This window comes from Zootoca vivipara, chromosome 13 (assembly GCF_965207765.1).
Source record: "Zootoca vivipara chromosome 13, rZooViv2.hap1.1, whole genome shotgun sequence".
Taxonomy (NCBI): Eukaryota; Metazoa; Chordata; class Lepidosauria; order Squamata; family Lacertidae; genus Zootoca; species Zootoca vivipara.
In genome coordinates this window covers 35,123,100-35,193,832 of record NC_142596.1, presented here as the reverse complement: position 1 = coordinate 35,193,832, position 70,733 = coordinate 35,123,100, and the positions used below count along the sequence as shown (strand labels likewise).

At 46.2% G+C, this 70,733-nt stretch overlaps 3 protein-coding genes across 6 annotated transcripts in view; 1 reads left to right on the top strand and 2 right to left on the bottom strand.

The window, feature by feature from the left end:
• CCDC78 (coiled-coil domain containing 78) overlaps nt 1-8,279 on the top strand; it is a 15,313-nt gene extending 7,034 nt beyond the window's left edge. For both annotated transcript variants that reach the window (XM_035131445.3, XM_060282405.2), the window contains exons 9-15: nt 209-334; nt 931-1,148; nt 2,045-2,219; nt 2,956-2,999; nt 4,517-4,583; nt 5,662-5,762; nt 6,790-8,279. In XM_035131445.3, coding sequence (XP_034987336.2) covers nt 209-334; nt 931-1,148; nt 2,045-2,219; nt 2,956-2,999; nt 4,517-4,583; nt 5,662-5,762; nt 6,790-6,916 — 858 coding nt within the window. In that variant the 3' untranslated portion in view covers nt 6,917-8,279. The remainder of the gene's footprint in view (nt 1-208; nt 335-930; nt 1,149-2,044; nt 2,220-2,955; nt 3,000-4,516; nt 4,584-5,661; nt 5,763-6,789) is intronic.
• On the bottom strand, nt 8,271-14,864 carry ANTKMT (adenine nucleotide translocase lysine methyltransferase). 2 transcript variants are annotated; one of them, XM_035132255.3, is made up of 6 exons: nt 14,783-14,864; nt 11,669-11,832; nt 10,555-10,659; nt 9,921-10,061; nt 9,622-9,672; nt 8,271-8,940 (listed from the first exon to the last, which is right to left on the bottom strand). In XM_035132255.3, the coding sequence occupies exons 2-6, from the start codon at nt 11,828-11,830 to the stop codon at nt 8,752-8,754; spliced, it is 648 nt and encodes a 215-aa protein (XP_034988146.3). In that variant the 5' UTR covers nt 11,831-11,832; nt 14,783-14,864; the 3' UTR covers nt 8,271-8,751. The 2 variants fall into 2 exon arrangements, with proteins under 2 accessions (XP_034988146.3, XP_034988145.3); XM_035132254.3 differs by lacking the exon at nt 14,783-14,864 and adding an exon at nt 13,657-13,762 and having other exon boundaries at nt 8,619-8,940.
• A 31,421-nt stretch (nt 14,865-46,285) lies between these two features.
• On the bottom strand, nt 46,286-63,861 carry METRN (meteorin, glial cell differentiation regulator). 2 transcript variants are annotated; one of them, XM_035131947.3, is made up of 4 exons: nt 63,381-63,861; nt 56,165-56,589; nt 50,900-50,965; nt 46,286-48,958 (listed from the first exon to the last, which is right to left on the bottom strand). In XM_035131947.3, exons 1-4 carry the CDS (start codon nt 63,467-63,469, stop codon nt 48,642-48,644), a joined length of 897 nt encoding a protein of 298 aa, XP_034987838.1. In that variant the 5' UTR covers nt 63,470-63,861; the 3' UTR covers nt 46,286-48,641. The 2 variants fall into 2 exon arrangements, with proteins under 2 accessions (XP_034987838.1, XP_034987839.1); XM_035131948.3 differs by having other exon boundaries at nt 50,900-50,959; nt 63,381-63,814.
• Between the last annotated feature and the right edge of the window lie 6,872 nt (nt 63,862-70,733).

Below are 70,733 nucleotides of genomic sequence, written 5' to 3'. Positions count from 1 at the left end.
TTCATATTATTCCCGAACAACACTAGGCGCTGGTCTACTAGTACATAATAAAACAATCCATTCAAACAACAACACAGCAGTTGAAACAGGAGGCTCAGGTCAAGAGAATGCCTGTGTAAACAGGTGCAACCTCCAAAGCCGGCAGAATGCCAATACAGATGATGGCCTCTCATACTTCAACAAGATTTGTGTGCCGTTTTGCTCGCAGGTATTACTCTCATCCCAAAGCCAGCTCCAAGAAGTGGAGGCAGAGAATTCCCGGCTTCAGCTGCAGCTGAAGGAGCTGAACGAGGAGTACAGGTCGCGGCTCCTTCAGTACATCACAGACCTGGCGGTGAGCAGTTTCCTTTGAGGTGGGTGGGTGGCAGATGTGCCGGAGCCTGGATCTTCTCCACCAAATCCCAGAGCAGCTGGTGGTGGTCCAAGCAGACGGTACTGGGCTTTGATGGCCACACCATCTGACTTCCAATCCCAACCAGGATAGTGGCAGAATTATGGAGCTCGGAAGAGGGCAAGCCCGGACCAGTGAATCAGGAAGAGACAATGGGAAACCTTTCCTGTGCCTGGATTATTTAGGGTCACTGGAGACTGGATTCCTCACAGCACTTTGTGTGCTCCCATTCCCAGTTTCAAAATAAATGAATGGGGAACCCTCAGGACTGGAGGAGCCCATGGTTTCTCTATCTGCCTCCAAAACCACAGCCCTTACCAGCTCTGCTATGCACCTTCTTTGGGTGCTTTTGCCTGGCTGGAATGTGTCCATGAACCCTGAATTTGCATGTGTTGCTCCACCCACTTCTCCCTCTGGTCCCGCCCACCAGGCTCATGTGTCATCTGGAAGGTTGTCCAGAAGGGACTGTGGCGTTTGGTCTGAAAAAAGATTCCCCACTCCTGCACTGAGCTAACATGAGACCGTCTCTGTGTTTCAAGGAGCACATGGACAGCAAGTCAGTTGCCGCTGCAGCAAAAGGGACCAGCAAAACCGCCTTCAAACCGGCTCACATGAAGCGCTTTGTGGATGGCATGCTGCAGGACATCCGGGCTTCGTACAAGTCTAGGGAGGAACAGCTGGCCAAAGCCACTCGCGGCTACAAGAAGCGCCTCCAGAACTTGGTCAAGAGGCACGAGGGCCTGCTCATTGCATACAGGTAGGGGAGAAGCCACATTGCAAGGCAGCAATCCTTCTAGCGCCGGCAGTTATTCCTTCAGTGGCCATAGCAGAGGCAATTCCCCTAGTGGTGGTGGTTAAATCCTAACCATGGTAAGAGGCAATCCCCTAGTGCAGAAAGTTAGCCCCTACTGTTGGGGAAATATTGGGATCCACTACCCTGGGGCTGACTGCAATGACCAGTAGAATCCAGACATCAATTGTCAGTAAAACAGGATGTTTATTTAGGCACTGAAAGGCCAGTGTGACACCACCTCAACCAGCAAGTAGTTGAGGGGTGGCACACCAAATATGAGAACAGCACATGCGTTTATAGTTACCACCAAAGGGAAGCAAAGGGACAGTTCTGTCTATTTTTGGCAATATTTCCTTCTACTAAAGTCTACTGGGTTTCATCGTGAGACATCAAAACTCTTCTCCTCCCTCCTGCTTCCTTATACTGTAGCAATATCTCCTGCGAATGTGTTGTTCCATCCTTCTCTCATGTTCTCTTGCAAATACAACCTTCACATCCCAACCTTCTCATGCACATTTCAACTTCCATTCTATAATCAACATTACAGTGTCTGGAACTGAGGCAATCCCCATAGTGCTGGCAGTTAAATCCTACAGTGGCTGAAGCTGTGGCTCCATCCTTTTCGGTTTTTGTGCCTCCCTAACAGCCAATTCATCAGTTCATCTCAACACACATGGAAGCTGTCTTTGATGCGCCTGATGAAGAGGGCTCTCTGGCTTATGCAAATTTACAATAAAACTTGTTGAGGACTTTTAAGGTGGTGTGTGCATGTGCACATGTGTTACGTATCACTGTGAATATGTGGTTAGCGAATCCACATTTTTCTCGTAAGGGCTGATTTGTAACCCCTGTGCTTGCAGGATGCAGCGTGAACAGATTCGGTCACTGGGCAGCCACGATCTGGATCCTGGCCCACCAGAACACCATTTCACCATCACGGATGCCGAGCTGCTGACGAGCACCTCTCAGGAGCTGAACCGGCTGCGGGAGGATAAAGCCAGCTTGGAGGGCCAACTGCACGAACTGCAGATGAAGGTGAACAGGGGTGGACTTTGTTCCCTGGCATACCTGCCAAGTCCCGGACTGCAGAATCCGGGACCGGCAGCCGCGTGACACCGGAAGTTGCGTAGACTCTTCCAGTGTCGCTCTGCCCATCTATGGGCACCAAAAATGGCCGCCAACTTCCAGACATATGTAGACGCGACTTTCGAAGCCAGCGCTGGCCATTTTCGGTGCCCATAGATGGGCAAATCAGGGGGGGGGGGGAATGGCCGCCAGCGGGAGAATATAATGGAGAATAACGGGAGAGGAACCAATACGGGGGGCCGCCGGGAAAAGGTAAGAAAAAATGGGGGTTTCCCGGGGAAAACGGGGTACTTGGCAGCTATGTTCCCTGGACGCTGGGCCCTTCTAATGGAGGAGCTTCTCTGTTTGGCCCTTGGGCCCTGGCCACGCCCTCTTTCCCCAGTCCACATTCACTCACCAGCCCTGCAGTACTACACCTTCATTGACTTTTTTCTCCACTGTCTGTCCCTGAATTCTGATAAAGCCACTTGTTTCTATGTATGGAGAAGGGTGAGTGAGTTTGTTTAGAAACTAGGCTTCTGTACAAAGGTAACATTGATATTCATGGTTCTGCCGCTCAGTGGCCTGTGGCCCCAGGAAGGTTGTGCAGAAGAGAATGTGGCCCTCAGGCTGAGAAAGACTCCACGCCTCCGAAATGGAAGTTTTAATCAAATCCATCCATCTTCCCCCCTGCTTTCCCTTACAGGTAAAGTTAAGTCAAAATGCTGGCTCAGGGACATCACCTCCGCAGTAAGTACTGTTTCTTACTGTACATAGGGGCTGGGGAATATGCAATCCTCCAAATGTTCTTGGATTCCATCAATGTAACACCACATTGACATAGCATAATACCACAACCACACACCCACATCATGAAACATAACATAGTAGCACAAAACACCACATCCACATAATGTACAGTGGAACCTCGGTTTATGAACACCTCAGTTTACGAATTTTCGGTTTACAAACGCCGCGGACCTATCTGAAACGGATTAATTCACTTTCCATTACTTTCAATGGGAAAGTTTGCTTCAGTTTATGAACGCTTCAGTTTATGAACAGACTTCCGGAACCAATTACACCCATGCTTCGGGTTAAGTACGCTTCAGGTTGAGTACTCCGCGGACCCGTCTGGAACGGATTAATCCACTTTCCATTACTTTCAATGGGAAAGTTCGCTTCAGTTTATGAACGCTTCAGTTTATGAACAGACTTCCGGAACCAATTGTGTTCATAAACCGAGGTACCACTGTAATGGACTTTGGTATGCTGAAATGCAGGAGAAATTGCTTTCCTTTCTCCTGAGTTTACAGCAGCTAACGCGACCTCTAGAGGGAGATATTGCAGCCCTAAACAAATTTCTAGGTTAACCGGCGCACAATGCATTCCTCGGTTCATACCATCCTTTCTATACAGTCAGAACTCCCTGAACATCAAATGTGACCTATATTTTGCTTATGCAGTCCCCGGACAGGCTACGAAGAACTTTCCCACGGCTTGCCTGCATACTTCCTCGCAATTAGATCACCTATCCTCACGATTTAAGCCACCCCAGTGAAATAAGTGGATTTACCCAGAAGCATAGTAATGGAATTTGCAAATACATAAATGGAAGAGTTGCATTCCAGGGTTTCTGTCCCTCCCTTTCTCACCAGCCAGAGCCCATTGTTTTAGAGAATGCTTTGCCTCGTGCAATATGTGGGGCTGCCAACATGACTTTGTATTTGCTCATCTGACCATCTTTGGGGGAATATATTTCTACTAGGGGCAGCCAACAACACAGTGCCATCCAGATATCGTTGGACTCCCAGCTCCTATCCACCCTGTGACCGTGAGCCACACTGGCTAGGGCGGACGGGAGCTGGAGTGCAGCAACATCTGTAGGGCACCATGTTAGCTACTCCTGAGGGTCTGGGCAAGAGATAGAGCAGCCTTTGCCAACCTGGTGCCCTCCAGATGGACATTAGGTCATCTCGTGCCGATATCCAGTCATCTAGTTCTCATTTGTCTTTTTAAGGAATGATACCAGCTCGTGAATTACTTGTGCCCTCCAGGAAACATTCTTAATTTCATACCATACTGGTGTCCCCTCCAGATATTTTGGACTACAATTCCCATCATTCCCAGCCCAGTTTGGACGTGCTGGCTGTGGATAATGGGCGTTGTAAGCCAAAAACATATGGAGGCTGAGCAGTCACATGCAGAAATGGGTGGCTTGTTGACAGGGCTCTTTCCAGTTCCCTTTTGCTCCTTTTTCTTTTCAGCATGCTGGATGAGGCGGGCTGGGCTGAGCTCCGGAAACAACTACGAGAGTTCACTCAAACCACACAGGTAAAACACTCTGGTAACACAGTAAGTCCAGCGTGTGTGTGTGTGTGTGTGTGTGTGTGTGAGAGAGAGAGAGAGAGAGAGAGAGAGAGAGAGAGAGAGAAATCATATTCCATATTCATATTCTGCTGGATCAGTTCAATGACCCATCTAGTCCAGCATATAACAATAACAATAATAATTTTATTTGTACCCCAGCCATCTGACTGGGTTGCCTATTCTCACAGTGGCCAACCAGATGCTTGTGGGGAGCCTGCAGGACTTAAAACTCAATTTAAGTTATGCGTGCAGTAAGGATTAAGTATGGATTTCAATCCACACCTGCTCTTTCTTCCCCCTTTCAAGTAACTTGAACTACCCCCATCCATTATGGACAGCACATATTTTCAAATAAAAACTCCCCCTTGAAACCACACGGATATGTTGGTGTAAAGGCCAGGCAATGGTTCCTGAATCATGGCAGTCTGGGTCTTTGTGTGAAATGGGGTGCTCTTCTCTTCATCTGCCAAAAGCACAAGGCCACAAAGCACAGCTGAGCAGCAGAACATCTACTTTGCATCTGGGGGGCACCACACTGGCTACCTCTGTTTTATAGGACAGAGTGGTTTTGGTACCGTCCTTGATACTTCATTATCATTTATTAATTTTTATACTGCTTAATGCCATACCAGGCATCTGAGCAGTTCAAAAGTATAAAAACCAACCATGGAAGCATTAAACTATAGGAATCCATAATTAAAACACACAGTAAAACAACCCCCTTTAAGAGAAACATCCATAATCAGAGCAGGCAATTGAACAATCCCATTAAAGCAGCAAAGTGATTAAAAACAAGAGGCAGTGATATCAAGGGAGTGCCTGTGTAAAAAGGTGAATCTTCAAAAGCCAGCAGAATGCCAATGCAGATGGGATTCTCTCATATATCAAGCAGGGAGTGCCGTTTCATTGTTTTAAACTCTGTGGGCTGCCTTAAAAACATATGGGTGGAAAAGTGGCCTATACAAATAAAATGAAAATCTGCCAGTCTACCCATCCTTTTTTTGTTCTTCCTGCCTCTATGGTTGCCTTCTCCCAACCTCAGGAGGATCTCGAAAAGGAAAGGAGTCAGCTGCTGACACGGGCGATGGTGGCAGAAGAGCAGGTAGCCGAACTGCAGGAGTATGTGGATAAACACCTTGTAAGGTGAGAGGTCTTTTCACCTGGGTGAGGCTTTAACTGTCAAAATCTTTCATGGGGCTCTCCCGTCAGCTCATGTCTAATAATCCTACCACTTCAACATTTGTATAGAGCAGGAATGGGCAAATCTTTTACAGCCCCAGGGCTGCCTTCCCAGTCACAACTTCCCCATCCTTGTTCTGGGTGTTGAGTTTCTTCAGCAGCTCCACTCAGTGCCAAGTTTCCTGAACTGAGGAGTCCAGCCTGGTGAAACGGTAATATAGGGCTAGTAAAGGGACCCCTGACCATTAGGTTCGATCGCAGACGACTCTGGGGTTGTGGCGCTCATCTCGCTTTACTGGCCGAGGGAGCAGGCGTAGAGTTCCGGGTCATGTGGCCAGCATGACAAAGCCGCTTCTGGCGAACCAGAGCAGCACACAGAAACGCCGTTTACCTTTCCGCTGTAGTGGTACCTATTTATCTACTTGCACTTTGACATGCTTTCGAACTGCTAGGTTGGCAAGAGCAGGGACCAAGCAACGGGAGCTCACCCTGTCGTGGGGATTCGAACCACCAATCTTCTGATTGGCAAGCCCTAGGCTCAGTGGTTTAACCCACAGTGGCTAGCCAGGCCCTTATTGGTTCCTCCAATCACCTGACCCCACTGGGCTGAAAAACAGCAGTACCATCTCCCCCATTGCCTTATACAGCTTGGGCTGGAGGAGGAAACTAGAGGCAATTAAGTTGGGATATAAATGACATAGCCCAGGAAACCTTCTGGTCATGAAAACCAGGTAGCCTTGGTCAGCCAATGTCCTCCTACTGTCTCCCCCACATAAACTACCAAGCCTACACTGCTCTCACAGTCCCTCGCCACCAAAGGAAGCCACATGGAAGCTCATTACTCAGGCAGTTCCATCCACCTTAGGTACCTGAATTTAAAGGTCTGCATTACATTCTCTCCCCACTGGATTTGATCAGCCCCTTGCAGGGAAGGTTTGCAACCACAGCAGAACTGGGTTAACGCCATTTTCACTGTGCTGTTGTGCTGCAGGTACAAGCAGGAGATCCTGAGGCTGAGGAAACTTCTGGGAATAGACAGCCACGAAGAACTAATTGCAGGAGCTTCTAACCCTCTGGCAACTTCAAAACCCAAGAGGAATTTCAGTAATGAAATGTAGTCACTGACACCCAAGCTATGGGAAGAAAAGGCTTTGTAGCATCCTCAAGGAGGACTGGCACATTGGCCTGAACAGCAGGTGGACTGCAATGGTTGGGTATACAGTACATCTGTCCCCCAGAATAGACTCCAGGAAGCAAGTGGCTCAGTGAAGCCCTTTCAGCAACCATTTTTGTCTTTCATTTTTTAAAAATCTTGCCCTTTGTCTAAGAGGCTCGGAGCTGTTATTCCACCCATATGCTACCCCCAAATTATCTTCATAACAACCCCGGGAGGTAGGCTAGAATGAGAAACCATGCCTGTCATCCACCAATAACCGTGGTGGAGCAAGGATTTGAACCCTAGTCTGAGACACTCATTTCACAACATCTTGTGAGCTCTTACATTCCAATTGCATTTGCTGCTTCTTTCAGTATTTCCATTGCATTCTCTCTCCCTTCTGTCTTACTCTAACCAATTTTCCGCCTGACATTCAGATGCTTATTATCATGTTCCAGTGAAATGGTTAATGAAACAAGCCAGCTTCACGGCCGAACTTGAAAAGTTGGTTTGTTTAGTAACTTGTTTAGTAACCTTGGTTGGAATAAAACAGGCATCCCCAAACTTCAGCCCTCCAGATGTTTTGGACTACAATTCCCATCTTCCCCCGACCACTGATCCTGTTAGCTAGGGATCATGGGAGTTGTAGGCCAAAACATCTGGAGGGCCGCAGTTTGGGGGTGCCTGGAATAAAACCACGAACCCTGGTTCAAATGACGGCCTTTGAAAGCGAAACTAAACTCAGCTGAAGTCCCCCACCCCCCCACCCCGGTTATATGGGAATTACCGTGTAACACCAAACCATGATTTAGAGTAGTTTGCAAACCATACAAACATACATGATGTATGGAAGTGAGAGCTGGACCATAAAGAAGGCTGATCGCCGAAGAATTGATGCTTTTGAATTATAGTGCTGGAGGAGACTCTTGAGAGTCCCATGAATTCTGAAGGAAATCAGCCCTGAGTGCTCACCGGAAGGACAGATTGTGAAGCTGAGGCTCCAATACTTTGGCCACCTCATGAGAAGAGAAGACTCCCTGGAAAAGACCCTGATGTTGGGAAAGATGGAGGGCACTAGGAGAAGGGGATGACAGAGGACGAGATGGTTGGACAGTGTTCTTGAAGCTACGAACATGAATTTGACCAAACTGCGGGAGGCTGTGGAAGACAGGAGTGCCTGGCGTGCTATGATCCATGGGGTTACGAAGAGTCGGACACGACTAAACGACTAAACAACAACAGCAAACCATGCCACCATGTGTAGAAATCTGAAGTTGTACCATGTTAGTAAAATAAATCACTATCTGGTACATTAATCCTCAGCATTCCGAGAATCACAGTTCTCTTTATTTCACAACCAAAGCTCCAAGCTGAGGCATGGCATGGGTTTGCTACCCCAATAAGATCTTAGCAGCCCACTGGACCACACACAGAGATGAGAAAAAATATAAGTGCTGTGAAAGTTCATTATAAGAAAATAAATATATATACACACACTACTCCACAATGAAGAGATAAACCTGTCCCATCGTGCGGCAAAGGTTCTAATGAGTTTCCAGAATTAGCAGGATTCGGAGGAGGAGTTACGGAAGCCATGTGATTTCCCTTGACAAATCATCTCATTGTTTCCGCCTGCTTCCCTCCCTCACCCACCCACCCACCCACACATACCCCAGAGCTTATAAAGGGCTGTCAAGGCCAACAATTGGAAAGAAGCACATTTCACTCTCTGAGCCACCGGAAACAGCCCTTGTCCATCTTGCAAAGGTGTCTGCTTGTTTCCTAGAGGACATGTTCTTATACCGTGCTTCCCTCTGGTCTGTCCTGCTCGGATTGCCGTACAGTCTTGATATCGTAGGCCCAGGCTCTGTTCAAACCTTCCCCAGCCATGCTGGTGGGTGTCCAGTTGGGGAGGGGGAAGCGCCCAGCCACCACACGGGCCTCATCCGGAAGTTCCACAAGCAGCTTCCTTTCCAGAAGCTGCAACTGAGAAATGGGAAGGAAAATGTCTGGGTTATTCAGGGTGTTAGTTCCTTTTTTTTTTTTAAAGTCTGGAATAAATATCAGCCACTGGTTCTCTTCTCAGATTGCCAGAGCTCAGAAAGGAGTCAACACTCCAGCACTTCCCAAAACAATATATGAACCAAAACGCAAGCATCCTTTGAGATTTGCAGGTCTCTGAATTTTATTGTTTTGTTTTTGCTGTTTTTATGCAACACACTTAGCATTTTTACACTGCTTCGTTAAAAAGCAACTCTATTTTATTAAACAACATATATATACCACTGCACTTACATATATATACCACTGTACGGAAACCTCTAACTGGTTTTTTTTAAAAAATAAAAATACAATTATCAAGAAAATATAGTTTTAAACAGGTGTTTAAAAACATTCAAAGGGGAATTAAAATCAACAGAACTTTAAAAAGAGATTAAAACACATGTCAACATTCTGCATGGCTGGATAAGCTTGCCTAAACAAAAATGCCGAAAAGGGTACAATGAAGGCACCTGCCTGATGTCAACATGCAGGGAGTTCCAAAGTTCCTTGTAACAGGTCAATGTCGAGTTGGCATATATGGTGTAATATGATTCTGCAAGTAATCTGGTCCCAAGCTGCTATGGGCTTTATATAGGCATAGGAATAGTAAATAAATATGCTTACCACGCTAGGTGCCAAGAACACAGTGACGTTCTTACAGTCTGACAGATCGACCTTTAAGAGAGAGAACCAAGACGATTGGTTAACCTGATCCAATGTCTGAAGCCCACCTTCAATCCCTAGCACCCAGCCTCAGCACCTAGAATTAAAAAATATTCCTATCCTGGCCTAAAAACTACCTGACAGCCGGACTTTGCAGCCTGGCTCATGAGGAGGCTGACAAACACCGGCAGCCAATGTGTCGTGTGTCCTCTCACTACCCCCAGATTATCTGCGCCATTTCATGGAGCCTCTTGTCTCACCTTCCAAAGATCGTCCCGGCAATAAGAAACTTTTCCATAGTAGCCAGCCTTCCAGGCACGATAGCTTGAAAGTCGTAAGAGCCATGGATTGAGCTCATAGCCAACAGCGGGTCTGAAGCCTTGCTTGTAAGCCTCTAGCACCTGGAAACACAGCCAAGGCACTTATTTTATTGACCACAATAAACTTAGAAACACAGGAGAGCTGCCTTGCCCCAGGTCAGGCTATTTATCCATCTGGCCCAAGTGTAGGGAACCTTCAAATTACTACTCCCAGCATCCCTTGCCATTGGTCATGCTTGCTAAGGCTGGTGGGGGTTGTAGTTCAGTAACACCTGGTGGGCCAAAGGTTCCTCACACCTGATCTAGCCCAGATATATCTAGTGATGCATTTGTAAATAGATTCTAACATTATCTCTCTTTTTTTTGGAATCTAGCCCTGATCAAGCATTTCCTCAGAAGCTAACACCATCTGTGAAGTTTACTTAAATCACTAATACCTGGAGGGCTAAAGGTTCCCTAGTCCTGGTCTACTCTTCCCTTTGGGTCCAAATTATTATATAATGTAGTTCTTTCAAGTGGGCCACCCAGCTTCATGGAATATGCCACCATCAAGAAACAAGCTCGCTGCTCTTACAATTCTGCCATCGCCTGACCCTAAATCCACCATCTTCCCAGAGCGCCCTTTCAGCAGCGACATCACATTCTCCACTTGATTGGCATTTGCTGGGACATACGGCACCTGGATGAGGAGGAGAGAGAGAGAGAGGGCCAAGCTCTGAGTTGGAAAGGGCCACAGAGTTCCGGGGTAGGGAATATACATGGGACCTGAAAGACTCTAAAACAGTCTTTGTCAGTGCTATTTTTCTAGAAAAAGTGGTGCTGGAACTCACAACAAACACCTCCCTTGTTCTCTTATAATGACAATAATGGTGCCCACCTGAGAGGTGTCAGAACTGAGTTCCGATTAATTCCGGCTGAAAAAATGCCCTGGTCTTTGTGGATCTGTTATTGTCTGGATGTGTTAGACTACAACTCTCACCAGCCTCATATGATGCTGGGGCTGATGGCAGCACAGCCTTGCTAGTGCCGCCGGGGTGGGTGGGTGGGGTGCTCATGGGTGAACCAGACTTGGAAGAGGGAGCAGCTGACTTGATGTGACCGTCTTGTGTTGAGCCAAATCAATTATCTGCCTACTCAAACAGATAGGCAAAAGGGCATCCAATTATATTTTTGGGGGAGAATCTTTTGACCCTTCTCTGGTTGGCAACAAAGGGTTGGGGAACTTGTGTCCCTTCAGCTGTCGTTGGATTACAATTGTCATCTGTGACCACTGCTAATACTGGCAGTGGTTGTTGGGAGTCCAACATCATCTGGAGGGCCACAGGTTCCCCACTGCTGCCTTAAAATAAGGAAGCCAGCATGATACTCTCCAGATGTTGGTGGACTACAACTCCCATCAGCCGTGGTGGTTGGGGCTGATGGCAACTGAAGAGCATCACATCAGGGTATAGCATCTGGAAGGCAACCTGATACAGACTGTGATTAAGCATTTCAGATATCTGGCCACCAGAATCAAATCCACGAGTCATCTTCAGTGTGTTTGTGCTTTTTTAAAATTTCCAAATACCCCTGTTTGTCTCATAAGGGAGAGTCCTGCCTACAGAAGTTCCCTCCCAACACAATAATCATGTGCCAGTTAACGGTGCTGCTTTCCCCTCAAATGTCACAGCAAACCGTCTGCTATGTACCTGTAATTTTAAAGGCACTTTGCGGAATCCTGGCATGAGAATTCCTGCCCACACAACATAGGCAGTCAAGCCAGTGCCTGCTGCAATTTGCAAGAGGTCCCAGACATCCACAGGCTTTCCATGCAACTCAGCTGCCAATTCTTCAGCATCCTCGGGCTCCATGTCTGCAAGAGGGGAACATAAGAACCACCTGGATCAGGCCGAAGGCCATCCAACCCAGCATCCTGTTCTCACAATAGCTAACCAGATGTGTCTGGGGAACCAGGACACAGGAACTGAGTGCAACAGCCCTCCCTCCACTTGTGATTCAAGACATAATCCAGGCATATGGAGAGAGAACATAGCCCTCATGGCCAGAAGCCATTGATTGCCATATCTTCCATGAATTCATCTAATCATCTTTCAAAGCAATCCAAATTAGTGGTCCTCACTACTTCTGGTGGCAACAAACCCTACACTTTAACCATGTGCTGTATAAAGAAGCTTTGTTGGATGCCCTTAAATTCTAGTAGTATAAGGGGGGAAAACATTTCTCCATATCCTTTCTTCACACCAGGCATCCCCAAACTGCGGCCCTCCAGATGTTTTGGCCTACAACTCCCATGATCCCTAGCTAACAGGACCAGTCAGGGGTGAACAGGACCAGAACAGGTCAGGGATGATGGGAATTGTAGTCCAAATCATCTGGAGGGCCAAAGTTTGGGGATGCCTGCTTCACACTGTGCATAGTTTTACACACCTCTATCATGTCTCCTCTCTTACTTGCCTTTTCTTGCTAAAAAATCACGGTGGCGCTGTGGGTTAAACCACAGAGTCTAGGGCTTGCTGATCAGAAGGTCGGCGGTTCGAATCCCTGTGATGGGGTGAGCTCCCGTTGCTCGGTCCCAGCTCCTGCCAACCTAGCAGTTCTAAAGCACGTCAAAGTGCAAGTAGATAAATAGGGACCGCTCTGGCGGGAAGGTAAAAGGCGTTTTCGTGCGCTGCTCTGGTTTGCCAGAAGCAGCTTTGTCATGCTGGCCACATGACAAAGCTGTCTGCAGACAAACGCCAGCTCCCTCGGCCTATAGAGCGAGATGAGTGCCGCAATCCCAGAGTCGGACACGACTGGACCTGATGGTCAGGGGCCCCTTTACCTTTATCATGTCTCCTCTCTTACTTGCCTTTTCTTGCTAAAAAATCACGAATGCTGTAACTTCATGGGGGTTACTCCACTCCTTTTTCTCATTTACATCAATCTTTTTTAAAAAAACAAACAACCCACAACCCACGATAGCTTACATGATTAAATTTTGGTTTTTTTTTTAATTCACAATTCAAAACAGAAGAAAACATGTAAACACACACATCAACATAACATATAAGCCAGTAGAATGTCACTCATTAAAAGCCTTGACTAATAAAAATGGTCTTTAGAGCCCATTTAAATGCAGGAGGAAGTTTGGCAGAGTTCTACCATTGTGGGTTCATCACCACCAAGGAAGGTCCTGCCTCCAATATTCTCCATTCTGATCTTTACTCATAGCACTCGGCTCACTAAGCCTGAGGCAAAACTACAACAAACCATTAAGTGTGTTTCATATGTATACTAGAAGCATATACTAGTTCAGCATTATAACATATTTTATGGGGCACCATGCCAAAAGGCCAGGGGAAACTGTTTGAATAACAAATACCAGTGATGTATGCTTTCAGGAAAATTTGGAACCAGGAAATTTCTTGGTTTTGTGAGATTATGATGTTGTTTAAATGTGAAATTCAAACAAATTCAAAGCATTATGTGGAAATTTATTTTATTGAAAAACTTGTAAAATATTGCAAAACGTGGTAAGTTCAGTAGCATACTCTTCCCTGATATTACTAAAACTTTAAGAAAAGCAGTGAAAACAACAATAAAAAATTATTAGTGCCTGAAATATTCATGCTTTCTAGGATGAGTCAAATTGATTATGTTGATTTTAGATTAAAGTTGCAATTTTATATACATTTACCTGGGAGTAAGTTCTATTGAACTCCGTGGAACTTCCTTCTGAATAGATATGTATAGATTGCACGGTTAATTAGTAATGTATCCATTTCATTTGCTGAATCTGTTCTGTAATCACTCACTAGATTATATACACTTTCCTGGGAGGAAGTCCCATTGAACTCAGTGAGGCTTACTGCCAAGCAGGAATGCATAGGTCTGCACTGTAGGTTATGCGTTAATTTACAGAACAATTGCATTTCTAAAAATGGACTTTCCCCCCACTGAAAAACATAACAATGCAGACCTTTCCAGTCCACGTTACTATTGAATGCCTCTTTAAATCAATCAGAAAAGCAGTGTGAGACAAAAGACAGATGATAAGTTGGGGAATCCTGATGCCTTCAAAACATTATTTGGGAGAAGAGGGCATTGACCCTGTTTCTGTTTCTCAGCATTACCAAATTTAGCAATTTTGACATTAGAATGTCAACCTTTGCATCAACCTTAAAGCTCCAGCTGCAAAGTCCCTTTTTTAAAAAAATCTTCTCTCCTCCACCCACTTCTTTATTACAATTCAATCCAATCAATCAATCAATCAACAATCAACTTTCATTTGTTACCACACTACAAAACCGCGGGGGGACGGACGGACCGGCGGGCAGCGGCAGTGTAGCACAGTGGTTATAGAGTTCCAGACTAGGACTAGGGATACCCAGGTTTGCATCTTCCTCGGCAGCCCGCGGATGACCTTGAGCCGCTCAACCTCTTTCTCAGTTTAACCCAATCCGAGGATGAAGTGGCCAGGGGGCAAAAATAATGTTCGCTGCACTGAGATCCTTGAACGCGAGGTGGGATGTGTAAGAATAAAAGGCAGGGAGAAAGAGAGCAGTGCCTCTGAAAATGGACAGAATGCACCTCCCTCCCTCCCCACGGAGTAGCTTTATATAAATTTCGCTAAATAAATAAGTCAACTGGGATAAAGAGACAGGGCAAGTTTCTACGGGAGGGACAGGAAAGCATTGCTCTCCAGCTGCGATCTCGCTCTTTTGTTTCTTTCTAGGCACCAACAAGCCCGCGTTTGGGGCGGAAGACCACCTCCTCTGGGTCACCCGCCCCTCATGAGCATAGCACGAAGACGCCCACTTTACCTATCCCGGAAGTCTGGTTCGCCCAAGTCTCCGTCAGTCCGTTCCTTAGGACGCTCCGTGTGGAAACAGGCACTCTAGGCACATTAAGTTCCGCTAGGGAGAAAGAGCCAGGGATCTCTCTCCGTTGCTGTCACGCTCGCGCCATCCATTTAAACACTATGAGGCCCCTTTCAACGGTCATGGCTCCCCCCCCCAATCAAGAATTCTAGGAGCTGTAGTTTGTTAAGGGTGCTGAGAGCTGTTAGGAGGTCCCTAGCCATAGCTGCCAAGTTTTCCCTTTTCTCGCGAGGAAGCCTATTCAGCATAAGGGAAAATCCCTTAAAATAAGGGATAACTTGGCAGCTATGTCCCTAGCCCCCCTCCTCTTCGCAATGCTACAGTTCCCAGAGTCAAGCCCTCTTCACAGGGAACTGTGGGAATTGTAGTTCTTTGCGGGGAACAGGGTTCCCTTAACAACTCTCAGTAACCCTAAAGGTAAAGGACACCTGGATGGTGGGGTTGTGGCGCTCATCTCGCTTTCAGGTCAAGGGAGCCGGTGCTGGTCCACAGACAGCTTTCCAGGTCATGTGGCCAGCATGACTAAACCGCTTCTGGCGCAACAGGGCACTGTGACAGAATGCCGTTTACCTTGCTACCGTAGTGTTGCAAGCCAATATGTTGTTTCAATATGAAATGAGGTGATGAATATTAAATATTAAAATGATGTAATGCTTTATGTGTTTGGTTAAATCAAAATCCTTTGTCTGAAATGTTATAAATTCCTGCCCGACCAATTGGGCGGGGTTGCAGTATTCCAAATAGATTCGACTGTAACCTTATTGGCTTTGCAATAAACAAAATGGACTCCTAACTCCTCTTGTCTCTGAGTTTTATTGGCTAACTCAGAAGATAAGCCATTTTTTGGCTTACAACAGTAGGGGTACCTATTAATCTATTTGCAGTAGCATGCTTTTGAACTGCTAGGTTGGCAGGAACTGGAGCAACGGGAGCTCACCCCGTCACGGGGATTCGAACCACCAACCTTCTGATTGGCAAGCCCAAGAGGCTCAATGGTTTAGACCACAGCGCCACCCGCATCCCTCAGTACCCTTACCAAACATTAGCTTCTAGAATTGTTGCGGCTGAATGGAGAGCTATAAATTGATGGTGTGACCTGCATTGAATTGTTAAAGATACCAGCAGATGTAACACAGGGCAGGGTTCTTTTGCACCTTTAATATGTGTGTATAAAGTGCCATTATGGCAGGACTTTTATGGCAGAAGGCTAGGAAATCAGCAGCATGACTGAACACGCCCACCCCACCCTGCACAAGGCTAGCTCACCCCCTTTTGAAGTAAGTGAAGTTTCACAGGTTACCATTTAAAGCACATATGGGAATCGTCGGCCCCCTCAAGATATTATTGGACTGCTACAACACCCTTCAGGCTGAGAAGGAGTGGGCCCCTCTAGGAGCTTTGTGGTTGGGGGGGGGGACCAGGGTTCAAATGCTCTCTCAGTCATGAAACTCACTGCCAGTCACCAGCTCACAGACTAACCTACTTCATGGGGTCATTGTGAGGATAAAAGTTGGGTCATGCATGACGTAAGGTGGGATATCAACGTAAAAATAAATAACCAGCAATGGTGGGGAATGATGGGAGCAACAATATATGGAGAGCCACAGGTTCCTCACTCTTGATCTAAAGGGATGGAGTGAGACATAAGACCAATGAGTCCAGAGTCTGAAAATATTTCAATCTTGATGTATGCAAATTATTTAGTGCTCATCTCTCTTTCCCGATTTGACCTCAAAAATCTCTTGGAGGTGTTCAGTACATATTGTAAACGTCTTGCATCTTCCCTTCAATAGTCCAAATATTATCTAAATTATACCATGTATTAATTTCTACTATTCCCTAGCTCTAGCAGTTATGGATGCCCTTGCCCCCCAAGCTCGGTTACCCCAGAACTGTAACAGTATATTAAAAGAATTGCTACTATGCCGGTTGAGCATTTTCTTGCACTGCGCTATATGGAATTGGGTAATAACCAACTCTAGAAAGAAGCTTGACAAGACGTTTTAGACTATTATTATTTCCTAGACCTGAGCTCTACATTGACCTTGAATAAGTGTCATCTAAGGGATTGGCTCTTCTGGATAGAATGCAGAAGGGACTTCCAACTAATTAGAAACACCAAAACATAATGGAGCATTATAGAGCTGGTTACCTGACCAAACTCCCACCAGTTTCCTTAAGAAATGCCTTTATTCAGCTGCATTTCCAATTGATGCCCATCACAGTCTTGGATTGCCACTATAGCAAGGTCCTATACACAGACGGATTTTGTATTTGTGTCAACCTCAGGTGAAAGACATCACTCTCTTAGCCTGTTGTGTATATAAAGTCTCAAGTGTCCCTTAACTACCCTCTGCACCCTTAACAAACCAGAGTTTCCAAGATTTTTAAGGGGAAGTCATGACTCTTAAAGTGGTATGAAGAAGCACTTAAAATGTATGGTGTGGACATGGCCTCAGTTCTATCTATGACTGCCATTCAAACAGCACCCCAATACACAGCCTTACCCTTGTGCAGCACACTTTTGCTAGCATCCCCACCGAGAGAGGTAGTCACCCAGGATCTTTCTGCTGCCCATACTGGTTGGGCTTCTCTCCTGCCGGTCACTTAATTACCCTTGAAGCCCAGGCAATGCTGGACTTTAATACTGCCGTGTTGTAGAACATGTTTCGCAGAAAGAAGGGGGGGAGCAAGAGGGAAGATTAGACACAAGTCTCTGAGAGGGGTGAAAAACCGGGGGGGGGGGGAGGAAAGTTTGTATAAATAACGGCCTCTACCCGACTCGTGGCTTATGGCGTCGTACGTCCGGCTCAGGAGGGGAATGTGATCCTGCTGGACAGATAACTTCAGAGGGAGGGAAACATCCATCATCTGACAGACCATTAAACGGATCGCCCCAGTGTGAAACCAGCCCTCCTCCGCCTTCTTAAACCAACAGCTCTCTAGACCTCTGCTGCCCAAATAAACATTGGGGTCCAGGAAAGCTGGGTGGGGGTGGTCACAGACAGGGATACAGGCCAATAGCTCACTTCTATACAGACTACTGTATTCCCATCTTCATTGGTTTCTGGATGTTGGAGCATATAGCTCATTTCGTCTCCTTGTAAAAGTTGCAAATGCACACCTCTGGGTTTTCTGGAGTGTGGGAGCAAAACTTCACAACGCCGCCCCTCTGATCTAGCAACCTTTTCTCACAGGATCAATTAGATGACCCGGTGGGAAGTCTGAGCTCAACAGCAGTCTCTTCCCACTCATGATTCCCAGCAAGTGGCATTCAGAGGTGCCTTGCCCCCAACAGTGGAGTGACCAGCCATCATGGTAAGTAGCTTGCGAATGAGTTTTAGGAATATAAGAAGAGCCCTCCTGGATCTGGCCATTGGGCCATCTAGTTTAGCATCCTGTTCTCACACACAGCATCATCATACATACTTTCTCACCAGCTCTCAACCCTACTGTGGCCAAACAGGGGAGTATGGGAAGCCCCCAAGCAGGACCTGAGTGCTACAGCAATCTCTCTGAAACACATCCATATTTTAAAGAAAAAACAGTTGCACTTCTTTGAATTTTGCAATGCAGCTCTCCAGCCAAGTAATGTGTACAAAGATGATGATGATGATGATTGAAAGGAACATTAGAAACGCATTAGGGAAAACTGCTTTGAAAAATGTGAGTATTAGGCACACACAAAAATGAGTATATTAGGAGAAATTCACATTAAAATGGTGATAAATTGTCATGATTTTTTTTATAAAAAAATCAAACTGATGTGAAAATGTGGACAACTGAACTGAAGTGTGGAAAAATGAGGAACTGAAAGAAATATTTCCTACTAGCAGTCCAATTGGTGGCAATGTGTTCCCAACCTGCCTTTTCACACATTTGTCTTCATTGGAAGGAAGGCAAAATATAAATTTAATTAATTAATGCCGATAATGCACACGTAAGATGAAAGCATCATGGAGGAGAAGCAGACAAATTTGGAGAAATATGATATCGCTTCATGGAATTTGCAAAGAAAACTATTTTATTCTTTACAGAAATTATTAAATACATACAATTAATAAAAATAATAATGACGATGATGTATGTATGATGATGCAGTGCGTGTTTTTAGGACCCGCCTTATTTTTATGGTTGCGAGTTGTTCGTTATTGTTTTTAGCATTGTTTTTAAGGCCGCAACTCGGTCTGGGGCATTGGGGTGAAGGGTGGGAAACAAGCAAGCAAGCAAGCAAACAAACAAATGCACGTCTAAACTATTTTTTCAGCTCATGCTCTCAAGGTAGTTTTTACAAAAAACAAAATCTCACTTAACACTCACCCCCACTATAAAATGACGCAACCAAACTATATAAAGCATCTGTAAAACAGAAGAAAAAGGGGACAGAGCTTGTTGCTGAGGATGTGTGTGGGTTCCTCCCACGCACGCACACACACACACACACACACACACACATATGCACAGAGCACTGATCCAATCCTTGCTGTGGAGGGCTTCATGTCTTTGGTCTGCTGAGGAATGCGGAGCTTACAAGCAAATCCGCTGGGAAACTGCTGGCGTGGTGAATGGGAATGGGGCTGTGGAACTGAAAGCTGCGCGGCATTAACATTCCTCAGCTGCTGCTGCTGCTGCTGCTCTGCTTTTTAAATTATTTTTATTTGGAAGTTGCCTTCTTCCCCCCCACCCCAAAGCCTCGCAACCATCTCCCTTCCCCCTCTCACCCAATGCCTCCAAAGGAAATTGGCTTGACTTTAAAGCATGTAGGGAGATGGAGAAGAAGAAAAAAACCCGCCCCCTCCACCAGAACTTTCCATTGTAAAACTCTAGACTGGCTGACTAGCTTTGCTCTTTCATTCAAAACAGATTCCGAAAATGGGGACGAAAGCCTTGGAAAAATAATGTCACTTTCTCTGCCCGGAGGAAAGCACTTTGCAGGCTGGTGGTGATTCTGGCTCACGAGACCACAGACCTTGCTCCTTGCCAAGAATGCTTTGGACCAATGCTGATGTAACTTCCCCCCTACACACACACAGGGGGGGGGGGAGTCATTCATCTTTAGTTTTTATTTATTTATGCAGTTACTTTGAGCATCTGCTTTGCATGCAGAAGGTCCCAGGTCCAATCCTTGGCACCCCCAGTTAGGATAGGGAGAGAACGCTGTCTGAAATCCTGGACAGCTGCTGCCAGTCATTGTCAACAACACTAAGCTAGATAGACCAACGGGATGCCCAAAGGACTATAGCTCAGTGAGAGCATCTGCTTTGCACGCAGAAGGTCCCAGGTTCAGTTTCCGGGATCTCCCAGTTGGGTTAAAAGAGATCCCAGTTTGAAGTATTTGAGAGTGGCTGACCAGTCAGTGTCAAAAATACTGAGCGAGATAGGCCCATGGACTGACCATATAAAAGGCAGCTCCCATGTTCCTGTGTCTACCTTATACAGCAAAGTTTTCCACAGATCTGCCTCCTGATCCTTTTAACAAATAACTGTGAGATATTGTTGTTGTCCTAAGCCCTTGCTTCTCCATCTGATTGAGCAGACAGGGCAGGACATAGGAAGCTGCCTTCTACAGAGTCAAGACTATTAGTCCACCCAGTTCAATATTTAAAAAAAATTCCTTCCAGTAGCACCTTAGAGACCAACTAAGTTTGTTATTGATGTGAGCTTTCGTGTGCATGCACACTTCTTCAGATACATGAAAGCTCATACCAATAACAAACTTAGTTGGTCTCTAATGTGCTACCGGAAGGAGGTTTTTTTTGTTTTGTTTCGACTACAGCAGACCAACATGGCTGTAACCAGTTCAATATTGTCTACCCTGACTGGCAGCAGCTCTCCAGGGCTTCAGACAGGTAACATTCCCAGCCCTACCTGGAGATGCTGTGGATTGAACCTAGGACTTTCCGCATTTAGAGTGGACGTTTTGCCGCTGAGCTACAGCCTGCCTCCTAAATGAAGATAAACTGTGTTACATACTGGCAAAGTGGATTAACAGCGGTGACCTGTCTTCTTGAGGGCAATCCTGCTTTCTGCCTGGGTAAGGGTCCCACCAGACACAACATGAATTAGCACCAGGGTGAGGTTTCCCCATGAAATGAAAATATAGCAGTCTCAGAGAGGTGGCTTTTGTCAGAATTGGAGTTGGCAGAGAAAGAGTTAAACTTCCCTTTGCCATCCACTGCTGCAATGGCCGGCAGGGAGGGGAAGAGAAAATGTGCCAATTGGTTAATTGCATTCACACAATTGACACCAAATCTGGTTTGTGAACCTTAATCTGGACCTGAAATAGGATTTGTCTCAAGTTAGGGGAGTGAGGAGCAGCAATTGTGTTGTCCTTAAGTACACAAGGCACAATTAATTCCTTGTGGCTCAACACAACACACTGTATAGATCAGGGGTCCCCAAACTACGGCCCCCGGGCCGGATGCGGCCCAATCGGCCTTCCAATCCGGCCCGCGACGACCCCCGCCGCCCGCTGCCGCCGCCCGCTCTCACGGCGTGCGGCGCAGCGACGATCTAAAAAATCGCCGAAAATCCTTTGTGCGCATGCGTATGGGCCTCTCCTGACCCGGAAGAAGTCATTTCTGGTGCACTTCCGGGTCAGGGGAGGCCCATACGCATGCGCACAAGCGATTTTCGGCGATTTTTTTCCCCGCACGGGCGCGTGTGCGCATGCGCACGGGCGCGCACTCCCCCGCCCTCCGGCCCGCTGCGCGCGCACTCCCCTACCCTCCGGCCCACCGCGCGGTCGGCGCGGCGGGCACCGGCCCGCCGCACGGTAAGTCTGGGGACCCCTGGTATAGATGGTGTTGAAGGTTCATGCAACACAGGAGCCAGTGATGCTCAGCGTAATTTTATGTGCCCATCGGCTTAATTTCAAAAGCCCTCTGAGAGTGATCAGTTCAGAGTTGGTCAAGACCAAGAAGCTCACTAGCTCAGGGAGGAAGAGAGTGAGAAAAAGTGGGTGCCAGAAAGAGTGACTGCAGGGGGGGGGGTCCATTTCACCCATTGTTTACACTTTCTCCACCCACAGTCAGCATGTGCTTCCCCAACAGATTGGGGGGGAACTGCCACTAATGCAGGGGTCAGCAACCTTTTTCAGCCGTGGGCCGGTCCTCCGTCCCTCAGACCATGTGGTGGGCCGGACTTTTTTTTTGGGGGTGTGTGTGTGAATGAATTCCTATGCCCCACAAATAACCCAGAGATGCATCTATATATATAAAAATCGTGAAACTGCGTTTCCACTTTTCTCCGTAACCGCTTGACCGATTGTCCTGAAATTTTGACACAACGATCCAGGCCACTCCCCGAGCGTTGTTGGGGACAAAAATCCCTCAAATCACACACCTGGGCAGGTATAGACCTGATTTTCCACCAAGTCAAACAGCGCCCTCAAGCGGCGTAATACCCTCCTCCACCCCCTCCCTTCCTGTGAAATCTAAGCCACACCCACATACCAAATGACATAATCAACCAAGCAACTGAAACCACCAAGGCGGCCATTATCAGACCCCTAGGCTCCTGCCAGGCTGCCAGGCCCCCACTAGGCCCGGGGGGGGGGGATAACCCACAGCAACGCACTTGGGGACACAGCAAGGGGTTTTTACTTTAAAATTTAGCACCACTACCCCCCAAATCCCCCACCAAATGACCACAAGACAAAATAAATACCATCCTTCAAAACGTCATGAGATACGCCGGTCATGGAGGGGGGACGACGACAAACAGAATAGATCATGGATCGGGACACGTGGGGGCAGTCACAGGGATTAGCCACAACAACGCGCCACACCCACAAACCCTGCCTCCGCCACGAGATCCTGTAAAACAGGAGGCCTTGGCTCCATTTTACAGACTAGGCCTCAGCTCTACAGCCCTTTAAATACTATCCCGAATGGAGCCCTGGGTGGGAGGTGGGGGGAGGAGGAGGCCAAATAGGTCATGGGCTGACGTAGGGTGGGGGGAGCAACTGTCCAACAGCCACCAAAACAGCCATTCCACCCCAAGCCCAAAGCCTCTCCCAGCGGCTGCATTAATAAACACCTGGCAGCATTAAGCAGTCGTTCATCATTTCTCCTAACACACACTTGGGGGCTCAGCAAGGGGTTTTCACTTTATAATTTAGTGGGCGTTGTGTCACATGCGAGGCTCCGGCGGCCATTTTAAGTAAGGGCAGTCGTGCCCCTTTTAACCATGTTTCTCCGAAAATAAGACACCGTCTTATATTTATTTTTCCAAAGAAAAACCCCACATTGGCTTATTTTCAGGGGATGTCTTATTTTTTATTATGCGTCCAGCCTTGCCTCTTCCTTGGGGCCCTCCAGAACTGCGCCTATCACTATGTCTTATTTTCGGGGTATGGCTTATATTGCGCAAATGCTTAGAAATCCTGCTATGGCTTATTTTATGGGTATGTCTTATTTTAGGAGAAACAACTGATTGTAAGCCTCTGTATCTTTTTTTAAAAAAACAACAACAACCATGCACTTTCTCTCCCCAGTTTAAGTCCTCAGATATTGGCCACAGCCCCACCCCATTTACAATCCCCTACCTTCCCCTTGCCACTTCCTGGGTTTTTTATGGAACTGAACAACTCGGGTGCTTCAGAACGTGCCTTCTGTTGCCAGGCCCTTACAGGGCCCGGGCCAGGTAGATAATGTGGCCCTATTTTTAACCCTTTTGTTACTTTTTCATTTTACTGATTGTGAATATGCTGACCGAGGCCCCCTTTAGATTCGGAGGCCCGCGCCAAGTGGCCCACATGACCCCCCTCCTTCTGTCTGGGCCTGTCTGTTGCTACGGGGCTATGGGGCTTCGTTATTTGAAACCCCCCCCCCCCCGGCCGGGATTTTTTAAGTAGTTCTCTGCGTCCCAGGGCACATCATCACCCCCAATCCTTATTCTAAATATATAGAAATGTTCACGATGCGTGCGCAGGGGCCAATGTATGGAGATACAGGGGGGAGGGGACAACAGAGGGCTCAGACAAAAGTAAATACTGGGAAAAGGAACCCAGAAACTGACATTTCCTTCTCCAAGGGTGGGGGCCAAGGTATGGAGATACAGGGGGGAGGGGCCAACACTCCCCAGGGACAACAGAGGGAAGGGTATCCTACCAAAACACAGGGATGAGCCGGGGTGGAGGGAGGAGGGGCAGGATACGTCATGGATCGGGACAAGGTGGGGGGGATCACAGGAAAGAACCACAGCAACGCGTGGCTGGGTCAGCTAGTTTTAAATAAAAGCACACATTTTACTCAAGTAATAAAACACTTACACGTGTGCCGGATTGAGAAGGCGATTGGGCCGCATCCGGCCCATGGGCCTTAGGTTGACTACCCCTGCTCTAGTGCATGGGCAGATAAGTGTTTTCAGCCTGAGGGCCACATTCCCTTCTGGACAACATTCTAGGGCCACATGCCAGTGGGGGGTAGGGCCAGAGATAAAAGTGGGTGGAACAGCTAATGTATCTCGCCTCTCTAAAGGAGGCTGGTTTCTACACATGCTCACAAACACATCCCTCTCTATCCTCCCTCCAGGCAAGCAAAAGAAGCATTATAAGTGTTGAAGGTGGCATTCCTGCCAGGCAAAAGCAGGCTATGAGCAGTTGTAGCCTGGAGAAGAGTCCTTGAGGCCAGACAAAGAGTCGTGGGGTGGCTACATTTGGGCCTAGGGTTCTCCATTGCTTGCTGTAGCATCTTTATGCAATATGTACATCATGGGCAACGATGCCACACCACCTTCAGAAGCGATGGGCAAAGCTCAAGAGAGAGATGTGCCTGATTTGGGTTTTTGGTAAGGGGTTAGAGGCGATGAGCTTGCCCTGATGAAGACCCTTTCGTTGCCTATGAATCTGTGACTCTCACTCTAGCAAAGAGGGAGAGTGCTGCTGGAGGTGGGGTGGGGTGGGGAGGGGGAGGGGATCTCTGCAGTTGGTGGGAGAGGGAGCCCAAGAAGAGGCTGGTTGCAAGGAAGAAAAGAGACAGTTATGATGTGGCAGAATCTCTACCCCTCCCCCTTTTGGAAAATAATAATAATGCCCCCTTTCCCTAATTGACTCATTGTTGTAGCTTCTCTTATGTTCGGCCCAATTGTGGGTGGGCACATTGTCTCCTAAATGAAGGGGAAGAGCAGCTAGCAAAGCCAGGCTTCCACCCCCTCCATGCATGCACACACACACACACAACTTCCCTCCTTCCCTCCACCCCACCCCCTTCTCTCCTCTCCCCAGGGCTCCCCACTGTCTTCCCACACGCTGCAACTTTCCCACAGATATACCCTCATTCCCAAGCCTGTTTTTATTAACAGGGGAAACTAAGCTGAGCATCTGAATGTAACACGGTGCAGACAGCCGCAACAGGTGGTGCCGTTTTCAGATGCAGTGGAGAGAAAGGAACAGGCACACACAGAGACTGACGCAAGGGAATGAGCCGAGAGGGTGGGTGGGTGTGCAAATGTTGCAAGAGCAAGACGAAATCGTGAAAGAGGATTCCAAGGCAGGGTTTCACACTCACTTTACAAACACGAACCAATCGTACAATATATGAAAAAAAAACCATAGTCGTCCTCGGAAATCTGCACTTCTCTGAATTTTTGCAATGCGGCTCTCCAGACAAGTAATGTCTACAAAAATGAACATGCTAAGTAAGGTATACATAAAGACGCATATATCTTAGTGAAAATAACATACTAAAGTGCATTATATTAGGGAAGATTGCTTGGAGTAATGTGTACACCAGCAGAAGTTTGCACTAAAATGGTGAGATATTGTGAGCACTGGAACAAAATGCAAACGGATGTTGAATTGTGGAGAACGGAGGGCTGGGAAAATGAGAAATTGTCAGAAATTGTTAAGTTCACCCATTCTCTAGCCATTTTTGCTCATGGGAGGAAAAGGTGAATTTGGAATCCTCAGACTTTGTTCTGGGAGCAAATGTTGCAGGACAGACTCTTGGAAGAAGATTAAGAGAGGGGACTTTGGGCATTCACTTTACAAACACAAACCAGCCGCTTCTTTGTGGCGAAAAAAAAAAGGCCCTAGCAGGAGATGTATAATGATAATGATCTCAGTTCACATATTGAAAATGACACGTAAAAAAATGAAGTATATCATCAGCCTTGGAGGAGCCCCATAGTCTGCAGAAGTGCAATAAATCCTAAGTGAGAGGGAAACAGACAAAACAGTCCAATGAACACTGAGCATGCTCAGCTGTCTTGAAATACTGACTGTTGGTGTGGTGGGCAGACTGAAAATGGGAGAAGGAGAGGGAATGGAATGGCATATCCTGGAAGAGGGCATGGCTGAATGCTTCACACTGCAACATTGTGTTGCAGATTCCTCTGTGACAGAGGTAAATGGATTTCAGGATTGCAGGGACTAACTTTGTTTTTTACTAGGCTGCCAATAGCCCACTGACCAGAGCCAGGAGGAAAAGAGCGGCTCAGAGGGAGGGGGGAATCGAACTCAAAAATGGTGACTCAGTCCTGGGGCCAGTCATCACCGCTACCCTGTGAGCTGTACATTGAGTCATATACAAGAACAGTCTTCTCCAACATAGTGCCCTCCAGATGTTTTGGACTACAGCTCCCATCAGCCCCCAGTCATGCGTACATGATAGGAGTTGTAATCCAAAACATTGGGACCGCACCAGTTTATCAAAAGGTGTACAACATCTGAGGTGTTGTTGTTGTTGTTGTTGTTGTTGTTGTTGTTGTTGTTGTTGTTGTTGTTGTTGAATCGCTTCCCATGAGGTTTACTGAAGCAATGTGCAATGAAATATTACATATAAAACAGCTACCTATGTAAAAAATTTTTTTAAAAAAAACCCTACATATATAAAAACAAGCTTAAATAAATTAATAAATAATATAAAAACAGTTTTAATCCAACAACAACAACACATGTATAAAATCAATTAAAATCCATGACAGATACTAACTGGGATAAAGATTTGAGGTTTGTTGGAAGAGGAATGTCTTTAGCAGGTGCCAAATAGACAACAGGGAAGGCACCCTGTCTGATACACAGTGGGAGGGAGTTCCAAAGGGTAGATACTGCCACATGAAAGGCCCGGTTCCAACATTGTGCAGAATGCACTTGATTGGATGCTATCTGCGGGATGCTCTCTCCTGGATCTTGGGGGGGGGGGCAGAATCTCAGTGGTAAATAGATGGGTGGAAAGGGTTAAGCACCCCTCCTCTCATGTTTCTACTTCAAGTGATTCCTTCTGAAAAAAGGTGGTTAGGAGAACGTGAGAGCTTCCAGACCCATGCTGTTTTGGGTGGATTCAAACACATAATGGCAAATCCAGGTTGCACAATGAAAGTTGATTGGGAGGTCTTGTGCTTTCTGCCCCCCCCCCCCGATCTGAGTTTTGGCAAAAGGGAAAGCAATGGGGAAATGCACAGGAGAGTGTGGGATAACACTTAGAATAATAGAATTGTAGAGTTGGAAGGGAACCCTAGGGTCATCTAGTGGAATTTGCTACCAAGGAGTGTGGTGGAGTCTCCTTCTTTGGAGGTCTTTAAGTAGAGGCTCGACAGGCATATATCAAGAATGCTTTGATGGTGTTTCCTGCTTGGCAGGGGGTTGGACTGGATGGCCCTTGTGGTCTCTTCCAACTCTATGATTCTATGATTCTATCTAGTCCATCCCAGGATCAGCTGCCAAGCGATGCCATTCCAGGGCCTCTGTATGCTCCTCTACCCACTTGCTTTGACACAAAACCGTTTAACCTCCCCACAAACAAATAAGAGAGAATGCCCAAGAAAGAAGATTTACTCATCAGGTATAAACCACATTGCTTGCATAGCGCTCATACGGTAGTTATGTGTGGACCCTGTGTGGTACAAAATTTTCAGCAGGGAAAGCGGTGTAGTTAGAAAGTAAGGGGGGGGGGGAAAGCTTTCTCTTTCTTTTTGCTTGAAAGTCCCTTAGTTCTCCTGCACCCCCAGCTCATTGCTTTTCCTTTCTATGCTCACCCGCATTTTTGTGTCGGTAAAAGACGACTACGAGCCAAGAAAGAGAGGCTGCCAAAACAGAATGTGTGTTTCTTTTCTTTTCCATTGCTTACGCATGGGAACCAAATATTTGGTTCCTTTTTGGAATCAGACCCTCTCTCTCACTCTCTCTCTCTCTTTTATACACACACTCACACATTAAAACTCACTCTGAAATCTAGACAATTGCACAATTGGGATTGCAAGCGTTAGCATCTGTAACACTGATCTCAAGGGGGAGGAGATGTACCGGTAGTATGGAACATAATGGTGTGTGGGGGGTTTTTTTTAATAAAAAACAACAACAACCCTGATAAGGAAACATATGGGTTTTCTCATCCCAGCCATTTTGTGTATTTGAGTTGTATATGAGGCTGGTTATTTATAAATACTATCATTCTGCTGATTTGATGAAATGTTAACACACTGGGGAAGGGTGCCCTGATAAAGAAGACAGGAGGCAGCGGTTGTGTTAGCTGAACCGAAGGGAACTGTGTGGTTGTAATTCCAGTTTTTTTGCTGGCTCCTAATTTGGCCTTGATCAACAATATCTACAGGGCAATTCTGTGTTTGCTTAATTGGAAGTAAGTCCCACTGTTTTCAGTAAGTGTGCATAACAGAATTCCTTCAGTAGCACCTTAAAGACCAGCTAAGTTTAAATTTTGGTATGAGCTTTCGTGTGCATGCACACGAAAGCTCATACCAAAATTTAAACTTAGTTGGTCTTTAAGGTGCTACTGAAGGAATTTTTTTATTTTGCTTCGACTCAGACCAACACGGCTACCTACCTGTGCATAACAGAGGAGGGGAATCACTGCTGCAACCCGGGGCCACATTCCCTGCAGGGTAATGTGCCAGGGGCCGCATGCTGGCAGTGGGTGGGGCCAGAGTGGGTGGTGGGCGGAGCCACAGATAAAAATGTTCTGGATTAACTAATTTGGAATATAGGGTTCCCTGCTTCATTTTTCATTATGGCTATCTCAGAATTCCCATTCCTAAGCTCTGCTCAGAGCCCCACAGGGTTTGACGGGGTTGCTCTCAAATGAGAATTTAAAAGAGGTGGATTTTTTATAAGTACAGTTTACAAACACCACTACTGTACTGTTCTAAAAAGGAAGAGAAAGTGGTTCTTTTCTAACTTTAATATGCTACATACACCACAACCCCACCACCAATTTCTCCTCGGACTCTTGGAGGGTAAAACCTTGCGCCTCCAAAGACATGCAAACATGAAAAAGGTTTTAAAATCCAAAGAAAACCCCACATAAATTTATTTTCATCATACAACACACTGCCCCTCACAGTTGCCCCGAGACTACCTTGAAGCAAGGTGTGGGGAGGCATGTTTAAAAAGCCAGGAAAGGAAGAAAAGAACAGGAAACAAGGAACTGTGGAGAGAGGGCTGGACAAATGAGGCAGCTTCTGGGGGTGCTGAAGTCTGCATAAAATGAGACTGGGGCTCATGTGTGGTCCCTAGGCTCAAGATTATCCATCTGTGATGCAGAAGAATGCAGCCTGACAGTGCAATCCACCTAACTCTTAACATGGTGCCTTTCTGCTTAATTTGTTAGCTTGTCAGTTTAGAGAAAAGGTGAGTAAGAGTTGACATGAGGGGCATCTACCGTATCTGCTTAGCCACCATTAAGAACAGAATGCTGAGCAATTGGCATTTGATCTGATGCAGCAGATTTCTTAATATCCATCCATAAGAAGAGCCTGCTGGATCAGGCAGAAGGTCCATTTAGTCCAGCATTCCATTGTCACAATGACCATCCAAACACCTGTGAGAGCCCAAGCAGAACCTGAGAGCAACAGCGCTCTCCCCTCCCCTGATTCCAAACAATGTGTATTCAGAAGCATTGCTGCCTCTGACAGTGGAGGGGAAACACAGCTATTGTGGCTAGTGGCTACTGATACCTCTACCCTCCATGAATTTGTTTAACCTTCTTTTAAAGTTACGTAAGTTGGTAGCCATCACTACCTTGTGGGAGTGAGTTCCACAGATGCCTTGCAAAACAGTACTTTCTTTTGCCAGCATTCAGCTTCATGGGATGTCCTGGTTCCTGTGTCTTCAGAGAGAGGGGAATAACTTTCCTCTGTCCAGTCTACTTTTTCCACACCACCAGTAATTTTGTAAACCTCTATCCTGAGCCCTTTTACTCACCTTTTCTCTAAACTAAAAATCCAGAATGTTGTAACATTTCATCAGATAGAGAGAAATACATACATACACTTTCAGATATAGATTTGTTTTTTAAAAAAAGGCTGAGAACCATTGAGAACCCGTGACAAAGGGTTACACTAATGTAAACAATCTGGAAGTTGGGCATATCCAAATCAGTCAGCCATGGCGGCTTCTCCAATTTTATGGTTCTCGCTGGCAGGTGCAGCCAATTAGCCTAATAGCAAGCAGAAAATCAGAGAGAGAGAGAGAGAGAAAAGGCTGGGGAAAATACAGAGGAAAAATAAAGAGGCGAAGGGAAAGTGAGGGAAACTGCAAGATGAAGGCATGGAAAGACAGGAAGATGTTTTACAGGCAGAGGGGTTTTATCCGACTCCTTGCTCCCACCATACATGTGTGTTCACTACAACTTCTGAAAGGGTGCACAAACTGAATGGTATACACATGATGGAAGGCCCTGCTTTTTCCAGGTTTTCCAGGTTTTCCAAATGCCCAGACTGAGCCTATGCAACCTGTATTGCACTCATGGAGGTTCCTTCAGAAGGTATATGCTGAATAGGTTTAGCGGGCAAGCCTAAAGCAGCAGCCATGATCCAGCTCTATGGCTTCATCCTAATGTGTGAATGATCCCAGAGGGCTGGCAACTGATCAGGAAAAAGAAAACCCTATCCTGGTTAGGGATGGGTAAAAGCATCAGTTTTGGTCTCTCTCTGTTTCTCATTTTTCCCATCTTAGATTCATTTCTCCACACTTCCACATCAGTTTGCATTTTATTTTATTTTATTTTAAAAAAACAACCCTCATGAAAATTCATCAGCATTTTGGTGCAAATTTCTCTTAATAAACACATTTTTTAACTGACTAAATATTTTTGTAAGCAATTTCCTCTAACATAATGCATTTTTATATGCTATTTTCACAAATACGTGCACTTTTATGCATACCCGAGTATATTCATTTTTGTACACATTACTTGGCGAGAGTACAGCATTGCAAAATTCAGAGAAATGCAAATTTCAAACGATGGTTGCATTTCAGTTGCTGCATTGTTGTGGGAAGCACAATTTTAGTAGGTTTGCCTTTCAATGCAGGTTGAACGAAGTTTCTTCCCCATCCCGCCTTTGGGCCTGTCATGCAGCTTATGAAAGACACAGGAGCCCTGCCAGAATGGAAGGTGGCAATGCTAGCTTGATTCAAATCCTCAGCAAGGAAATAAGACAGGAAGAACAACCCAAAATTCACAAGAGACACTGTGCAAGTCACTGAAATGGGAGAAACAAATAACTTTGAAAGCTTGCAGTAGGGGCAGGAAGGGGTTCTTTATTTCCTGGGTGGGGGGACACATGGGAAACTTGCTTCTATTCTTATATTTGCTGCAGGCAGCGCTTAGAAAGTTAAATCTCTTGTATCTGTATTTACCTCTGGTAAGCAGAGATACAACAGTACCAGTGAGGTGTTCCACAGAAACAGAACACTCAGAAGAAAATTTCAAAGTTAGACTACTAGCAGAAAAAACAAGGATGGGTGTATTAAAGAATTTTCTCTGCTTTCTATGCTCCCAATACCCACTGGACGTGAGAAAGGGGTGTGTGAGTCTTGATGTGCCTGCATCCTCTCACAGTGGCTACCTAGCTGAAAACTGCAGGGGAAATGTATCAGTGGGGACTTAGTGATGGCAGAAAACTTCACCTGTTTTATTTCTGCCTGTTGTGCTGCTGTTTAAAGGTATAAGCAGCCCGCTGGGGGTGGATATGTGTGTGCAGTGGCAAACGAAGAATGTAGTTTAGGCTCCAAGCCTGAAGCACTTATTATTTAACTAAGCAGGTGCGCCTGGGAGTAGCAGGCATCCCCCAGAGATGGTTCTGTGCTAATGAGAGCGTGTGTGTTGTTTTTTTAAATAGCAAGCCTTCAATAAAAGCAGTTTCTCTCTAACCTCCCTCCCCACCCCCCACCCCAAATTTCAGGACTTTTTCTCAGAGGCTGTAAAGCAGCAGTGAATGTAAAGAATTTGTCGCTATGCACTGCTAAGTTCTGCCTTCCCCAGCTGTCAGAGGCTCAGCCAGCCACTGGAAAAGCTGTGGGGGCCCAAACAGATGCAGAGAGTGGGAGGTGGTGGTGGCAGGAGGAAATGCGGACATGGAGGGATGGCAGGCTGCGCCAAGAGAAGCTGGCTCCAGCAAAATAGCTGTATTGCAGCCCAATTCTGCACATTTTCTCTGAAGTCGGACTCCTCCAGTTTCAATGCACTAGTACACTCATGCTGATTTCCTTCGGGAGCTTTTGCTATAGTGTTGACTCTTTAATTTTATTTCTGGGATTTGTACCCACTGGTCCCATCACCTCCTGGCAAATAGGAGGGGAAGAAATGAAGGCAGTGAGAGATTTTACTTTCTTGAGCTCCTTGATCACTGCAGATGGTGACAGCAGTCATGAAATTAAAAGACGCCTGCTTCTTGGGAGAAAAGCAATGACAAACCTAGACAGCATCTTAAAAAGCAGAGATATCACCTTGCCTACAAAGGTCCATATAGTTAAAGCTATGGTTTTCCCAGTAGTGATGTATAGAAGTGAGAGCTAGACCATAACGAAGGCTGATCGCCGAAGAATTGATGCTTTTGAATTATGGTGCTGGAGGAGACTCTTGAGCAGGCATCCCCAAACTGTGGCCCTCCAGATGTTTTGGCCTACAACTCCCATGATCCCTAGCTAACAGGACCAGTGGTCAGGGAAGATGGGAACTGTAGTCCAAAACATCTGGAGGGCCAAAGTTTGGGGATGCCTGCTCTTGAGAGTCCCATGGACTGCAAGAAGATCAAACCTATCCATTCTTAAGGAAATCAGCCCTGAGTGCTCCCTGGAAGGACAGATCGTGAAGCTGAGGTTCCAATACTTTCGCCACCTCATGAGAAGAGAAGACTCCCTGGAAAAGACCCTGATGTTGGGAAAGATTGAGGGCACAAGGAGAAGGGGACGACAGAGGACGAGATGGTTGGACAGTGTTCTCGAAGCTACGAACATGAGTCTGACCAAACTGCAGGAGGCAGTGCAAGACAGGAGTGCCTGGCGTGCTATGGTCCATGGGGTCACGAAGAGTCGGACACGACTAAAAGACTAAACAACAACAACAACAACCCTATCCTTTACAAGAGCCTCTCCCAACCTGGTGCCCTCCAGATGTTTTACAGAACATGCACCAGCCGCAGCCAGCATGGTTGGTGGTTGGGGGAGTGGGAGTTATCCATCTGATAGCTTTGCTGATGCCACAGATGTGCTCATCGCTGACATGAAATCTGTTTTCCAGATTTCAGAGGGTGATGCATTTTAACAGTTAATATTTAAAATAATCTTTGGTGGGGCCTACTCACATGAAACTCCACTGATGCAGGCATAGAGGGTTGGTTTTTTTAAAAAACAAAACACTAAGCAGTTTATAATTGCTTTAACATAAAATAAAATATTAAATTGGAAATAAGTGAGAGTGAGATAGCTCAGTTGGTAGAGCATGAGACGCTCAGTCTCAGGGTCATGGGTTTGAGCCCCATGTTGGGCAAAAAGATCAGTTGGACTAGATGATCCTTGTGGTCCCTTCCAACTCTGCAAATCTATAAAGTCCAACTGAGGCAACAGGCAGTGGCGGAGAGCAGGCGCGTTGCCCCCAAGGATGTGGTGCGCGTTTTGGGGGCAGGATGCGCGTTTTGGGGCGGGGCGCACGTTTGGGGGCGGGCAGCCGCGATGGCGCCCCTGGGATCGCCCTGCCCCCACCGCCCCTATCTTCCTACGCCCCTGGCAACAGGACTTGTGCTCCCAATGAAGTATGCACAGAATTGCAATCTGAGGCTTGCTCACTACTGCAGTAGAAACCTTTTGTTGTCATTATATTGTCCAAGATGACAGGAAAGATACCCACCCTCTATTATCCATAGAAAATAGCTTATAATTGTCAATCTGATTTACATACCTATTTGGATATATGGACTGCCTATATTAGTTCATTTGTTTAAATTAGAATTGATGAAATACTCCTATTGTTAATGTCAGCAGGCAATATTTATATCTTTATTCATTCCTTCTTCTGTTATATTTGCAGTCTTCTTTTTTTATAAAAAAAATCTGTTCTATTCTGTATTATAATATATTATATTATTCAACAAAGGCTTATATTTTGTTAGTGAACCATTTTATGAATAGAATATATCGTATTCCTGAAATTGCTCACTGCCACAATATGAACCTTTTGTACAATTAGATTATATATTTGGTTGAATTAAATCAGGGTTTCCCCAAGTGGTCAATATCGACCCCCTGGGGTCATTGGGACTGTGCAGGGGGTGAATAAAGACCTTGGGGTGGGAAAAAAAGTCCTAGGGAGGGAAAAGATGTTAATGAGTTATAATGTGAAAAAAATGAATTGGGAACTCTGAGCCTCAGAAACAAGGGGCATGTGCTGTGTTTAACAAGATGATTCCACAATGCAACAGTATCCCTTTTTAACATTTTATGATTCCTAGCCACAGTGCTCAATATTGATTACATGCCAGCATTTCTTGATTTTAATTCATTTATGTTCCTAAGACTCTTGCTCGGGATCAACAACAACTTTATAAGCTCCTCAATGGGGCCAATGAACTCAAGCATTTTGGGGGGGACGGACCTGATTTAAAAGGCCTTGCGTAAAGGCTTACTTTGTTTACTCAACCACCTTAAAAACAAACATAGCCTACCCCGCCGTACCCCCAACTCTTCCTCCAGCCCATGTCGGAGGGTATATTAACCTATGCCCTCGAAACACCTGCCGTCCTGTCCTTTATTGTACGGGAGGCCTAGCCTTAATTTTCTTGTTGAGCGCTTGGCTGGGAAGGATTACTTCACAACCAAAGTTCGCGGAGTTCAAGGGCCGGGGCCCTCAGGGACGCCTGAGAGCAATCTTTTGCCATTCGCTCTGCCTGCCAGCTCGACTCGGCGGCCCTCAGGAATTCCCCCAGCTGCTGTTTTATTTCAGATAAGCCCCTCATGGCACTGCTGTCCGTCCCCCCTCCATCCGCCTCTTCTGCAGACCTTGTACATCTACAATAGAGGGGGAAGAGAAGGAATCATCGGCACCGCCAAAGGCTTATTCTTCATCCCACAGGCCTCGAGCCCTTTTCACTGGTGGAGCGGCATTAAAGACTCCAGTTCCCTTCGCTTTTGTCATTCCCTCCTTTGTAATAGAGTGATTCACAAATTCAGGCTTTTATCTCCCTGGAAAAAAAGGGGGGGAATCAGCGGGGGGGGGAGGAAGAAAAAAATGGTGGTGGGGGGTTGCAAGAGGAAAGTGAAAGGCTACAATGAAGAGGGGAAAATGGCGGGAAATGTCTCCTCAGAGGTCCCATTGTGCGCCTTTGCCGTGTTACAAGGGTAAACACACTAATCATGTGTGAGAAGGAGGCCTTGGGCCTCGGTGCGGAATTCACTGAAAAGCTGCACATTCTTCACTGTGGTGGTTTTTCTTTTTTCTTTTCCTCCCCCCAGAGCTTTGGGAAAAATCACGCATCAGAAGAGTTTTTCCCTTCTTCTTCGTCTTCCCTTCTCCTGATTTGCCCGAGAGCTCTTGAGTGCAGAAAAGAGCTTGGCCTATTGAGCTAGCCAGGCATTTTCATTACATGCATCGTCGTGAGTGACTGCGTAGGGGAAACACCCCACAGGATTTCTGCACAGCTTTCTGGGATTCGAGAAAGGAGCCTTGTAGCCCCTCACAACGGCCACCTCTCCTGTGGTGCATTCTTATGTGAGGCCTGCCATGTGGGAGCTGCTAGAAATGGTCTGGCATAGCCATGAACGCCACACTGCACGGCAGGATGATGGCGCATTTCCCATTGTTATACACCCATAGGTAATAGAGCTCCTGTTTAAAGCAGGGACGGTCCTGAGTTTGTAACTTCTGTCCTTGCTTCATACACATGTTGATTTGGTTTCTCTGTCTCCAGTGAGCAATTTTTAAAATGTTGGCTACTGGGCACAGGTATAGGTTAAGGTGGAAGAAGAGCAAGCTGAATCTTTGTGTGTGTGTGTGTGTGTGTGTGTGTGAGAGAGAGAGAGAGAGAGAGAGAGAGAGAGAGAGAGAGAGAGAATGTGAAAAAGTGAATGGGTGTGTATGTGAATGTGGTATATATGTACATAGGCACATAAGGAAGCTGCCTTATTATAGTCCATCTAGCTTAGTGTTGTCAACACTAAGGTAGCAGCTCTCCTGGCTTTCAGACAGTTGTCTCCCTCAGTCCTAGCTGGAGATGCCATGGATTGAACCTGGGACCATCTTCATGCAAAGGATGTGCCCTTCTACTTAGCTGTGGCCCTGTTTGTGATAATGTGCTTTGGCCTTATCCATTTTTGCCCCACCTACCATCACATGTCCATTGAGTTTTCTTGGCAGGGATACTGGAGTGGCTTGCCAGTTCCTTCTCCAGGTGGATCACGTTTAGTCAAAACTCTCCACTATGACCTGTCCATCTTGGGTGGCCCTGCATGGCATAGCTCATAGCTTCTCTGAGTTATTCAAGCCCCTTTGCCACGACAAGGCATTGATCCATGAAGGGGAGAAAAGCAATGACAAACCTAGACAGCATCTTAAAAAGCAGAGACATCACCTTGCCGACAAAGGTCCGTATAGTTAAAGCTATGGTTTTCCCAGTAGTGATGTATGGAAGTGAGAGCTGGACCATAAAGAAGGCTGATCGCCGAAGAATTGATGCTTTTGAATTATGGTGCTGGAGGAGACTCTTGAGAGTCCCATGGACTGCAAGAAGATCAAACCTATCCATTCTTAAGGAAATCAGCCCTGAGTGCTCACTGGAAGGACAGATCGTGAAGCTGAGGCTCCAATACTTTGGCCACCTCATGAGAAGAGAAGACTCCCTGGAAAAGACCCTGATGTTGGGAAAGATTGAGGGCACTAGGAGATGGGGACGACAGAGGACGAGATGGTTGGACAGTGTTCTCGAAGCTACGAACATGAGTTTGACCAAACTGCGGGAGGCAGTGCAAGACAGGAGTGCCTGGCGTGCTATGGTCCATGGGGTCATGAAGAGTCGGACACGACTAAACGTCTAAACAACAACAACAACAACCATCACATGAGCACTTTCCCCCAGGGAAAACGTTGTCCTCATTGGGGAAAAGGTGTCCTAGAGGCTGGTTCAGGAGTTCCAATGTTTCAGGTTTCAGCCCCTTCCTTGGCACCTGCAAGTTATATCTCTCGGTGAGACACAGGTGCATCTTGGGTCTACTGTGCATGCATAGGGAATAGAATCATAGAATCATAGAATCATAGAGTTGGAAGAGACCACAAGGGCCATCCAGTCCAACCCCCTGCCAAGCAGGAAACACCATCAAAGCATTCCTGACAGATGGCTGTCAAGCCTCTGCTTAAAGACCTCCAAAGAAGGAGACTCCACCACACTCCTTGGCAGCAAATTCCACTGCCGAACAGCTCTTACTGTCAGGAAGTTCTTCCTAATGTTTAGGTGGAATTTTCTTTCTTGTAGTTTGAATCCGTTGCTCCGTGTCCGCTTCTCTGGAGCAGCAGAAAACAACCTTTCTCCCTCCTCTATATGACATCCTTTTATATATTTGAACATGGTTATCATATCACCCCTTAACCTTCTCTTCTCCAGGCTAAACATACCCAGCTCTCTAAGCCGTTCCTCATAAGGCATCGTTTCCAGGCCTTTGACCATTTTGGTTGCCCTCTTCTGGACACGTTCCAGCTTATCAGTATCCTTCTTGAACTGTGGTGCCCAGAACTGGACACAGTACTCCAGGTGAGGTCTGACCAGAGCAGAATACAGTGGTACTATTACTTCCCTTGATCTAGATGCTATACTCCTATTGATGCAGCCCAGAATTGCATTGGCTTTTTTAGCTGCTGCATCACACTGCTGACTCATGTCAAGTTTGTGGTCTACCAAGACTCCTAGATCCTTTTCACATGTACTGCTCTCAAGCCAGGTGTCTCCCATCCTGTATTTGTGCCTTTCATTTTTTTTGCCCAAGTGTAGTACTTTACATTTCTCCTTGTTAAAATTCATTTTGTTTGCTTTGGCCCAGTTGTCTAATCTGTTAAGGTCATTCTGAAGTGTGATCCTGTCCTCTGGGGTGTTAGCCACCCCTCCCAATTTGGTGTCATCTGCAAACTTGCTCAGGATGCCCTCAAGCCCATCATCCAAGTCATTGATAAAGATGTTGAACAAGACTGGGCCCAAGACAGAACCCTGTGGCACCCCACTAGTCACTACTCTCCAGGATGAGGAGGAGCCATTGATGAGCACCCTTTGGGTTCGGTCAGTAAGCCAGTTACAAATCCACTGAATGGTAGCATTGTCTAGCCCACATTTTACCAGCTTCTTTACAAGAATATCATGGGGCACCTTGTCAAAGGCCTTGCTGAAATCAAGATAGGCTACATCCACAGCGTTCCCTTCATCTACCAGGCTTGTAATTCTGTCAAAAAATGAGATCAGATTAGTCTGACATGACTTATTTTTCAGGAACCCATGCTGACTTTTAGTGATCACAGAGTTTCTTTCTAGGTGCTCACAGACTGTTTGCTTAATGATCTGCTCTAGAATCTTTCCTGGTATTGATGTCAGGCTGACTGGGCGGTAATTGTTTGGGTCCTCTCTTTCCCCCTTTTTGAAAATAGGGACAACATTTGCCCTCCTCCAGTCTGCTGGAACTTCGCCTGTTCTCCAGGAATTTTCAAAGATTATTGCCAGTGGTTCTGAAATCACCTCTGCCAGTTCTTTTAATACTCTTGGATGTAGTTCATCTGGCCCTGGAGACTTGAATACATCTAAACTAGCCAAGTATTCTTGTACTACCTCCTTACTTATTCTGGGCTGTGTTTCCCCTGCTGAATCATCTGCTCCATATTCTTCAGGTCGGGCGTTGTTTTCTTTCTTGGAGAAGACTGAGGCAAAGAAGGCATTGAGGAGTTCTGCCCTTTCTCTGTCCCCTGTTTGCATTTCACCATCTTCTCCTCTGAGTGACCCCACTGTTTCCTTGTTTTTCCTTTTGCTACGGACATACCCATAAAAGCCCTTTTTGTTGCTTTTAACCTCTCTAGCGAGCCTGAGTTCATTCTGTGCTTTAGCTTTTCTGACTTTGTCTCTACACGTGCTGGCTATATGTTTGAATTCCTCTCTGGAGATTTCCCCCCTTTTCCATTTTTTGTACATATCCCTTTTAAATCTTAACTCAGTCAAAAGTTCTTTAGATAGCCAGCCTGGCTTCTTTAGGCATCTTCCATGTTTCCGTCTCATTGGTATTGCCTGAAGTTGTGCTTTTAATATCTCCCTTTTAACAAACTCCCAACCATCATGAACTCCCTTCCCTTTTAGTATTACTGTCCATGGGATTTCACCCAGCGTTTCCCTAAGTTTTCTGAAGTCGGCTTTCTTAAAGTCTAGAATTTGGACCTTAGAATGCTTGGTTGCTCCTTTCCGCTGGATAATAAACTCCAGAAGAGCATGGTCACTCCCACCTAATGATCCTGCCACTTCTACCCCACTAACCAAGTCATCACTATTGGTTAGGACCAGATCTAAAATGGCTGATCCTGTGCATATGTGGCTGATCTATGCATAGGGTGCATATGTGGCTGATCTATGCATAGGGTGCATATGTGGCTGATCTAGGGTGCATATGTGGCTGATCTATGCATAGGGTGCATATGTGAACCCTAAGGTGCCAAGGATTGCATCATCTGCCATTTCACATTCTGCCATCCTCAAACTTAATTCTGAAAGTTCAAAAGGACAAAATGATGCCTGTTGCAAGCTCCCCTCCCTGAGCTGGATCCCTCCTTCCACAAAACTCTTGGTCATTCCACTCTTGGTCCTCCTTGAGTAACTGAACATAAAGAGAATGCATAATGTGCAATGCTCTTGGGCATTAACCCCACTGCTCCAGCATCTCATGTAAGTCAGAGGAGTGACTCCAAAGTGGTAACAGGATTGTACACTATGTGCATATGTCCTAAAGCAGTGGTCTTCAATCTTGGTACCCCAGAAATTGTTGAACTAACCTTGATGGCTATATTCTGCCTCTGCTGTTTGAAGCAGTATCCCTCTGAATATTGTTTGTCAGGGAACCCAAGTGGGGAGGTGGCTTTTGCACTCAGGTCCTGCTTCCTTCCATCCCATTGGCATATTTTTGTCCATTGTGAGAACAGGATGCTGGACTAGTTGGGCCACTGGCCTGATCCAGCAAGGTTTTTCTTATGCTCTTTTGGACAGTGACTCTCGTCATGCCCAGCCAACTTAGCCAATGGTCAAGGATGATGACACTTGTAGTTCAACAACATATGTGGACCAAAGGTTGAAGAATACTGTTCTAGAACCACTGCTGTGAGAAGTCCATAACACAAAATACACATGTCCAACAGCAGCTTGGAAGTGCTTCACACCATCACAGTCACATTTAAGACAGAATAGAAGTTACAATGGAGAGAGAGACATATGACTTTTTGATTCAGCCACTGAAAAGTCAAAGGCTGGTTGTGCCATGTCAAGAAAACAAAATTTGTTTATGCAAACAGATCATTCATCGCTCATGTCGCTTCTCTTGCTCACTCTCTTTTCTCTCCCATTGTGACAGGAGCAGACACACTGTTTTTCATCCTGCTGAGGAAATATTAATTTGGACGTGTCCCTTGAGGGGCATGTTTTCTTTTTGATACAGGTTTACTGAATTCTGTGCCAAGGTACCAAGGTTCATGAGGTTCTGTATAGCAAATAATTAAGCCAGTATGTTTGAGTTACAGCAGGAGCCCAGCAGAAGTCCTTGATGGAAATGCACCTAAGCAGCAGCACTACGGCCATGTTGCTTGTACCATCTGCTAGTGTGGAAACACGCACTCCTGTTAACATTACGGGAAACACACTCCTGTTAACATTAATGTGAGGCAGGGGGAAATTGGCAGGCGAGTGAGAATGGGTTGTAGCCTACTAACATTTATTCAGAGTATACCTACTGGAATTCATAGATCCATGCTACTCATGTTCATTCATTTCAATAGGTCTACTCAGAATAGGACTAACACTGGATACAAGCCAGTGTCCTGAACTGGGCTCCACCTGGCCTCACCTGGGGCCTGCAGGATGGATCTTTATCTCCTCCACACACATTTGTGGACTTTGCAAGCCCTGATGATCAGCTGACGAGCAAGGTCTGCAAATGTCATATGTAATGATAGGTGTAGGGCAGTTAGGCATGGATTACCCAAAACAGGCAGGGGAGGGGGTCGAATGAGGTCCATGGGCTGGAGGTTCTCCATTGTTCAAGCAGAGGACTGTAAAGTAAATTGCATGACCGCACTAAAATGGAATAGTTCTCTGGATTAGCACTGATGGGGCTGTACATAATTCTCTGCATCGTCACTGGGCAGAACTCCAGGAAATGACTGTGTTGTGGTGTGATTGTTCATATGAAGAGCAGTTGATGTTTCTCTGTGTTTTGTTTGAGCTGCCTTGCTTTTGATTCGGAGTCTACAGCCTACCTTGAGCTCTCTTTCATTTGTTCTCATTTCCTCTGGTTTGGTTTGGCCATCCTTTGCTTTCTTTTTCTTTTCTTTTTAAAACAAGTCTTTCTATAGCACTGAAGTTGGCTGCAACCCAAACACCGCTCTGGAATGAGAGAGATGTGGGGAAGTGGGAGGGGGAGCTTGAATCTGACACAGGGCAGAGGGCAGCAAAAACAACAAAGGGGAAAAAATCGACATGGGGAAAGAGAAGAATAAATGTTTCGCTTTGGCAGAAAAGGCTATCTGATTTGGCAAAAAAAGCCCTCGTTAAATCAAAACAAGATATTTTTCTCCTGGGCAGAAACCCCACCGGATGTGCACAGTATTAAATGCAATAATTTAAATGAGAGATTGAATGCATTGGGGAGGAGAGCCAAAATCTATGTTGTTTCATGAGCTGTTTTCTCTTTCCGCCTTTTTCCTTCCTCTTTGCTTTCTGCCATTCTCTCCCCTATGCACCCAGGGCAATTTGTCTGTGTGTTTCTAATGTGATATGAGACTTTTTTTGCTTAAATTGCAAACACTTTTATATGGTACCTTGGAAATCAAACAGAATCTGTTCCGGAAGTCCGTTCAACTTCCAACATGTTTGGAAACCAGAGCACAGCTTCTGATTGGCTGCAGGAGCGTCCTGCAGCCAATCAGAAGCCGCGCCAGACGTTCGGCTTCTGAAAATTGTTCGAAAACCGGAACACTCACTTACAGGTTTCAATCATTCGGGAGCCAATTTGTTTGGAAGCCAAGGCGTTTTGGATCCAAGGTACAACTGTAAAACTATTGACAGTGGCAGGAAAGTGTGGCAAGGTGAGACCTAAAGAGGGACACTCTGGCCTGTAGTCACCATGGTGTAAGACAACTCTAGGAATATAGGAAAGGTGAGACCTAAAGAGGGACACTCTGGCCTGTAGTCTCTATGGTGCAAGATGACAACTCTAGGAATATAGGAAGCGGCCATACACCAAATCAGACCATTGGTTTATCTAGCTCAGTATTGTCCACACTGACTGGCAGCAGCTCTCTAGAGTTTCAGGCAGGGGACATCCCCAACCCTACCTGGAGATGCCGAGTATTGAACGTGGGACCTTGAGCATGCTCAATCACTGAGCTATGGCTCTTCCCCCTCTAGCCCACCTTGCTTTGTGAGCCTGTGCTGAAGTCTCACATAACCAAAACAGTATATGTACCAATTTGTCTTAGGTTGTTATGGGACAGATAGAGGCTTCCTCCAGACTGTCAGTATTTGGCAGGAGGGATTCAAGGGCATATGTTGTAAACCGCCCTGAGTGCTATAGGGTGGTCTAAAAATTAATTAATTAAATAACATACCAGAGCCTGAGGGTCACAATCAAAACCATACACTTTTAAGTGTATTTGAAGCACATGACTTCCCCCAAAGAATCCTGGTAACTCTAGTTTGTTAAGGATCCTGAGAACTGAAGCTCTGTGGAGGAAACGACAGTTCCCAGGATTCTTTGGAAGAAGCTGTGACCTAAGTTTTGCACGTTTAATGTGGATTAAAATGTTGTCACCCGAGAGCAACAAACAAATAACTAATGGGAAGCCATATATTTGGGCTCATCCACACTTACCTTCGCTCTGTGTTTCTAGGCACAAGTTCGGGCTTTCCATGTCTGCATTTTACCACTGAATCAGAGCAAACATCAATTTGGTTTTCCACGGATTCATATTTGCTCTGATTCAGTGGTAAAACATGGTTTTTCCTCAGGAAAGCTGTAGGCATGGGCGTAGTAGCCAGCATTTTTTTTGGGGGGGGACCATTTGTTAGGGGGGCAGGTCTTTTGTTGGGGGGGGGGCAGAACCAACACGATTGATCAGTTAGTTAAGTATATCTATTGTTTTACTTGAGGGGGGCAGCTGCACCCCCTGGCTATGCCCATAGCTCCCGGCAATAACAAACCGAACCCCTCCCCCCCGCTCAGACACGGACTTGGATCTGTGCCTAGAAAACACGGAGCAAAGGTAAGTGTAGGTGAGCCCTATGTCTATATTAGGATAAATCATCATTAAAATGCTGGTGAATTTTTGCGAGGCCTTAAAAAAATCCAATCTTGATGTGAAAATGTGGAGAACTGAAGACTGGGAGGGAAATAAGAATCTGAAATTGACAGATTCACCCACCCCAACTCTATCCATGAGAGTGAGGGACTGACTGGTGCTTGTGGGGGACCCGGAGTACAGTGTGTGAAAAATGAAAATGAAAAATCTTCCAGTGCCCCAGTAGAGAAGGGATCGGTGGGCTGAGGAAATGACTCATCAGGAAGGAAGCAGGAAGACCCCTTTGGGGAACGGCCTACGAGCTGCTAGCTTTTGTGTTTTGGGGGATACGGACTGTCTGGCTGTGTAGAGAGGAGTCCAGTGGGCAGGGAACAGTGACACCGTCCACCTCCTGGCCTTTCCCCAACTCTCTCTAGTCATGCTCAGAGAAGCTGCAGGCTAATGCAAAAGGGGTGGGCGCAAATAAAGGCAGGGGGAATTCATTATTAGAGATGAAGGGCGGAGGGAATAACAAGGAGAAAGGACGGATGGGAATTTGGGAGCATGTAAGCATCGAAGCCAGGTCTCTTATGTTTGGCTGGGAAAATCATGTTTAACAAGCCCGCACAATGAGTCCTTGTGGGCTTGAGGCGTATGACAGAAATAAGGCCTGACAGCATCTAGGGTGGGAGCTTCTCGGGCCTCCTCCAACAAAGCATTTTCAGCCGTGCAGCCTGCTGCCGCCCACCACCGACAGCCCCAGCACCTCCCTGTTCCCACACACTTCTTCTCCAGCTCCACGGCTGCTCAGGCGGCCGGCTCCAAATGAGTGAAGACGCAGAGCAAGAATTACCCAAGTAGCACATTTTAGGGCGACGGCTCTCGACTTCTGCAAAGGCTTCATAAGAACATGAGAAGAGCCTGCTGGATCAGGGCCATTGGCTCATCTCATGCAGCATCCTGGTCTCACAGTAGCTGAAACCTGTGGGAAACCAGCACAAGAGCACTCTCCCCTCCTGTGGTTTCCAGCAACTGAAGCATCACTCCTTCCAACTATGGGGGCAGAGCAGAGCCAGTGTGGCTGGTAGCCATTGATAGCTCTCTCCTCCATTTTTTTAAATCCTTTGAAAAAGCCATCTGGGTTGGTGGCCATCACTGTCTCCTGTGGGAACGAGTTCCATGTGGCCCATAGTGTCCCCGGATTTGCTCTGGGTGGTTGGGGGAAACCCCAGAACAAATGTAGGGGACCTGCAGGGGGATGAGAAGGGGGCAAAGTTCCATTGTGGATTGTGGAAATCACATATAGCTCAGTGCTATATGGCATACAGCCCAGTGCATTTATTAGGGGGAAGGGTGCATCAAAATGAATATATTCATGAAAATAACATGAATACAAAAGTGTGTATTAGGGAAAAAGTTTGTGCCAAAGTGTGAACATGAGTCAAAGCTGCATACAATTGTGTTTATTAGGAGAAACATGCACTATAATGCTGATGGATTCTCACGAGGAGTTAGTTAAAAGAGAAAGAAAAATGCAAATTGTTGAAGAATTTAAGATTGGAAAGGCGAGAAATCGAGAGAACCAACATTGACTGATCTATCCATCCATTCCTAGTTGTGTCTTTCAAACAGAGGTCCACAGAATCAGAGTTAATGTCAGACTGGGCCGGAAAAGACCCAGCTTCAAATCCCCTCCCAGCTGTGAAATTCATGGTGTGACCTTGGATAGTCACGCTGTCTCAGTCCAACCTACCTTGCAGGATTGTGGTGAATATAAAACCATATACCACCTTAGCAGTACTGGAGGAAGAAAAAGATATATATGCAATTTGTTGTAGTTGGTTATTAATGAAATTAGTTGTCGCTATTGTTACTATTTCTGTTTTGAGTCTTGAGTTGGCCCCCTCAAAAGGCACTGCCAAGGCCTTCTTTGGCTCTGAAGTGGGTGCAAATGTTGCCCACCTCTGCATGCTGGGCTCTGTCACTTCAAACCATGCATGGGGAACCTATTCTGCCCAAGGAACTCATTCCCTTCCTGGGGCCACATGCAAGTGGTAGGCAGGGCCAGAAACAAAAGTGGGTGGGGCAAGGCATGCTAATTTTACCTTTGCACAGTCAATGAGTTTCTACACACACCGGCACGTCCTGCTTTCCATCTTCCATCCAGACCAGCAAGCGCTCAAGGCCACATTTCAGCCAGGAAAATACATTCAGGGTGTGAAACAGGTCCAGAGAAGGGCAAGATAGAGGTCTAGAGGGCCACACTTGGCCCCCAGGCCTGAGGTTCCCAACCCCTGCCTCCACAACAAGCGCATTGGGCAATGAGGAAAACACTTGAAACAACAGAGCTCTGTGTCCCAATGCTTCCATTCCTTCGCTCACTGAGTTGCATTTCTGGGAAACTCGTCAAAGGTGGCAACTGGTCAGTTATTATACGTTTGTGTGCTTGTGTGTGCAATGTGCAGCTCATTGGGATTTTCCGCCTCAGGTGCCAAAATCAATGCTCCGGCCTTGTCCTTTGCTACCGCACATTCCAGAGCTTGTTAAATTATTCGAGCTCGTTTGACCGCTGCTGTTTCGGCTGCTTCCCTAGACAAATAATTATCTAGCTGACCATCCTCCAGCTCTTTCGAGTGCCCCATTCATTTTGTTTGAAGACTGCCAAGGGGCGAAAGAATAAACCCAGCCAGGGAGAGAAATCACCATAGATCAGGCATTACTAAGAAGCATTTTTAATGTACCCTCCCAGCCCCAAGAAAAATGCAAGATTAAAAAAGAACAAATAATGGGGGGGAAAATCCCACCATTACAAGCTACATAGAGTCAGATTTGTCTCTCTTGACCTGTACACAGACATGAATATGTACAAAAACTATATTTAAAATATTACAGATCTTCTCAGCATTTTGTTTTGCTTTTGGTCTAAAAATTACTACAGACGGCCCAAATGCATCTGGCAGTGTTTCTCTGACTGTGGTGATTCACATTATATTAACATTATACTTTTTAAAAGAAAAGAAAATGAAAGAAACCACACATACACATAAACATTACAATAGAATTTAGATTTAAAAAAAAACAAAATCACAAATTTGGTATCGTTATAACTTTAGTGCACATGATACTCCTTCAATCCTCACTTGTAATAATAATAATAATAATTACTGGACTGAAAACTAGTTTTAAGGGTTTACCTAAACTGAGATTTTCAGAGGTTTAATTTAAACTGGATTAATAAAACTGATTTAAGGTGGTTTGTAGACAGGCTAATTTCTCAAGCTTAAATTGTTTTGCTTGCTTGCTTGTTTTGCATTTTCTGAACCTGTATTTTTAAATTTGTTTTTATTAGGTTTTCAAATATGTAAGAACAAACAAGCAAAAAAAAATGACACATACAAAAAACCCACACCTCAACAAGGTGGGGGGGGGGGTCCAACAATATCTGGAGAGAGGCAGGGGAATTACATTTTGCCAGAAAAAGCTGCACCACCACCTGGGATTGGGTCCTTAACACCTGAGCTCATCACTGAAGCTGGGTTAGAAATCCATATTCGATGGACTAGACCAGGCATCCCCAAACTTCGGCCCTCCAGATGTTTTGGACTACAATTCCCATCTTCCCCGACCACTGGTCCTGTTAGCTAGGGATCATGGGAGTTGTAGGCCAAAACATCTGGAGGGCCGCAGTTTGGGGATGCCTGGACTAGATTATCTAGATTTGGAATTCATAGGGGCAGAGAAACATGAAAGGTTGATAGGGTTGGGGAACCTGTAGCCCTGCAGGATTTTGGTGTACCTACAACTTCATCGTCCCTCAACACTGGCCATGCTGGCTGCAAATGATGGGCGAAGCAGGGCCCACAGGTTGCCCACCTTTGAGCTATGGCCATATCTATGGCATCTCAAGTGTTGTGCTGGTGCAAGCCTTTAAAAAAAAAAGGTGTGCACTGAGCGAAGCATGCCAGCAGGAATGAACGATCCAGGACCCATGGTTCAATCAGGGAGGAAAATTCCACGATGCGATCCAACGGAGCTCGACCCTCCAGAACCGGTGAAGGAAGAGAGAGGCCAGGCAGACCCGCTATATATCCTGGCCCTGGGCATGGGGCTAAGCGCTGCCATTGGGCGGTTGGTCCTCTGCCCAGGGGCACACCCTCCAAATTCCTGCCACCATTGGCTGACTTGGCAGCAGGAAATGACCCGGCCTGCCATTCACCAGTTCACATGGAGGTCTGAGGCCCGCCTGCAAAACCCAAGAAGGGGCAAACGGACTTCTCACTTCTACTTCTTGCTCACTTTCCCTTCCTACCTGATGTCTTTTGCCACGTTTGATTGAATGAAGGTGTTCCAATGAAAATCAAGACTGTACTTTTTCAAAAGAGAATCACATTCCTGTTATGTTTTTGGTCACTGACTGAGATGTAATCCTGGTGTTTCTCTCGTCAAGGAAGCCGCAGAAGGGGGAGACAGACGAGGTCGCTTTGCAGGCTTCCTTAGCTCATCCAGAAACTGGGAAGGAGGCAGGAGCAGCGAATGAAGTGTCTCCTTGTCTGTGATGCTATTTCCTGTTGGGAGGGATGGTAATGCATATGCAATCCATAGGCACTAGCAACAGGGGTTTTCTTGGGGGGGGGGCACACAGGAAGGGCACCATGCACTTATTTTTAGGTGTGGGTTTGATTTGGCGCTCCAGAAGAAAATAGGATAAAAAGGTCCTGAGCAAGACAACATTCCCCACACTGGGAGATTCTCAATTCCCTTTATGCAATTTGTGGCATGTTCCAACCTAAGCAGAGAGCAGCTCAGTTGCCCTTTTGCTTGGCCTACAATTCCTCCCTTTGCTGGAGAGACCCAATGAGAAAGTTACGGGTAGGGTCATCAGTCTCATACAGGAAAGAAAAGAGCTTGTTCCCTCTGGGTTCAAAAGACAAGTCTCGCCTACCACTGTTAAGCCAGGAAATGCCATTTTCAGCATGGTCATGGTCATGGTGTGGTTTGTTTGTGTGTGTGTGGATCTTGCCCTCTTGACAAAATCTGGGGCAGGACTCCTGCCACCCACTTGCCATCTCAAATCAGTCCAAGGAGACTTCGCAGGGGTTTTCGTGAGCTTGGCGCGCGCCCTCATAGATGTGGCGGAAGTCTTTGTAGCGAGGAGCGCAGCTGAGCCAAGCCTCCCCAAAATGCAGCCACCCAGTGAACAGGAAGCTGCCAGGTCCTGGCTTCACCCCACACCGTAGCAGAGTACGGATGCTGCCCGTGGATTTCCCATATTTGCCAACCGGTTGGAACAAGGCAAACTTCTGGCGGTGGATCCGGGTGGCAGTGACACCGATGATGGATTCTTGCGACTCCATGTCATTGGAGACTGTCCGAATATTGCCACGGATGACTGTGGGGGTGGAAGGAGTGGAGAAAACAGAAACGTTTGTATGTTTGTTTAAACAAATATACTGGCCAACAGCAGTTTTACAAAACACACACACACAGGGAGAACAGCAGATTAAATCCAAATGGACGGCGGCTTAGAGACTAAAAATAGCACAGTCAATGAGATATATCAATTCAATGTCAACAATTACTTACAGAGCAGTGACACACTGATAAAACCCGTGTGTGTGTGTGTGTGTGTGTGTGTGTGTGTGTGTGTGTGAAATCCTACAAACCACGGACTACATGGGCATAGTCAAGGGGGGGCAGGGAGGCAGCTGCCCCCCCAAATCAAGTAAAACAATAGAAATACTTAACTGACTAATCACATCGGTTCTGCCCCCCAAAAGTCATGCCCCCCCCAAATCCTGGCTACGTCCATGTGCACACACCATGCATCTTCTAAAGCACATTTAAAGCATATCCCCCCCCCAAAAAAAATCCTGGGAACTGTAGTTCACCCCTCAACAGTAAGCTTTGGTGGGGGGCATGCCAGTTGTGGGTGGATCCAGAGGCAAAAAGTAGATGGAGCAGGTGATGGGGCTCTTATTTTTGTACAATAGGCTGCACTCCAGCTCTGCAAAAGTCAGAAGTTTTGACACACAACTCTCTCTGTCTTCTACTCAGGAAGCAAGAGGCTTTGCCACAGTTCAAGGACATATTCTGGCTAGGCAAAAGCACCTGAGGAGGTCATGGAGCAGGGCTGGCGATTGTGGCTTGTAGAGATTTCCAAGGACCAGACAGATTTGCCTGGAGGGCCACACTTGGCCCCAGGACCCGATATTGGTTCCCCATCCTTGCTTTAGGCAAACAGCAAAACTTGTTTTGGCATGTGTTTGACCACACACAAATCAGTTATTGCTTGCTTGGCTTTTATGTATTTGTTGGCATTTCTAAATCAATGCTTTACATTATTGCTGTTGGGCTTTGTTTTATTATTTTTATTTTTCTCAGCCACACTGGCAGTCCCTGCACCGAAAGGCAGCATGGAAACACAACTCAACCAAATCCATCAACAGAAGTGGTTCTGTAGCGGCACCCAGCTCTAAGGCTACAGCTGAGTGTAACTGGTCAGATCTAGCCAATTATGGAGAGGAATCCAGCTATTAGCCTGCTTACACACAGGTGCCTTTGGCTTCCTCCAAATCAGCAAGAATTAGCCCCTCCGAGATCATTCTGACAGGCTCGTGATCTGATCCGGCGTGGCAAATCCCCTTGTTCTCCTGTTTGACTTCCTGGTTGCCATGGGAACTTTGGAGTGGGCAGCCAGCAGACCCCCTGACCCCCTTCTCCTATTGTTTAGGGTTGCAAATCTGGAGGTTAGCAGAGCGTGCGGGGCAATAATTGGCAACTGCCCACTGAGCCGGACAGCCTTGAGTGTGCAGGCATTTAAAGGGGAGAATGGAAAGGCCACATCATCCCAGCTGGGGAGCGAGTTGCTCTGTGGGGGCAGCTCTGGCTGCTGGTGCCTCAGCCCGGACTGGCAGGCAGCTCCTGGTTAGCTACTTAAGCAACAGGCAGGGACAGAGGACAGAGTTCCAGAAGGGCAGGCTTTAGCTTTCACAGCTGCACATGCATTATTAAAAGTGATTTCTATGGCATCCCCCCCCCATGTAAAAGCAAAAAGCAAAAGAAAGAGCTGTGCAATTAACAATTCTTAGGCCTGGGTCCCTGGGTAACATTAGGTAAGTAATTCACAATCACAGGGTTGGTTGCAATGATGAATGCAATAAGGATTGCTCTCGCATTGGGCCAGTCCAGAAGTCTGAAATCCTGAGCAGCTGCTACCAGTCAGTGTGGGCAATATTGAGCTAGATGGACCAATGACTCAGTATAAGGCAGCTTCAATTTACGATGCTGAAGAGAGGAGTGGAAAACGTGACGTTGAGGAAGATGTACTCACCAAAATCACTAGTGCAAACGGCCATCAGAATCTCAGTGTTGTTACACGGACGGCAGCTCCCTGCATCTTCCAAAGAGAAAAAGGAAACAGTCACTCAGAGTTCATGCCAGCCTCACTATCCAATAGTAGTTCTTTAGAGAAGGGCAGAAGTAAAGCATAGAAAGGCATCGTGAAAAGTTTGCTTCATCTATGGAGGGGAAGGAGAAATAGCAGTCCAGGGCATGTTTGGGTCAGGTGATTTTCACTTGACAATATGGAAAGTGGCTTGTATACTCTATTCATCTTTGACACTAGAGACTCAGCCTCTGTGGCTAGAAGCATCATTTATCAGCTGTGACTGGTACAACATCAACTGCTCCTGGGCTGGGAAAACTTGGTCACAGCGGTTCATGCACTGGTTACTTCAAGACTGGATTACTGCAACTGAAAAATATTCTTAGGTATACCTTTCCCAAAAAACCTGAGACATTTTTATTAGGACTTATTGGACAAGAGATTGCAAGGGAGGACTATATAATATTTTTGTATGCGACAACCACGGCCAGGACTTTGTTAGCTCAAAAATAGAAAACTCAGGATTTACCGACGATTGAAGAGTGGCAGACAAAAATGATAGACCATGCGGAATTAGCAAGACTGACTAGCAGGATCCGGAACCAGGGTGAAACAAGGTTCCAAAAAGATTGGAGTAAATTCGTGGATTATATGGAAGAGAACTGTAGAAGTTTAAAGACACTTGCAGGATTGAAATAAATCCTACGAATTGACTTTAAATGGATGGAATAAAGGAACTGCGAGATAAGAGGTGAAAAGAAAACCAAATGAGGGGAGGGAGGGAAGTCAAGCTCGGTAGAGCATTGGGAATGAGAGATTTGGGAAGAATTGTTAAAAAGATAATTGTGTGTGTGTTGTATTTGTTTTTGAATGTTTGTTTTGATTATTGTCTTTAATGTGGTTATTTGGAAATTTTAATAAATTGCTTTAAAAAAAAAGACTGGATTACTGCAATGTGGGGCTTCTCTGCTGAGCAGGAAGAGCTGGGAAAGATTCCTGGACCAAATCCCTTGAAAGCCACCGCCACACAATATTTGAGGAGCCAGTAGCCCTTCTGAAGTTGTTGGATTGCAATTCCCATTATTGCTGGCTGTTCACCATTCAGACTGACTCCGATCAAGATCTGGAAGGGCACAGTTTCCTCATCCTTGATCAGGAGGCGGGTCGTGGTTAGAGAGTTGGGCTAAGAGCTGGGAGACAAGGCTTCCGACGTTACTCAGCCATGAAGCTCAATGGGTGACCTTGGGCCAGTCACTGCCTCTCAGCCTAACCTGCCTCACAGGGTTGTTGTGAGTTTTCAAACTCTTCATGTATTAAGGTTTAGGTTTAAGCTTCTCCTTCTGCTCCTAGTGTTTAATGGAAAGAATATGCTTAATAAGAGTTAAGATTTACAGCCAAACAAAATACTGTAGAAATTTTGGCATTTTAAGCACCATGCTCCAACTAACTGGTCTTCTCAGGTTTAAGTACCTGTAGAAGGTTGTTTGAAACTAGTCAGCCTCTTAGTCTAATCTACCTCACAAGATTGTTGCAAGGATAAGGCGGGATTGAAATGTAATAAACAAATAGGCCTGACAAAATGGTCTGACTTGGTAGAAGGCAGCCTCCTATTTTCCTAAGATGCCCTCTGGTCACAATCCCGTTGGCATTAGAGAGCTAAGCTGGTAGGGCTCAAGTGTGCCTAACTCTGTGCTGGGTTGTGCCGTAAGTGCCAACATTTCTCAAGACAAAGCCAAGAAAAAGGTTTTTTTAAAAAAAGCCATTCCCCAGTTGGGGAGAATGCCTAGGGTTGCTATGGTAACCATGTTCAGGCCTTATCTGCGATGCAGCTGAACGTCTTGGCGGGTGACTCCGCTACGCTGCCGCACACTGGACTTTTGTTAGCTCAGAGATGAGACCGATTAGATGTTCCTTCTCCGGCCTTGTGTTTTCGATTGCTGTGCACACTCCGGACGGCTTGGGTTACTTGCCCACCTCCTCCCCTTGCTGTGAGGGAGGCCCACACAGCATTTGGAGTCCTTGAAATGCAACAACAGCAAAAGGAGTTTCCGCTTTCCTAAGCCTGGGAAGCAAATTAAGACCGTTTCCATGTTTGGTTTGCAAATGCTCTAGCATCAGGGTGCCTCAGAGCATGTGCAGAGTTCCTTTACCCCAAGTGGGGAAAGACTTCTTTTTTTTTAAAAAGATATATGAGTCATAGTACTCTGACCATTATAGAAAGCTGTTGCTTTGTGAAAGGAACGCTTTCTTGCCTGCCTGCAGAAAGCCCAGTGTGCTGTTTGAGCCTGGAATTGCTGAACCAACTCTTGGATTGGGCTAAGGCACTCCACAAGGGAATGAGTCACATCCATCGTCTCACAGACTTTTGCCCCTGGCCCTCACCCAGCACTGAAATGTGGCCCCCAGAAAGTTGACCACGAGGGAATGCAGCCCCAGGGTTGAAAAAGCTTCCTCACACTTAGGCTAAAAAGAGCACCATTCTGATCAGGACATAAATATTCTGGTTGTGTGGCAACCTTATTTCCACACCAAAGAAAAAGCAAACAACCCCAGCTACATGCACACTTTCTTTCCAACAGCACTTAGCATAGTCATGTTGCCTCCTTCTTTTATTTGTTTAATTTTACATTTCTAGCCTCCTTTTCCTCCAAGGAGCTCAAGGTGGCGTACATGGCAACCCTGGGTGCTAGGTTAGGCTGAGAGGCAATGATTGGCCCAACAAGCTTCATGGCTGAGTGGGGATTTGAACCCAGGTCTCCCAGGCTCTAGTCCAGCACTCTAATCACTACACCACAGTGGCTCATGATCCTACGCATGTGCCCCTTGTAACACAATAGGCATGCACAGCACTATAGGAATATGATGCAAATATTCATCTGTTCCAGCATTCAGTTCCTAGCAATATCCAGGGAAATGATTCTGGAAAGCTTGGAAACAGAGCTTGAGAGCACTGAGCCTCCCTTGATTTGTTCTTCCCTGAATGGGGATGGGGGATGAATTCAATTCAGATCATGTTTAAAGGTAATGTACATTTCCCAAAACAATATGCAAACTGAAACACATCTATCTTTCAAAACGGGCGCTTCTCCAAATTTTCCCATTCATTTCCCCAGCCAAATAATGTGCGCAAAAATGCACGTACTGGGGGTAAAGCGTGCATAAAATGCATATATTAGTGGAAATAATATAGAGAAATGCATTATATTGGGGAAAATTGGTTCGCAAAGATGTGCATATTAGGGTAGATTGCATAGTAAATGTGTATATTAGGAGAAATTCAAGGATGGGAACTAAAAAAAATCTTGTATAGAAATAATAAAATTGTGGAGTTGGAAGTGACCATGAGCATCATTTAGTCCAAATCCCTGCAAAGCAGGAATCGTTTGCCCAACATGGGGCTTGAACCCATGACCCTGAGATTAAGAGTCACGTGCTCTACCAGCTGAGCTAAAATGGAGGGAATTGTACTTAAGTCTGGAAAAGTGAGAAACTGCCCTACCTCCTAAGTGTCAACTTCAGATTTCAAAGGATCTTGGGCAAAATGTCCTGAGTTGGTTTTGACCTTTATAAAGTCTTATACAGGGGGACCCCTAGGTGAGCCTGCCTGGACCCTGAGATCATCATCCAAAGCCCTTCCCTGCAAGCCAGGCACAGAGTGTGGTGTCAAGAAAAAGAGCGTTCACTGCAGCAAGCCCTTCTGTATGGAATGCTCTCCCTAGGGAGGCCTGCCTGGCCCCAAACTTAGCATCACTGCACCACCAGGCAAATATATATTTCCTTTCCTGGGGATTGTTGGCAGCCCCAATGCTATTACATTTTATTATATTTTTTAAAATATGTTTTTGCATATGTATTACTGTATCTTTCACTTACTTGTATATTGCTTCAGGACCTTTTAGTGAGAAGCAATATACACATTTAATGAACCAAAATGTAAAACCTTGGCCCTCCTTGCCAGTGTCGCCGCCACTGGTGCTATCTTCTCCTGGGCCAAATCTGCATTACTGCAAGGCAGAGGGAAAGACCCAGCTAAGAGGATGCTGGTCCTATTCCATTGCCTTTTCCACTGCTCATCTGGCAGAAGGCAGGTGAACAGCCAGCAACAGAGAGGAATGCTGGTTATGTGGACCCATTTTTCTGTCCCTGGCCCTCTCCCGAATCTTGTATTCTGAGGAATGCCATCTTTCATAGAACTGTAGAGTTGGAAGGGACTACAAGGGTCATCTAGTCCAACCTTCTGCAATGCAGGAACCTTTTGCCCTATCTGGGACTCTCAACCCACAACCCTGAGATTAAGAGTCTCATGCTTTGAATGTGAGGGTTCTACAAGTAAAAGTTAAGGAACTAAACTGAACTGCTTTACTTCAGAGTTGTTTGTCCTTCAACTTATACGAGGCATAGGCAAACTCCGGCCCTCCAGATGTTTGGGACTACAATTCCCATCATCCCTGACCACTGGTCCTGTTAGCTAGGGACGATGGGATTTGTAGTCCCAAACATCTGGAGGACTGGAGTTTGCCTATGCCTGACTTATACAGTGGTACTTCTGTTTTCGAACGTCTCCATTAATGAACTTGAGCGCCGTAAACCCGGAAGTAAATGTTTCAATTTTTGAACACGCCTATGTTTGGAAGCTCAAACCTTGCTTTGGGTTCTAAACCACTCTTCCCCAACCTGGTGCCCCCCCCCCGATTGGGGAAGGCAGTTCTAAACTCTTCGCTTAGCACAAGCCATGATTTGGCATGGCTGAACGTTCTCTTGGTCTGGCACAAGGATCTCTCTATGCTCATGTGTGGAGTAGGTGTCTGTTTCTGGGTTTGATAAGCTAGAACAGGGGTGGCCAGCTCCCAAGCAACTGCGATCTACTTACAGAAACTGGCAGTTCAGGTCAAAGTTGTTGAGCTGCTTTTTTAGGAAGGAGGAAGGCCCATTTTGGGGGGGGGGGTTTCAGGTCAAAGTTGTTGAGTTTTATTCAGGAAGAAGGTAAATTGTTGAGCTTTTTTAAGGGGAGCCACAGTTGTTCAGTTTCTTTGGGGGGAGCCAATGATCTACCAGTGATCTACTGCAGACATCCAGTGATCTACCGGTAGATCATGATCTACCTGTTGGACATGCCTGAGCTAGAAGACAGAAGTTTGAGAAAATACTACCATGGATGCATCACAAATGTTCCCCCCACAAGCCCAGCCATGAAAGCCAAGAGAACTTTACCTTCCATGCTAAGGTTCCTGGACGGCCACGAGAAGCGGGAGTTCCAGTCACCCCGCAGCTCGTAGCGGAAGGCAGCGATCCGGCGGCTGATGTCCTGGTGTAAGGTGGACTGGAGGAACAGAGCTACCTTCTCCTTGGGCAGCCAGCTAAAACAGCGCACCTTGGGCTGCAAGGTAGCGTCGGCTTCCGAGAGGAGGAGCTCCAAGACGCCGTCCCTCTCCAAGTAAATCTGAGCTCCTCGGAAGCTGTTGGAGGACTTAATGCAGGCTGTCACCCGCCTGGGGGTCTCTCTGCTGGTGGTGCCTGTGGGAAGGCGGGGGAAAAGGCTCAGGCGCAAGGCTCCTGCCGGGTACAGCCACTCCAGGGATCCCTCAGCACAGTGCAAGGAGATCTGTTCCACGCTGCCCGATTCCTGCGACAGACCACTGCAAAGAATAGTGGAAAGGAGTTAGTATAACAAGGAAGCCGGGGCAGTTTTGTGGGTTCCCAAGTCAGGACACACATCAGTCAGGAAGAAGGCAACAACTGGTATCATAAGAATATCAGCAAAGAGAGGCAAGTTAGGGCTGGGAAGGTAGGTTTGAAAGGGTGTGAGAGGTGAGACGTTGGAGAACAGAGCTGTGTGTGCTACATAGCACCCTCCCAAGCTAGTCTGCTGCTCCCAGGTGTGAAAAAATGTCTACCCATCACCAATGGCCAATGCAGTGGACCAGGGTCAGCTCACACTGGGGCAGCCTCCAGACAGCTGAGAGGGGTGGTGCCGCTGTGCCCAATGCCCCACGCTCCTCTCCAGCCTCCTTTTACTCCCTGGGCTGCCTCCAGGCAATGGTGCCTCCAGAGAGGAGGAAGAGGCAGGGTGGTGGCTTTTTCAGTTTTTCCTGGAGTGACCAAACATCCTGGGCTGCCCTGCAGTGGTGTATGGCATAGAACGACAGCATCAGCATCTGGTCCATTGCTGTAAGCAGCAAGATTTATTGGGCCACCCCTGACTATTGCTGCTGTTCTCCAGCACCTAACTCAGGCATCCCCAAACTTTGGCCCTCCAGATGTTTTGGACTACAATTCCCATCATCCCCGACCACTGTTCCTGATAGCTAGGGATCATGGGAGTTGTAGGCCAAAACATCTGGAGGGCCGCAGTTTGGGGATGCCTGACCTAACTAAAGTCAGAGCGGGGCCTGGCGGTTGGAGAGCTCTCAGGGAGACACAGTGGCCAATAATTAAGTCCCATGAGTATTTCCCAGCCACATTCTCAGAACTTGCCTCTGCATCATTAACACCTGTTCAGATTGCCCTCCTCTCCCCAGTTAGAGTTGCCCCTTACTCTTTGTCAAAACAGATGAAATGCATCACAAAAAATGACAAAAGACAACAGATTTGTACAAACTCTGAATATGCTAATGCAAGAGCTTTTCTGTGGTTATCTCCACCGGTGATGTCACCTCTCCTTTTTTTGCCATTTTGTGCTGGCACTCACAGCATTTTTATCAAGATATGAGTACTGGCAGTTCGTTTTTCACCGCCACAAAAAATGTATGGTGCTAGCGTATATGTAAAAATGCAAATTTAAACATAATTACTCTACTTTAAATAGAAATACATCTCAGCAGGAGGAGGAAGTTGGTGACCTGCTTGGCGGCTTAGGCGCTAAACATTTGTGGGTAAGTTGAAGGTTGCTGCCACTCTTGCTTCTTATTGTTATAACACAATGAAGTTTAACTCGGAGGAGATTCAGTTACCCTCCTGAGCCTAAGTTAGACCTGTCTGTTAATTTCCATGGGTTTACTGTGAGTAGGACTAGCATTGGCTAGAGCCCATTTTCTGGATTTAGGCCACACGGCCCTTCGAACAGAGGGCTCCATTGAATTCAGCAGGGGCAGGGAACAAATTTCAGTCTCAGGGCTGCATTCACTTCTGGAAAACCTTCCAGGGGCCACATGCCAGTGGTGGGCAGGGCCAGAGACCAAAGTGGGTGGAGCAACATATGTCCACTTCCCCTCTGTGTGATAGGCTACTTTCCACACATGGTGTCACACACTCTTCTCTAACTTGCATCCAGACCAGGCATCCCCAAACTTTGGCCCTCCAGATGTTTTGGACTACAATTCCCATCATCCCTGACCACTGGTCCTGGTAGCTAGGGATCATGGGAGTTGTAGGCCAAAACATCTGGAGGGCTGCAGTTTGGGGATGCCTGATCCAGACAAACCAGAGGCTTTAGCAGAGTACAGGGATGGAGCTCCGCCTGGGAAAAACACTCAGGTTGTAACGCAGGGGCCACTGGGGGTGTAGCTTGTGAGAAAAGGGCATGGCCTGGAGAAAGTTTCGAGGGCCAGAGGCCTGGAGGGCTGCACTTGGCTGCTGGGCCCAAGGTTCCCCACCCTTGGAATAGAGGACTTCCCCCTGTAAAGTAGGACACCTGGACATCCTATTCCCAAGCCATGGACAGAAAAGATGCCTCTTGCAGCACGATGCCGTCCAGATGGTTGAAGACTCTGGAGAGACTTGCCACTTTGCAGCAAAAGTGACTCATCTGCTCTGCAAAGGATCAAGATAACTGAGAAACAGATGCGGCAGCTGTGTCACACACCCGACACGCCCCTCCAAAACCCTGTTACGCTGCCCTCTAGAGGCCCCACAAAAGCAAACACATTATGCTAGAAGACACAGTGGGCCACTTCTTTATGAATGAAGTCTGAGGGTTCGCCTGTTCATGGACTGCAGTACCCAGTTCATTCATATTCATAGACACACACCTGTTCAGAAAACAGAAGGTTGTAGCCAACTAAGTTTTACTGAGGGTAGACCTATTAAGATGAATGTGCATAAATAAGTCATGCCCACCAATTTCTGTGAGTCCTCTCTGAGTAGAACTAACAGGCTGAATTCTCCAAAGCTCTTGCAGTCTGAATTATTCCTGCCCTACAGCTGTGAGTTATTTTCAAAAGGCTGCTTTGGCTGCAGATACCTCCCCCACCTCCCATTTTCATCTTGGACATTCTGCAAAGGACACAGGAGGAAGAACACTTGTCCTACAGGATTAATGAGAGGAACAAGCACCTATATGTGTGTGTGTGTGTGTGTGTGTGTGTGTGTGTGTGTGCATTTTAAGGCTTAAAAGAGAAGTGGTTGGTACATAGTCAAAGACCTCTGGGTCAGATTATACTGGGCAATCTAAATCAATACTGGTCAGTCATCAACCCTGGAAAAATACAAGTTTCTAAGTTCAATTATTTTAATATAAAAAGACCTATTAAACTATGCCTTCAATACGATCGAAAGGGTTCAGTGCAGTTTGCAAATGTAAACATACAAATGTTGCAGAATACACCCGCAAAAAAGCACCAGTCTGGAGGGCCCCTCGCTTGTCCTGACTCCCCTTCCTCTGATGTTTTCCCTATGTTGCATTTTGGATCATAAACCCATCAGGATGGAGACTCGTCTGCTTGCACTCCCTAAAAGGTGTTATGCTCATTGATTGCGTAATAACGCTGAAAATAATAATAATAATAATAATAATAATAATAATAATAAGACACACAACAACTATCGCCAGCTGTCTGTGGTTCAACAGCTGAATTGATTCAGCTGAGCTGCAGCAGCAACCTTTGCTCTATAAGGTAGCAAGGGCCGGGACTGCCCCACCTCCCAGGGGGAACAGCTGCTAAAAGAGGGGAAATTGTAACAGAGCATTTGCTCACCAAACCCAGCATGGCCTGTTTAGTCGACTTTAAAAAACAACAAACCAGCTTTCAAAGCCCCCGCACAACCTAACAATGTTGTCATTCTTTCTTGCATTTCCCACAGGATACAACTACTGAATACTAAATTATGTGGGAAGGAAATAAATTATGGTGAATTTATGATAATTCCAATGCAATCTCAATACGTTCTCTAAGTGCATTTCAAGTGCAAGGTTACCATTGATGCTGCAACGTGCAAAAAAACAAATCTCCAGTATTTCTCAGCTCGGCTACTGCAATGCATGCCACAAGGGGCTGCCATAGAGAGGAGGCTAAACTGGCCAAGCCAGCCATGCTCCAATCTCTGCATTGACTTCTCATTGTCTTTGCTAGATATGATGTCCTGTAAGTGGCCATACACAGGCGCTGCCTCCTTCCCTCCGGTCTACCCCACCATTGCTGCGTCACATTTCAGGATTCTACACAAAGGAAGTACAGTATGACGTGTTCTTTGGTTGCTTTTTGAAATTGGGAGGCGCCGTAGCTCAGTGGTAGAGCCTCTGCTTTGCATGCAGAGGGTCCCAGGGCCAATCCCTGTCTGAAACCCTAGAGAGCTGCTGCCCTTCAGTCTAGAAAACATCGGCCTAGATCAGGGGTGCCCAAACTTTTTTCAAAGAGGCCAGATTTGATGAAGTGAACAAGCGTGAAGGCTGAGCTTGTTGAGCTTTGTTTACAATTTTACCCCGAAGTTTTTGAGCTTTTTAAAGGATTTCACCCCAATAAATAAATCCGGGGCGGGCCAGATTAGGTTCCCAAAATGGACTTTGGGCATGCCTGGCCTAGATGGACTAGTGGTCTGACTCAGTATAAGACAGCAAAAGGTAAGAAGGACCTCGCTGCATCAGACCAATGGCCCGTCTACGGTAGTCCAGCATCCTGTTCTCATGGTGGCCAAACAGATGACTGCAAGCAAGCCCCAAGCCCAAGGGCAGTCCCCTCCTGCAGTTTCCAGCAAGTGGCATTCAGACACGTTACTACCTCCAACTGTGGAGGAATCGCATAGCCATCGTGTTCAGATATCCGAAACATTTTGAGTCCCACAAGCCACAATAGCTCAGAAGCATTCAGCCTAACTCCAATGTTTTCTCCTCTAGCCAGTGGTGCCATTAGGGCAGGACTTTAGGGCAGATGATCCCGTGGTGGAATGGGTCAGGGCGCTTTCCTGTTCATCAAAAGTTTGGTGGTTCAAGCCCCCCACCCGGGGTGTCTGTGGGCAGGATTCCTGCATCACAGGGGGCTCTACATTTCTATGATTCTATGGTGGGGCCCCAACTCAGCAGAATAAGAAACAGGGCCCTGGAATGCAACAGGGCTGGCTCAACACATTTTGATGGAGGCGAAGTAAAACCCATTACTGGGGGTGGGGCAATAGGGATTTAGGCCCATAAATCCCACCATCTAAAATTACCTAGTTGTACTGTTGCCTGCAGCCACACAGCTTGTCAGATTATTATTATTTTTTAAAGCAGAGGCTTCGGTCCAGCGCAGCTGTTCTTATGACCCCCCGCATCTCAATCTAGGCATGCATGCACTGAAGTGTGGCCAGCATTCTGGACATCAGCACAGCAACTAGTGTCACAAACCAGCTTCAATTAGAGAAAGATTGGATATAATATTAAAAACAAACTAAGCCTTTCTGGTGCCAAATCCAAAAAACTTTATGGATTCAGTTTGCTACTGCAGCACACTTTGCAAAAAAAAAAGGGCCGCTCTATTTAATTGGTTGCTCAGAAAATGAAGAAAAACTTGTAGCACACTAAAATCAGATGCCTCTAGCTAATCATACAATTGTAGAGTTGGAAGGAATCATGAAGGCTATCCAGTTCAACCCCCTGTAATGCATGAATCTTTGGCCCAACATTGGGCTCGAACATACGACCCTGAGATTAACAATGTCATGAGCCAATTTAGCAATCAGGCAGAGGTTTTTCTCCTATTTTGCAGTACTTTTAAGATTCAAATGACAAGCACCATCCTAAAAGAGTCTTTATCCCTTTCTCCCTCATACATGAGGGAATGCCTCTTACTTGCTTCTCTCTTTTTAAAAGAATGTGCTTTTCTAAAATGGCAACACATGTGCAAATTCTTTTTTAAAAGTTTCAAAACTATTTTTTCTAATATAAATGTAATCAACTAAACTTTAATTTTTTTAAAGAAAGTAGGAACAGCCCTGTTGAATCAGTCCAATGGTCCAGCATCCTGTTCTCACAGTGGATGTCTGCAGACATGAATGGAGTGGGAGAACCAGCAATACTACCCTGAGCCTTTGAGTAGTTCAGGATAGGGTTGTATCCAAGCTATACTCAGTGCTGACCCATTGAAATTAATGGATGTAAGCTAGTAATGTCCATTATTTCCAGTGGGTCTACTCTGAGCAACCCATAATAGATGAGTAATGAACCCCATGAAAGTACTTTAATCCCAGGGGTCCATTTTTTTCAGCACCCAAGAAAAATGAAGAAATGGCAGCTACCAGGGCAGTTCCCTCTCCACACCATACAATTCTTCTCCCTTTAATAAATTAGGCCACTCATAGGCACAAAGAACCAGTCCACAAAATCACTCAATCAGTTTCAGGCAGTATAAGTTAGGTGTCCCTAGCAGAAGACCAGAATTATGGCCTGTGCACAAGGATGGTTTAGGACAATCAATGTTTACTAAGCCAGGAGGAAAGTTAAACTCTTAAGTAAGTATGACCTCAGTTGTCTTTCTGGTAAACTTGTCAAAGAACAGGAGGAGATTCCAATACTTCTCCCTCTCTTATCCATAAAATATCAGAACAAGATAAGCTGAAAATCTTTTCTGGAAGTAAAGTTCCACTGAACTCAGTAAGTCATATTTTTGAGTATGCACATATAGAATTCCCAATCTCCACTTGCTAGGGGGAAAATAACAATAACCAGCAGCCAAGTCCCATTGTAATTCCATGAAAAACCTAAAATCAATCAGTTAAGGAGGATGCCATACCAGCACCAGGACATGGTTTTGCAACATAAAAGGGCCAGTTAAGGAGACCCATCACCAGCTCACTTTGCAAAACCCTGAAGGGAATCTGACCCTGCTCTTTATAAGAAGCTGTGGGTTGTAGCCACTGTTGGTTCCAACTCAGAGTAGATCCCGTTGAAGTTAATGAGCCTGGCTAACTTAGGCCCATTCATTTCGATGGGTCTACTCTGTGTAAAACTTAAGTTGGCTAGACTCACACCCTGCACCACTTCCGCATCCAAAATCTAATTTCTTTTTCTGCCTGTCTCCTTGAACTGCTATTGCACCACTGACTCCCTTAATGCTTACCAGGACTTATTCTAACTCTAGCTGCTAGCATGGAACACAGCAGGTTTGAGGAACCTACACAACCTAGTATTTCGAAGACAGAGAGAGAATGAAAACCGTTGCAGATGAACGAAGGTCAAACAGCATCACTTTCGACTACACGTTTTGAAGGCAATAAATTTGTCCGTATTAATACCTACCTCCCCCTCCAGCTACACTGATCTTCTGAGTAATTGCAAAGGGCTGTATGCAGAAGAACTAAGCCCAGGAGCCCCAACGCCAAAGACATCTTAGGGTCTCTAACTCCTGGGCAAAGAAGCAGGAGAGGAGAAGAATCAAATGTAGGGGAACGAATCCTTTTGGAGCACCATCCTGGAATGTGCTGGCGGAGTTAGGAACGCCCGAGTCTCCCCACCATCCATCTCCTCCCTCTGCCGGCTTTCTTCTGGCTCCTCGCAAGGAATTCCCCGCTTTTTCTTCCGTCCCCTCTTTTCAGGCTGCGAAACAGCGCGTCCTCGCCCCCGCTCGCTGCGAGAGACGCTGCAATCGGGGACAAGACAGACCTGGAGAGAGATGGGAAGCTCCCGAGATTCTCATGGCGAGTTTGAAACGGACTATATAATACGCCTGCAGAGCGCAAGGCAGTTTCAACCCGGGCGGAGGGAAGAGCCGGGAGTGTATGAGTTTGGAGATGCGGGGCGGGGGGGTGGGGTGGAGATCCTCTGCGGTTTCCCCAATCAAAACCAAGCTGGGAAACTTTCGGCCAATCGGAATGCAGGCAAAGGGGAGGGTGCGATTCTCCGCTAGATTAGCAAATAGTGGTTCTGAGAACAATGTGATTTCAAAAAAAGGGGGCGACGGACGGACGGACTCTGAAAATATTTTTCTCCAGATGTGTGGAAGTCCATTGCAGGCAGAGGCAAGCATGCTTTGCTTTCATAGTTTTGAGTGCATTTAAATTAAGGCATCATTTAAATCCCATAGGATTAGGAGCAAGTAGAAGTTGTGATTTTGGGAATTGCTTTTTCAAAGGAGGCAAAAATATTGTTTCGGAGAGTGAGAAATTCAGGGTTTCTTTGTTATTAGGTGTTTTTTTATTTCCAACTAACTTTTCTATACAAGTTACAAAGTGCAACAGTTCAAGATAAGTCCTCAACATTCCCACCCCTTCCCCTTCCATCCTCCCCTATACAGTACTGTATTCACCCCACTCCTCACCCCCCCCACTGCTTCTAGATTACTCTCTAGAAAATGTGACTACATAGAATCTTTCATAGAATCAGAGTTGGAAGGGACCACCAGGGTCATCTAGTCCAACCCCCTGCAATGCAGAAATCTTTTGTCCCATGTGGGGCTTGAACCCACAACCCTGAGATTAAGAATCTCATGCTCCACCAACTGAGCTATCCTAGAAATTAGAGTCATCTATCCAATCCTCGTGGTCCTTTCCAGTTCTACAATTCTATGATTATAGATTTTCCCAAGGTTGAGGAGGTAGTTTTTGCCTACATTTGGATGCTGTTGGATACAGTGAGACCCATGTCAGAGACACACAGAGAGAAGAGTGCACAGCTAAAAAAAACCCCACAAATTACCTTCAAAAACCACACTTTTTGGGGGGTTTATTTGAATTCCCAGGTAGCACCAGTGTGTTTCAAACTTTTGTGCAAATAAGTCGCTAGGGACTACTATTCCTAAAGAATCATGGGAACCATAGTTTGTTAGGTGTCCTGAGAAATGTAGCTCGGCGGGGGGCGATGACTACAATTCCCCAAGATTCTTGGCAGAGGGAGTTGTGTGTTTGAAATGTGTGTTGGATATGCTTGAAATCTGTGGTGTGGATCTGCTCTCCTCAGTTTCCAGTACGTATTGCATTTCCTGAGTAACAGATCCAGTTCTGAATTGACAGTTAGAATTTTGCAGTGCCACCTGAACCATGTCTACTCAAAAGTCAAGGCCTGTTGAATTAAATGGGGTTTACTCTTGGGTAAGTGGGGCTTGGATTGCAGCCCAAGTTGCTAGTTTGTACTGATCAGCTGATTAAAGGCTGCAGCTTGACTTTGCATCTAACTTCCTTCCTCTTTATTTATTTATTTTAACAAGGGGAGGGGGGGACACCCACCACCACCACAACATTGATTATGAACCTTGTGCTGTGACTACTGACATTCTTTGTAACTGGAGATTTGGCAGGAGTAGACCCCAAGGAATTCTTATCCAAGCTTTATTAATGCTACGCAGTGATGCAATCCAGTCACAGTGCATTTTAAGACTTCTGCAAACATTTAATAAAAGAGAACCCCACCACTGTTCTGCTCCCCACCAAACCGCTGCTGTTATTATTAGCCTGTTCATTAGAACACCATACAAACCCACCACAAGCCTCTTCTATTTATTCCTTCCCCTCCTCCTCTGCTCCAGACACCATTGTCCCCAGGTTTAACAAACCCTCCAATTAATTACATTTCCATCGGAGTGACAGCCCGCCAAAATGTTTGAAATAAACACGGAACAATTGCGATGCAGTGATATAGGCTGAAGAACAAAGCGTCAGGAGGGGGGGTGGAGCGGAATGAAAATGAGGGATTGTAAATTTTGATGGGAGAAAGAGAGGAATGAGGGAGGGAGGGCAGGGGGAGGGCAGACCAAAGAGTGCAATTGGGATGCAGTCTGTGAAAAAGGGACAGTGGAACAAGACAATCTGTCGGAATCCATAGTGAATGAATTCAGAGCATAAATAAGTCATGGCACTGTCAATTTATTAAAGCTCCCATCTGCTGCTAAAGCAACACTTGTGGGGAAGACACTTGCTTTGCATGCAGCAAGGTTCCAGGTTCCATCACTGGCGTCTGCAGGTAGGGTTATGCAAGACTCCTGTCTGAAACCTCGCAAGCCAGTGTAGACAATACTGAGGTCGATGGACCAATGGTCTGATTTGCTACGAGGCAGGGTTCTATATATGTTGGTGGTTTCCCGTGGGGAAGGGCTGCAGCTCAGTGGCAGAGCACCTGCTTGGGATGCAGAAGGCCCCCAAGTTGGATCTCTGGCCTTTCCAGGAAAGACTGAGGATAGACTCCTGACTGGAGCTGCCAGTCTGTGTACGCCAACCTGTTTTGGAGCACAACTCTCATCAGCCTTGGCCAGTGTGGGCAGCAGGCAGGGATGGTGAGAGTTGCAGTCCAACAATATACAGAGGGCACCTGGTTGAGAAAGGCTGCTGTAGCCAGTACTGAGCTAGGTGGAGCAATGGTCTGGCTCAGTGCAAGGTAGGTTCCTTCATCTGTTCCACTGGTCATTAGAAGAGCATCTGCTTTGCCTGCAGAAGATCTCAGATACAACCTTGACATCTTCAGGTGGGTCGGGGAAAGACCCCTGCCAGAAACCCTCAGAAGCTGCTGCTGTTCAGTGAAGAAAATGCAGAGCTAGATGGAGCAATGGTCCGACTCAGGTCACACCCACAGGTCTTAAGTGTCATGGCTCCCCCCGCCACAGAGAATTCTGGGAATTGTAGTTTGTTAAGGGTGCTGGGAATGGGAGGTCCATGAAGCCAGCAATGATAACAAACTGCAGTTGCCTGGATTCTTGGTGGGCAGCCAAGACTGCTAAAGGTGGCATAAGAGTCCTTTAAAGGTATGGTGTGGGTGTGACCAATGCTGTTCTGCTGGATTTGGGCTTAGGGAGTGATTCAGGGACCCAAGCACACCTGATGCACAGATGGAGAAAAATCACTGCTGCCCCAATAAGGAGGAACTGGTGCATCACACAGAGACCGCCAGGCAACCTCTTCTGTGGATAGGAGGTTTTTGCTTATATACACAGAGCTGGAGCACATAGAATCCAGTCAAGAAATGTGGTCAAAAATGCATGCACTTAGAATCATAGAATTGTAATCGAGTTGGAAGGGACCCCAAGGGTCTTCTAGTCCAACCCCCTGTAGTGCAGGAATCTCAGCTAAAGCATCCATGACAGATGGCCATCCAGCCTCTAAAAACTTCCAAGGAAGGAGAGCCCACAACCTCTGGAGGGAGACCATTCCACTGGAAGCTACCTTCCAGGTCACTGGCCCATCTAGTTCAGCATTACCTGTAGTGCCTGTCCAGGGTTTTCCACAGGGGTCTTCTGCAGTCCTAACTGGGGATGCCAAGAGCTGAACTTGGCAGCGTGTGCCTACATAAGAGGTGCTCTGCTATTGCACGGTGGCCCTTCCCAAGGACAAGCAGCCCCTCTCTCTCCACCCTTTGACACCCTTGTGTGCTTGCTTGAAGGAAAGGTACTTTTCACAGAGGGCTTGGTTAACCAACACCAAAAAGAAATATTTCAATATAGAAATGCATGATTTTTTATTTTATTTTAAAAAAGTAGTGAATTTGGTACTAAAAGAGCTGGTTGGAGGACTATGGAACATGTGGCATAAAAGCGTTGGAGCACATTCTGGAATGCAAATGCACATTTGGTGGCAAAAGGGAACAAGGGGCATGTGAACCCAAATTGCGGGGTTTCATTGTGGATCAAGGGTTTTGTAGTTTTAAAGAGGCCTGAGCCATCTGTTTTGCATGATGGAGCCGTATGCAATTCTCACACATCTTCATTATTGAATTATTTTATTTCTCATGGCACTGGGTTTGGTTTTTGGTTCATGCTATGTCTAGCAATCTGGGCTTCTTCTCCTGTGTGTGTGTGTGTGTGTGTGTGCCAGAGACAGAGATTCAGCTCTCTCTCTTTTTCCTGAGTGAGAAAAGGTTCGTGGTGGTCTCTGGGTCACCAAGGTGCTCAGAGAAAGGCGGGTGAGCTTTGCAGAGAAGAACAAGCGGTGCAGCTATTCACCCTTCACGTTCTGCACACACTGGACAAAACACCGTAATATTTGTGCGGTTCTTTGGATGCCTTTGGAGGGGAAGCTTCCAAGACTGCTTGCGAGCAGCAAAGCAGCCAGGGATCATTAGCATAAAATGGGGGGAGATAAACGAAAAGGCGGCAGGGGGGGGGATGGAGGGCAGGAGGCACAAAGTTGGGAGGCCCAATTGTCCTGCCCCCATCAATCACAGCTCCCGCCAGAATTGTGATTAGGAGAGAAGCAGCAAGTTTGTAAAAGGAGGGTGAAAGAGAAAGATCTGGGATTCTAGGCAGTTCGCTGGAGATTAAAGGGCTAGCCGACCCCTGCTCTCCTTTGTTCCACAACTGCTCATAAATCTGGTAGGCTGAAATAAGAGCAGAGGCATCTACCAATCTCCCATCTCTTCTGAGCTGCATTGCAAGGGGTGGGCTGGGGAGCAGTGCAGTGTCGAGTTGGTAAATTCTGAAAAACGGCAGGCACTCTTCATCACAAGGCCCCAGCCACACCTTTTCCTTTTACTATAAATAATTTTGTATTAAGATTTTTTAAATATGCCCACACAAACCCAGAATATTTAACTAGACATACACATATCCAACATTACGATATAACATTGTGCAGAGCCCAAGGAGGGGTTATATTGACCTTGTGTGTGTGTGTGTGTGTGTGTGTGTGTGTGTGTGTGTGTGGCTTGCGCCAGTCACAATCCCTCTGCCTAAACTCCTTCTCAGGTTTGTTTTGAGGCTAAAAGAAGGAGGGCGTGGGACCATGTCCACTACCGGGAAGAAAGATGGGATGTAAATGTGTAGTAATAAGTGATATCTCTTGGACATAAAAAACCAGTGGTAGAGTGCTGCTGGATCAGACCAATGGCCCATCTACTTCAGCATCCTGTTTTCATAGTGGCTGACCACATGCTGCTTAGTGAAAGAGACAGCCCTGGTTGCAAAGAGAATGGATGGAGCAGAGAGAGCCATGGATGCTTCCCTGAACATAAAAATGCAAGAAGAACTGGGCAAATTAGTGTTAATTCCAGAAATGTATGTTCAATTCTGACCAAACTAAGCCTATGGATGTATATTTTGCTCTAGGAGGCTTGGTTTGGTCAGAATTAAGTATACAGTTCGAGATTAAGCCCATAGAGGCCCCTAGGCAGTCTAAATCTCGCCCGGGGGGGGGGGAAGCTTGTAAATCATATCCTAATACGTTTTTGATTTTACCAACCAACAATTTTGATCAAACATTTTTATTACACAATGTTATTTTGATCCATTGTCGTGAGGTCCTTAAAAGGCATGGAGCCCATAGGCATACTCTGCCTATTTAGTAACCCAGCATTGCAAGTATACACTTCAAAATGTCTTCAAAAGTCACCTGTCTCTAGCCATTCTGAGCAGAGTTTGTGTCCACATTTAGGCAACTTGCACAGGATCCAGAATTCATAAATGGGGTGGAATCCATTAGGAGCCTCTAGGCATCCCTCGCCGTGATCGACTGAAAATCACTCAGAGATTTACTGGTAGACCCTGATCCTTCTTCTGTTAGGGAGAGTGGAGAAACTCTATTCTGTTCTCATTTAAAAGGGAACTTACCTAATTTGCATTCTCCAAAATAATAAGTGGAACTCAACCCGGTTATCCTTCAAAATTCATACTTTTCCAGTTTGGAATGCAATACAGTACTCCTGCCAAGTCATGTGCGCAAAAATGCATATTAGTGGGAATAATATAATAAGGGAAAAACAAATCAGAAGTGGAAGTTTGGGGGGAGCCCTGGAAGAGGGAATGTAATATAAATGTTATGGATATGAGATGTATGTAATGATAGAAAAAGAAAATTGAATAAAAATTTAATTGAAAAAAAATGCCTATATTAGTGGAGACAACATACAGAATGTATTTCGGGACTATCGCATACAGAAACATCTTTATATTAGGAACAATTGCATACAAAAGTCTGTATATTAGGAGAAATTCACACTAATACTCTGTTGAAATTTCACGAAGGGATACAACACACACTCAAGCCTCCGTATATTCAAGCCAATGTGGAAATATGGAGAATGAAGGTTAAAGTTGGGGGCATGGGGGAGGGGGAGGGGAAATTAGAAAGTGAAATTGGCATATTCGTCCATTCCTAGCCTCCCGGTCATCAGTGGCATAATTTCTTCTCTTGGTTCTATTCACTTTCATGATCTTCATTATCTCAGCTCTGGAGGCTCCCTGCAGTGGGGCACCGAGACGGTGGGGGGGGGTCAGAGTTCAAAAGTCAGGGGTCCCGGGGTTGGAAGCAACACAAGGAGAGGGGCCATCATAGCAGCCTTCCCCCCAGCTGGTTATCATAAATGACTGTTAGTCTTGCCTAAGATCAAAGCCCACCATCTTCATAAGGGGTGGAGGGATGTCAGAAGGAAACACTGCCCTCCCCCCCACCCCAAAACCCCAGTTCCTTTCACTGCCCTGGGGCCAGGCCTGCCACATCTGCACAGTTATGTGCTCTGCTACCCCTTTGTGGGAATAATGTATGATGCCTTTCAAATGGCAGGATAATTGTGCTTTAAAAAGTATTTACATGTTCCACAGATTTTGCCTTTCAGAGTCTGAATCCCCTGGACAGCTGGCTTAATGTAAGGTTGCCAACTGATTGGGAAGGGGCCCCGTTTGTTTCTGCTCCTTTAAAAAGGCGGGGGTGGGAAGAAGGTACAATAGGATTTGGGATG

What these genes read in the sequence shown, in the direction of transcription:
- METRN (XM_035131947.3), bottom strand. Translation starts at nt 63,469, where the DNA reads ATGTCTTTGGCGTTGGGGCTCCTGGGCTTAGTTCTTCTGCATACAGCC. An exon ending in CAGTGTAGCTGGAGGGGGAG is followed by an intron (nt 56,590 to 63,380) that starts GTAGGTATTAAT and finishes TATTCTTTGCAG; the next exon opens with TGGTCTGTCGCAGGAATCGG. An exon ending in CGTTTGCACTAGTGATTTTG is followed by an intron (nt 48,959 to 50,899) that starts GTGAGTACATCT and finishes CCACCCCCACAG; the next exon opens with TCATCCGTGGCAATATTCGG.
- ANTKMT (XM_035132255.3), bottom strand. Translation starts at nt 11,830, where the DNA reads ATGGAGCCCGAGGATGCTGAAGAATTGGCAGCTGAGTTGCATGGAAAG. An exon ending in GGTCAGGCGATGGCAGAATT is followed by an intron (nt 10,062 to 10,554) that starts GTAAGAGCAGCG and finishes CTGTGTTTCCAG; the next exon opens with GTGCTAGAGGCTTACAAGCA. An exon ending in GCCGGGACGATCTTTGGAAG is followed by an intron (nt 9,673 to 9,920) that starts GTGAGACAAGAG and finishes TCTCTCTTAAAG; the next exon opens with GTCGATCTGTCAGACTGTAA.